The sequence below is a fragment of the Epinephelus lanceolatus genome, chromosome 6 (genome assembly GCF_041903045.1).
Source record: "Epinephelus lanceolatus isolate andai-2023 chromosome 6, ASM4190304v1, whole genome shotgun sequence".
Taxonomy (NCBI): Eukaryota; Metazoa; Chordata; class Actinopteri; order Perciformes; family Serranidae; genus Epinephelus; species Epinephelus lanceolatus.
The window spans coordinates 1,025,366-1,086,313 of record NC_135739.1 but is presented as its reverse complement, the minus strand read 5'-3'; the positions used below and the strand labels follow the sequence as shown (position 1 = coordinate 1,086,313).

The 60,948-nt window shown below is 40.8% G+C and overlaps 3 protein-coding genes across 3 annotated transcripts in view; all 3 read right to left on the bottom strand.

The window, feature by feature from the left end:
- Positions 1–2,439: 2,439 nt before the first annotated feature.
- On the bottom strand, positions 2,440–23,749 carry LOC117254490 (E3 SUMO-protein ligase ZBED1). Its single transcript, XM_033622837.2, has 3 exons — positions 23,606–23,749; positions 23,450–23,533; positions 2,440–8,806 (listed from the first exon to the last, which is right to left on the bottom strand). The coding sequence occupies exons 1-3, from the start codon at positions 23,625–23,627 to the stop codon at positions 7,407–7,409; spliced, it is 1,506 nt and encodes a 501-aa protein (XP_033478728.2). The 5' UTR covers positions 23,628–23,749; the 3' UTR covers positions 2,440–7,406.
- Positions 23,750–28,000: 4,251 nt separating this feature from the next.
- On the bottom strand, positions 28,001–30,767 carry LOC117254080 (tripartite motif-containing protein 16-like). Its single transcript, XM_078168421.1, has one exon. The coding sequence runs from the start codon at positions 30,593–30,595 to the stop codon at positions 28,925–28,927; it is 1,671 nt and encodes a 556-aa protein (XP_078024547.1). The 5' UTR covers positions 30,596–30,767; the 3' UTR covers positions 28,001–28,924.
- Positions 30,768–41,297: 10,530 nt separating this feature from the next.
- efna2b (ephrin-A2b) overlaps positions 41,298–60,948 on the bottom strand; it is a 134,193-nt gene continuing 114,542 nt past the window's right edge. The window contains exon 4 of the mRNA XM_033622794.2: positions 41,298–45,932. Coding sequence (XP_033478685.1) covers positions 45,793–45,932 — 140 coding nt within the window. The 3' untranslated portion in view covers positions 41,298–45,792. The remainder of the gene's footprint in view (positions 45,933–60,948) is intronic.

Sequence of the window (60,948 nt, the reverse complement as noted above, 5' to 3'; positions counted from 1 at the left end):
GAAACTCTAAGTCTTAACTCTAAGTCTTAAGTTTAAGCCTTAATGTTAAGTCTTAACTTTAAGGGGAAACTCTAAGTCTTAACTTTAAGTCTTAACTTTCGGGGGAAACTCTAAGTCTTAACTTTAAGTCTTAAGTTTAAGCCTCAACTTTAAGTCTTAACTTTAAGGAGAAACTCTAAGTCTTAACTTTAAGTCCTAAAGTTAAGTCTTAACTTTAAGGGGAAACTCCAAGTCTTAACTTTAAATCTTAACTTTAAGGGGAAACTTTAAGTCTTAACTTTAAGGGGAAACTCATAGTCTTAACTTTAAGGGGAAACTCATAGTCTTAACTTTAAGGGGAAACTTTAAGTCTTAACTTTAAGGGGAAACTCTAAGTCTTAACTTTAAGTCTTAACTTTAAGGGGAAACGTCATAATTCTGAGGATTTTCTTAGAACTTCATCATGAGGAGAAACCCATCCTCACTGTGACCTCGTCACATGTCCACGTTTGCTCATGGACTTTCCACGTCCACATATGACGTCCAAGGTACCCTGGGTGTGTTGGTTGTTGACGTTCTGGGACGCCGTGTCAACTTCAGCCTGTTACATGCATTGTCTGTTTTCAAAATACACTTCTGTTTTCACAGGAAATGTACAGTTTGATACAGTCTCTTTCAAAATAAAAGCACTACGTCAGTACAACACCACCAACTGATGTTTTGTTTCCTTCAACAACAGGTGCACAGTGAACACTGCTCTCCCAGGTGAAGGTTGGTGTTTGTTGGACCCATCCACCCTTTTCATCACCTTGACTCTCACCATTGTCCCCTGATGCCTCCAGGTGCCCTAAAACTATAACAGCGACCAGCTGAGCATCACGCCAACATTCAAGACGCCTTTTTTCATTTGTTTCTGACGCTGCAGGTCAAATTCAAAATACTGCCGCGAGTTGTGTCCGCCCCCCCTCCCCTACAGATTTGAGGTTGCTGGACAGCGGCACGCTGGAGACTGATTTGTTTGCCCACGGGCGGCTGCTGTGGCAGGGCCGCGTCGCCACGTCCTTGATCTTTGGTTTTCCAGCGGACCGTTCGAGCAAGTCCGGCTTCTCTGCTGCTAACGCTGCTGCTGGGATACAGCTGAGGAGGAGCCGGCTGCTAATGCTCTTATACAGTCTATGCTAACGCTATGTACTGGGACACTGCTAATGCTGCTTGCCGTGCTGCTGTAGCTCAGTCATAACTGTAACTGATGCTGAGACTCTACTGACTGTGTGACTGGTAGACGGCGGTGGGTGGTGCAACAGGCCAAAACACAAATTCAAAACATAAACATGATTTTTAAATGCAAATATTCTGGCTGTACTATTGTTGTCGGTGAGATCAGTATGTTATATGAACATTATTCCTTAGTCTCTGTGACAAATTAGGAGGATTTTACGACTATTTGCTTTATATTTCTTACATATAGCTCCTTTAATAAATATGATTTGTCTTAACTTTGGTTAAATTCGGAGAAGATTTAAGAAGTGCTTCCTGCAGACGGTCTGTGATCACATCACGTCCTCTGACGTCGTTGTCTAAACTTTATTTCTTTCATTTCGTGCTTTTATTTTGGTAGGGTTTCCCCAGGGTTTCCTCTGTAAAGTGGGAGTTCTTGTGCGCGTGCACGCGGCCACACAGGAACTGCTCGTGCTCATCGCAGGTAAGCTGCAGGTGTGAATGTGTTTGAGTGACGTAATTAAATGTGTTCTTTGATGAGATGTTTATTGTCTTTACAGGAAGTGATCAGTTTCATATTGATCCTGGTTCCGCTCTGAGAGACTTTGATCGATTGTTCGGATCAGATTTTATTGTCAGCGTCAGTCTGTGACGTGTTTCCGGTCTGTGTTTACCTGTGAAGGAGGGGACGTGTCACAGCCCCGTTTGTGTTGAGCTTTGCTCGTTTCAAGACACTCTGGGGCCCCAGGCAAGAGGCACCTTGGAGGAAAGTATCCAGCCTGACTGCAACATCAGGCCCATTGCTATAGCTATTAAGAATACACTCTACGTTGCTACAGCTGTCCATCATAGTGTTAAGCATTGAAGACAGCCACATCATAATTCCAGGGGAGTAAAAGTTCTTGTAGCTCATATATTTAGAGATAAAGCATAAAATACCCCATAGTCCCATTGAAACTCAATGACTAACTCTGGAAATTTAAGACCCGACTAAGTCCCGATGGAGGACGTGTGATGAAAAATAAATAAATAATATTTTTGAAAATTTTTTTTGATGCAAAATGTTTCTTTCAAGTCTAATACTTAAATTACATAAAACAAATCATGATATCAAAACTTTTTTCTTCTGGGTCCCAGGAGGATAGATTTTGACTGAGACCTGCAGCGCAGAGCGGAGCGTCAGCACAGAGAGGAGTGTTAATACTTTCACACCAGTAAAAGATCACAGTCTTCCTCCACCTCTGGAATTAAACACATTAAACACTTTATTTCTGCAGTTACAAGATGTTTCACATGAAATATGACATCACAGCCACAGAGAAATCAAACTGAGTACATGACATCATCAGAGCAAGAAACTGTCTGAGTTATAAAACAGATTTTCAACATGCTGTTTGTTCCACACATTTAAAATCATCTTAAACCTGAATCTCTTCAACATTTTAGAATCAGAAAAATTAGATAAAATATATTAAAATAAAATGTGTGAAATGTTTCGACACGTTGAATCAAAGAACAGATGACGATCAGTGAAACTTTGTGTTCAGATATCTGTGTGGTGGTGGCTCCCCCTGCTGGCTGCAGGACACACACACACACACACACACACACACACACACACAGGAGCTGCCCAGTATAACCAGTTTGATCTGTTTTAGCATCAAAATTAAAATAAATAGAATTTTGAAAACAATTTTCTAATAACCACTAAAATTTTACTTCTTATCTTTAATTATTAATTTTATATAATTTTATTATATATATATATTTCCACTGCCTTAACTTTTGTTGTTGTCCCGCTGTGTTTCCCCCCTGACGCTGTCAGGTGCTGTTACACACTGACCAGCTGCGTATCATCATCGTCGCTGTCTGACACCTGAAGTCACGGACCAAGCGCCAGTATTCAATGACTTCAGAGTGAGACCACATACATATATATATATATATATGTGTGTGTATGTATGTATGTATGTATGTATATATATATTCAGATACGACCACTGCCATCTTGAGATGGTGACATCACTTGGAGTCAAAGTCTGCCAGTATCAAGTTCCCGCCCACACACTGTCCGACTAAATCCTGAGCAGCGCCACAGACAGCGAGCACACCGGTTGGCACACACAGCTGTCAATCATGACCTCAGTTTCTCCCCTTTTTTTTTTTTTTAAATGACATCAAATAACAAATTAAAACCAAACATATCAGAAAAATAAAATAGCTTGAAAAGAACTACCTGAAATGACAGAAGCCATCTTTGGAATTATTTATTTTTCTTTTTTTAATTAATTTTTTTTTTTTTTTATTTTGTCTCATAATTTAAAAAAACAAAACAAAACAAAACAAAAACAAAACTGTCAGTGAAAAAAACAGTAAAGACTAATGATTGTCTTGAAAAACTTAAGAATGCAAAATAATCATAATAAAACAATTTTAAGGCCTTTTTTCAGCACCAGCGTTTCCTTTTTCAGTGCCATCTTTGATTTGTGATGCCAAAACTTAGTGTCACTGTTTCAGCTCCACATGCTGCTGAGGTGGACTGGAGAGGCTCAGCGGTCATAACGAGCGCCGCTTTATCACTTTTCATTCACCACTTTTATCCTCCCTGTCCAGCAGCTGAACCCACGACGACCTCACAAGCTCACGTCTTTAATCTTAGGTTTGTGTGCGTGTGAATCTGTCTGTCTGCAGCTGGTCTCACAAACTACTGGAGCTGTCAGCCTCATGTTTTGTTTTGTTTTGTCTTTTGCCGTGGTTTGGTCTCATTTTGAACTGGAGCATCTGCAGATTAATTCCAAACCTGATATGTTATGATCCACTAAAGCTAGACGCCGTATGAGATGAATTAGTCCCTGTTTCAGTTCTCTGCTGCCATCTTGATGTAAGAGAGTCGAGAAGGACGATTCAGCTCTCTGAGGTCCACCTGCAACCCGGTTTTGTTTCGTCCATCACAAGGTGCCATACCTGATCGGGAGCATTTCGCCTGCCAGATTTTGTAGCTGTGCAGATTTTGTCAATTTGGTCATTGTCCTTGATATTTGTGCTTCTGTCACCAGCGAGTGAGTAAACAGGACATGAAGGTCTGTGTTAACTGTTGTTATTTCCTCCTGTGTCGGTGCTGTAACCTGCAGAGGTTTTACCATCAATAATCCTTATGAAGATATTTAGTTGTTAAAAATACATCCATTCGCTGTATTTATATTTCATGTACAGTTTCTGTTAGCAAGAGAACTGATCTGTGCATCCAACAGAGACAAGGGGTGTATTTACATTAGTTCCTGGGAGTGTCTGAAACGCTCCACTGCACGTCTGCGTCGGTTACAAGGGTTGTGTAGAGAGGCGGCGTTTTTTTTAGATTGTTGTGAAAATGGCCGGGGGGATTAAAGTCATAGCACACTGTCCCTGATCATTCTGCATGTGTTGATGTACTTTTGTCTTTTTGTCCTTGTGTTGGCAACAGTACAAGACGAGTAGCGCAGTGAGAGTCCAAACAGAAGGTGAAGCAGAAGAGGACGGACGCATAATAAGCACTGTTGCCTTGTGCTTCCCCGGCACACTAAATAAGACAAACACAAAAAACCTTAAGTTGAAAATCAAGTTTCTGTCGTCACGTCAACATCTGTGACACTGAAGAGGTCTTTTTATCAGCTCCTCCATATTTGAAATGTCTGATTTCACGGCAGCGCTTCGTAAAAGCTGCAGCTCATGTTTTGAGTTCAGAGCCGTTTATTTGCAGTAAAGTTTTGGGGCCAAGTGATTATTGCAAATATAGTTTGATGCCTGTTTCTATGAGCCTCTGGTGTTTCCCACAGAATTACAATCTGTTTGTGATGGGGGGAGCTGAAATGCAGCTTTGATGGAGTGCTGCAGGACCGTCGCCTTGAATCACTGTCCTCCTGCTCTCTCTGCCTGGTTAGCACGAGCTAACACAGCAGCAGCAGCTCGACAGTAAAAGGAGGTTATTCCTGTTTTGACAAAGTGGTGAGGTCGTGCAGAATTCAGGGGGATTGGCTGAATTTGTGTCAGTTCTTGTGATCGCAGCATCCTGGAGTTTTGTAGGACGCAGTGGCCCGGGGTTAATCTGTCCCAGCAAACACGGACGGACCCGGACGTGTCCGAGAGAGCCCGACTGGGGTCGTGATTGAGTCACATCATGACCAGTCACATCAGAGACTATTACCCCATCTCTATTATATATATATATGTATTAATTAATTAATTTATTTATTCATGTGATTAAGTGAAGGCGTAGTACAAAAACTTTTTAGATTGCGACCGAAGTTTGAGTCTTCTTGGCGATTGGTGAAGAAAGTGGGCCAGATCACAGCTGATTAGAGGGAATCGCCTTGTTGTTTACAAATACTTAGGGGTAGAAAACCAGCAGAGTTTATATAGATATATATATGTGTATATATATATATATATACACATATACACATATATACAGGGGTGGGTAGAGTACTGAAAAGTACAATTACTGCCATAAAAAATTACTCAAGTAGAAGTAAAATTACTATTTGAGAAACCTACTCAAGTAAAAGTAAAAAGTACCTGGTTAATAATTTACTCAAGTACAAGTTACTTTCCATTTGAATATTTTTTAGGGTGCTGCGGACCAGTGCAAAATAATGAAAAAACAGCACTTGTTGATCAAACTTTTTTTTAATGAAGCAGGTACCGATCTTCCTCTCTCCATCTCCTTCACTCTGCCCCTCTTTTCCTCACCTCTGTAATTTGAGTGGATGACCTTGCTTTAAAACAGAAATGACATCCCAACTAATTTGTCTTTTCTACGTCTTTTTCGCTGTTAACAAAATAAATAAAATCCAATAAAATAATTAAGAAACAATATATGGTAAACAATAGCACTATAATGTTCCCAAGTTCCAGCTTTACATGTTGCCAAAATGTGTTTGTAAAGGTATAACAGGTCCCTGTAGGACTTTCCTGCCAGATCACCAGGTGTCAGGTGAACTATTTTACAAATGACCACGTCAGTAACAAAATGAAAATCCCATCTCTCCCTTGTTTTGTAAGAAATATGTCCTAAACTGGGATTATATGTGCATAAATCTCTAACATGCTAACTTAGTTGGCTCTTTTCAAACAAAAGAAGCTCTTCACTGGCTCCAGTCATTTTTGTCGTGTACACGGGGTTCACCGCAGGGTGGTGCTATTGCATTATACCAGTAAAGCCCCAGTTATCCGAACGGGCCATTTAACCAACAGTTACAGGCCGCTACACCAAAATATCGCCATCCCGACGGTCCGCCATCCCGAATTCTGGTCCCTGAGTCCTGACAGTAAGCTATGGCGAGCCTGTAGAAGCTGTATTCCCCATGCATGTCAGCGATTTTCACCGGGGACGCACACGAGTAATTCAGACATTACCTGCTTTTCAGCGAACTCTTCTGGTAATTTTATTAAAAGGCATGGCATATAGGTCCACACTAACTTATTATTATTGGGTCTTATAAGAGTGGGCTACAATGAGTACCGGACCATCAAATCACAGCATCCGCGGTGAGAGGACACGCACTGTGTGTGCTTTTACTCATGCGGATCAAGGCGATCACGGATATTTGATGTGGGAAAGATGTAGCCAGATGTATTACCTGTTTTAGATACGTGGCTGTCTGTCCGTCCGTCCATAGCACGAGTCATGTGCACCACTTCACCACTGACCCGTGCGTAAAAGCGCACCCCTCCTTGAGGCAATGAATGAGGAAATAATCGGACCGGTGTTTAATCGGACCAGCGTTTAATACGCAAAATGGGGTCAAACTCCCAGCGGCTACTAGGTGTGCCCAGCGGCTATTTGCCACCGGGGGACTATTTGGAAATATGCAGTAGTTGTAACGAAGGTAAATGACTACCCACCCCTGCACATATATATATATATATATATATATATATATATATATATATAAACTCTGCTGGTTTTCTACCCATTAGTATTTGTAAACAACAAGGCGATTCCTTCTATAGGGGGACATTTGAACGTCATTTCAAGCTGTCGAGGTGACGTCTTGGTGAGGACATCCTGGAAATGACGTCTAAAACGTCGCCTATTTGGCCGTGATTTAGACTAGTCCGGAACGTCTCCGAATGACATCAACACGACGTTAACCGGACGTCATTTGGCTTGCTGGGGTGAGTTCAGTTGGGTGTGTGTGTTTTCATCTGTGCAGAGATCAACAGATTTGTATCTAAGATATTGTGGACCAGTTGCTGTTGAGGAACAGGATCATGTTGAGGTTTTCGGGCTCAATGGAGCTCCTAAGTTTACAGAATCGATCACCTTCATCGGAGAAAGCTCTCTCCAGGGGAACAGCGGTAGAGACAACCCCAAGTTTCTTCAGAGCGAGCTGGCTTAGTTCGCCGTAATGCTGCTTTCCTGTGTGCCTCCACCAGGACAAAGGGTTTGACGTCTCTGAAGTCGACTCGTGGTCCATGTACCTGTCCAGTACAGCCCTCAGATAAGGAGCAGAGGAGGAGGCGGGGCCTGCAGCGAGATCCTTCATGATCTTCGTCATCGCTTGTTTTTTGTTTTGCTCTCCCAGCTGGTTTTTGAATCTTGGATCAAGGAACGTGATGGGAGCCAGTACGTGGTTGTTTACGTCACCAAATTTCTTTTCACATTTTGACAACAGTGTCTGCGCCACAAGATTCTTTTTCTTTTCTTCCTCTCTGAGATTGTTCATGAGTTTCTTCAGCAGTGGCAGCATGGCCGAAATGGTCTCAAACCCCTTTTCCATTGTGGACGCTGCTTCCTTCAAGGGTTTCAGAGCTGAGATGATGTTCCTGATTTTCTCTTTATCCGTTTCATTCAGAATTAAATCTGTCTTGCCTCTGTCATCAAGCACCATCACCATGGCCTTGTACTGCTCATTCAGTCGTTGAAGCATTTGCAGCCAGGGAAGCCATCGGTCCCCAGAGTACATGATCAGCTCATCCTGTGTCACTTTGAGCTTCTTCTGAATCTCTCTGAGCATCTTCTCAGCCTCAGCATCATACGTAAAGAACCTGACGATCCTCTGACACTTTGTGAGAACATTCGACAGCTCCTCGTCACTCATCAGATCCTTAAATAACACATTCAAGGTGTCAGCAAAACAAGGCATGTGTGTCCATTTGGTTTTAACTGTTTTCAGTTGTGGCATCCCAGCTCTGATCACAGTGTGGACCTTTTCTTCAATGCCCCACGCCTCCATGACGGCTGAGAGCTGATTCTGAATGTTGGCTGCAGAATCGTCTCCGAACAGGCTGGTAGTTTGGAGCATGTAAGACTTGAGGTTCCCATACTTGTTCACAAAATGGCAACCCACCGTCAGACAGTAGTCTTCAGCTCCGGAGGCCCACAGCTCACATGTTAGCACAACGTGGTCAGCGGAGGCCAAGATCAATCGCAAACTGTTTGTTTTTTCTTGGTAGAAGCTGAGCAGCTGCGAGCGGATCACAGATGTGGTGGGAATTTGAAGACAGGGGTCCAGTGCTTTAACGAAACTCTGAAAGTTAGCATCTTGTGTGATTACCAAGGGCTGCAGCGTCGACACAACCATCTTCAACAGACGTCTCTCAGTTGCTGTTTGTGTTTCCTGGTTCCCAGCTGGGGAAAGAAACAGATTTAAAGTTCAGGATACATTTTTTCAATGGCTCTCAACCTCGTGAACATCATGTGATTATTGTGTTGTGAGCAGGAGATCATGTCATTGAGCCCAAACCACCCTTAAGATAAAAACACACCAGTGCTGAACCCGGCGATTCAAAAAATACGCCCCATTATTTTCAATGTACAACCCCACACCGGCGGCAGCTAGACACATGTCACACTGCTGGACGCCCTGTGGCACTTCACGCCACTATCCTTTTTCCAGCCTCGACGCCCCTGAATTAAATGTATTTTTCCTCCACTCACTCTGTGCATGTACAGACCAGCTCCCACAGCAGCTCGACTCCTCTCCTCACCATGAAGAGAACTCTGTAGCTGTTGCTGTGTCTCATGTGTGATGAAGAATGGATGAGGAGAGACTTGTTGTTGAGGTTGAGAAATATCCCGAGCTAAACGACCTGAGCTTAGAGTTTATAATGACAATGGAGCTTTTTGTGATTGTTTTTAACGTGAACTAAACTTTTTGCTTGCTGTTTTTGCGTTTCTACACGCCTCATGTTTCTGTGCTCTAAGTGCTCTCTAAGGCATTTTTGCCAGTGATCGGAGCCTCGGCCTGTCTGCAGTCTGAGAGCCTGTGGCCACATTACGTTTATTTCTTACCACCAGCACCATTTTTCATTTGTTCCAGTGAGGAGAGAGAATTTGCTTCTGCTTAGAGAAAAAGAGACGTGCTCAGGGGCTTTTCTTTTCAGACCGTTCTGCATTTTTTGTGTGGTCGTTCCGAGCACTCCTCGTTGAAAATCGCTGTATTTTTTAGATAGACGGCCATGACGTCGCTGCTTTAGCTCAGCTGCAGTCACAACAAGACAACATCACTGGATGATGCTGCTGAGCGTGGTGTTCACCGTTAGCTTTGTTAGCTTGTTGTTAACTGTGCAATCGACCCTGTGTTGATGTAGCAGTATGTTAGCTACTAGGGATGTCCGATGCCGATGCCCGTTTTTTGCTAATATCGTCAGCCGATACCTATCCGAATATCAAAAAACGGGCATCGGCATCGGATCGGACTGCATGAAAAAATGCCGATCCAAGAACTCCGATCCAGTTTTTCACGAAGTCCGATCCAGGTTTTCCGGCCAGCCCAGCGCTCAAGCGGTCCATTCCAGAGATCCGCTCCAGCTCTTACTATCAATCCACCAGGCCAGCATGCAGACGGCAGACACACACGGAGGGTAGGGTAGGAGGAGTAGTGGTCAACTTGAGAGTGATATTTTTATTTGGTTTACACTCTTACTGTTTAAGTAAAGAGCACTGATGGCATTGTTTTGGGCACAATTAGTGAAACTGGAGCCTGGATGGACTATTGCTTGTTTAAACAGTTGTACAATATTGTGTGCCTGTGCACCAGGCTGGCACTGACACTACTAAAATAACTGAAAAGGAAAGGCTGCATTGTTTGTTAAATGTCAACAATGTCTTGTGGTGTTAATCTTTTTTTTATTCATTAGGGGAGCAAAGCACAAGTGTGTGGAGTCTTGCTGCTATTTTAATTTCAGTGTTAGACATTTTAAAGATTTCTTGTGTTGATTTATTTTCTATTTATTAAGGGGCCAAAGCAAACCAGCTATATTTTTTATTTAATGTTAATGTTCAAGTTTAAAGTTTGTTTATTTAACCCTGTTAACAACAAACAGGTCAGTTTCTCATACCAACTGTTGTGGATCATTCTAACTAACCCGATTAAGTAGTTGTTCTTGTTAGAGTAATATTGCTTGATCAAACCTTTTCTAACATGACTGACAACAAAATAAGTGAATATGTATAATACGCGCTTGGATCGGATTGGTATCAGCCAAAACTCAAGGCTGTAATATTGGTATCGGATTGGAAATGGAAAAAGCTGGATCGGGACATCCCTAATAGCTACCAGTCTAATGTTTGTGTCAAGATATTGTTGTCATAGAAACAAAACCCACGCGCAGTGCATCATCAAAAAAACGCTCCCTAGCGCCCTGTCCCCGCTGAAGAAGGACGCCACGTGGACACGTCCTGACTCACCGGACGTAGACCGTGGTTATAAACGAGCCACTCGACACCTGCTGATACTAGGGCTGCACCTAACCATTATTCTTCATCTTGTTTTTTTTTTTTTGGATTAATCGAGTCATCGAACGACTTATTTACTGATCATTTAAAAAAAAAAAAACTCGATTAATATAACACTTAAATTACAAAAACTTGTCTCATAAATATTTCAATATTTTATTCAGTCATCTCTAAAGCAATGATAATAGCAGCATATTTTGAATGTCACTGTTGTGTCATGATAATAATAATAATAATGATCTGTGTCAGATACCTGATCAGAAAGTACTGAACCTCTAAGCATCACTGTAACACATACATAATTAAATAATTGAATCCCTGTATATGGCAGCAGTCCGTTACCTCAACTGTAGAATCAGGATTTGTTCTTCAGTACTTGACTTAAAACTCAAAATGTTTCTGACGTGGATTTAATTCATAGCTGCAGTGATACGCACTAAATATAATTACTGCTAAATGTATTAATGCATCAGTGTGGGGCGAGGAAAATAATGAAACCGTTTATAGAGCGTAACAACCGTCTGTAATGTTGGTTAATGTTGCTCGTTAACAAACACAACATATCAGACAGTGGATAACACCATCAGATGGTGCACGCTGTGCACAAAGTTAAAGTGACTCAGACTGACAGAGACACGTTTGTTGTTGATAGTCCTGATATACATCATGTTTGGGTGGAGACCAGCAGTAAACAGCATGGTGCTCTCTGCCACCGTCTCTCTGAGTGTCAGTGCTGCAGTTTTCCTCCTGTCAGGACTCATTTTCACTTTGTTGGCGAGATTTTCAGCTGCAGCTCGTTTTCTGGAGGACTCCACGCTTTCAGCGGGTGCAGCTTCATTTATTACGACTCGGCGACGCATGTTTGCAAATCGACATATTTTCATAATCGATTATGTCGATGAATCAGCCCTACACACCACGCCCTCTGCTGCTACAAGACAAACCTATTACCAGTGAAAAAATAAAAAAAATAAACTTCTGTTCAACAAACACATGGTTACGTTTAGCCGACTCACACACACGTGGTTACGTTTAGCCAACACACATGTGGTTACGTTTAGCCGACTCACACACACGTGGTTACGTTTAGCCAACACACACGTGGTTACGTTTAGCCGACTCACACACACGTGGTTACGTTTAGCCAACACACACACGTGGTTACGTTTAGCCAACACACACGTGGTTACGTTTAGCCGACTCACACACACGTGGTTACGTTTAGCCAACACACACACGTGGTTACGTTTAGCCAACACACACGTGGTTACGTTTAGCCAACACACACACGTGGTTACGTTTAGCCGACTCACACACACGTGGTTACGTTTAGCTGACTCACACACACGTGGTTACGTTTAGCCAACACACACGTGGTTACGTTTAGCCGACTCACACACACGTGGTTACGTTTAGCCAACACACACATGGTTACGTTTAGCCAACACACACGTGGTTACGTTTAGCCGACTCACACACACGTGGTTACGTTTAGCCAACACACACGTGGTTACGTTTAGCCAACACACACACGTGGTTACGTTTAGCCGACTCACACACACGTGGTTACGTTTAGCTGACTCACACACACGTGGTTACGTTTAGCCAACACACACACGTGGTTACGTTTAGCCGACTCACACACACGTGGTTACGTTTAGCCAACACACACGTGGTTACGTTTAGCCGACTCACACACACGTGGTTACATTTAGCCAACACACACACACGTGGTTACGTTTAGCCAACACACACGTGGTTACGTTTAGCCAACACACACACACGTGGTTACGTTTAGCCAACACACACACACGTGGTTACGTTTAGCCAACACACACGTGGTTACGTTTAGCCGACTCACACACACGTGGTTACATTTAGCCAACACACACACACGTGGTTACGTTTAGCCAACACACACACACGTGGTTACGTTTAGCCAACACACACACGTGTGGTTACGTTTAGCCAACACACACACACGTGGTTACGTTTAGCCCACACACACACACACACGTGGTTATGTTTAGCCGACACACACACACGTGGTGACGTTTAGCCCACACACACACACACACACGTGGTTATGTTTAGCCGACACACACACGTGGTTACGTTTAGCCAACACACACACACACACACACACACACACACACACACACACACACACACGTTGTTATGTTTAGCCAACACACACACGTTGTTACATTTAGCCGACACACACACGTGGTTACGTTTAGCCGACACACACACACACACACACGTGGTTACGTTTAGCCGACACACACACACGTGGTTACGTTTAGCCGACACACACGTGGTTACATTTAGCTGACACACACGTGGTTACGTTTAGCCGACTCACACAGACGTGGTTACTTTTAGCCAACACACACGTGGTTACGTTTAGCTGACTCACACAGACGTGGTTAAGTTTAGCCGACACACACACGTGGTTACGTTTAGCTGACTCACACAGACGTGGTTACGTTTAGCCGACACACACGTGGTTATGTTTAGCTGACTCACACACACGTGGTTACGTTTAGCCGACACACACACACACACGTGGTTACGTTTAGCCGACACACACACACACACGTGGTTACGTTTAGCCGACACACACGTGGTTACATTTAGCTGACACACACGTGGTTATGTTTAGCCGACTCACACAGACGTGGTTACGTTTAGCCGACACACACACGTGGTTACGTTTAGCCGACATACACACACACACACACACACACGTGGTTACGTTTAGCTGACACACACACACACACACGTGGTTACATTTAGCCGACACACACATACGTGGTTACGTTTAGCCGACACACACACGTGGTTACTTTTAGCCAACACACACGTGGTTACGTTTAGCTGACTCACACAGACGTGGTTACGTTTAGCCGACACACACACGTGGTTACGTTTAGCCGACACACACACACACACACACACGTGGTTACGTTTAGCTGACACACACACACACACACGTGGTTACGTTTAGCCGACACACACATACGTGGTTACGTTTAGCCGACACACACACGTGGTTACGTTTAGCCGACACACACGTGGTTACATTTAGCTGACACACACGTGGTTACGTTTAGCCGACTCACACAGACGTGGTTACGTTTAGCCGACACACACGTAGTTATGTTTAGCCGACTCACACACACGTGGTTACGTTTAGCCAACACACACGTGGTTACGTTTAGCCGACTCACACACACGTGGTTACATTTAGCCAACACACACACACGTGGTTACGTTTAGCCAACACACACGTGGTTACGTTTAGCCAACACACACACACGTGGTTACGTTTAGCCAACACACACACACGTGGTTACGTTTAGCCAACACACACGTGGTTACGTTTAGCCGACTCACACACACGTGGTTACATTTAGCCAACACACACACACGTGGTTACGTTTAGCCAACACACACACACGTGGTTACGTTTAGCCAACACACACACGTGTGGTTACGTTTAGCCAACACACACACACGTGGTTACGTTTAGCCCACACACACACACACACGTGGTTATGTTTAGCCGACACACACACACGTGGTTACGTTTAGCCCACACACACACACACACACGTGGTTATGTTTAGCCGACACACACACGTGGTTACGTTTAGCCAACACACACACACACACACACACACACACACACACACACACACACACACGTTGTTATGTTTAGCCAACACACACACGTTGTTACATTTAGCCGACACACACACGTGGTTACGTTTAGCCGACACACACACACACACACACGTGGTTACGTTTAGCCGACACACACACACGTGGTTACGTTTAGCCGACACACACGTGGTTACATTTAGCTGACACACACGTGGTTACGTTTAGCCGACTCACACAGACGTGGTTACTTTTAGCCAACACACACGTGGTTACGTTTAGCTGACTCACACAGACGTGGTTAAGTTTAGCCGACACACACACGTGGTTACGTTTAGCTGACTCACACAGACGTGGTTACGTTTAGCCGACACACACGTGGTTATGTTTAGCTGACTCACACACACGTGGTTACGTTTAGCCGACACACACACACACACGTGGTTACGTTTAGCCGACACACACACACACACGTGGTTACGTTTAGCCGACACACACGTGGTTACATTTAGCTGACACACACGTGGTTATGTTTAGCCGACTCACACAGACGTGGTTACGTTTAGCCGACACACACACGTGGTTACGTTTAGCCGACATACACACACACACACACACACACGTGGTTACGTTTAGCTGACACACACACACACACACGTGGTTACATTTAGCCGACACACACATACGTGGTTACGTTTAGCCGACACACACACGTGGTTACTTTTAGCCAACACACACGTGGTTACGTTTAGCTGACTCACACAGACGTGGTTACGTTTAGCCGACACACACACGTGGTTACGTTTAGCCGACACACACACACACACACATACGTGGTTACGTTTAGCTGACACACACACACACACACGTGGTTACGTTTAGCCGACACACACATACGTGGTTACGTTTAGCCGACACACACACGTGGTTACGTTTAGCCGACACACACGTGGTTACATTTAGCTGACACACACGTGGTTACGTTTAGCCGACTCACACAGACGTGGTTACGTTTAGCCGACACACACGTAGTTATGTTTAGCCGACTCACACACACGTGGTTACGTTTAGCCAACACACACGTGGTTACGTTTAGCCGACTCACACACACGTGGTTACATTTAGCCAACACACACACACGTGGTTACGTTTAGCCAACACACACGTGGTTACGTTTAGCCAACACACACACACGTGGTTACGTTTAGCCAACACACACACACGTGGTTACGTTTAGCCAACACACACGTGGTTACGTTTAGCCGACTCACACACACGTGGTTACATTTAGCCAACACACACACACGTGGTTACGTTTAGCCAACACACACACACGTGGTTACGTTTAGCCAACACACACACGTGTGGTTACGTTTAGCCAACACACACACACGTGGTTACGTTTAGCCCACACACACACACACACGTGGTTATGTTTAGCCGACACACACACACGTGGTTACGTTTAGCCCACACACACACACACACACGTGGTTATGTTTAGCCGACACACACACGTGGTTACGTTTAGCCAACACACACACACACACACACACACACACACACACACACACACACACACACACACGTTGTTATGTTTAGCCAACACACACACGTTGTTACATTTAGCCGACACACACACGTGGTTACGTTTAGCCGACACACACACACACACACACGTGGTTACGTTTAGCCGACACACACACACGTGGTTACGTTTAGCCGACACACACGTGGTTACATTTAGCTGACACACACGTGGTTACGTTTAGCCGACTCACACAGACGTGGTTACTTTTAGCCAACACACACGTGGTCACGTTTAGCTGACTCACACAGACGTGGTTAAGTTTAGCCGACACACACACGTGGTTACGTTTAGCTGACTCACACAGACGTGGTTACGTTTAGCCGACACACACGTGGTTATGTTTAGCTGACTCACACACACGTGGTTACGTTTAGCCGACACACACACACACACGTGGTTACGTTTAGCCGACACACACACACACACGTGGTTACGTTTAGCCGACACACACGTGGTTACATTTAGCTGACACACACGTGGTTATGTTTAGCCGACTCACACAGACGTGGTTACGTTTAGCCGACACACACACGTGGTTACGTTTAGCCGACATACACACACACACACACACACACACGTGGTTACGTTTAGCTGACACACACACACACACACGTGGTTACATTTAGCCGACACACACATACGTGGTTACGTTTAGCCGACACACACACGTGGTTACTTTTAGCCAACACACACGTGGTTACGTTTAGCTGACTCACACAGACGTGGTTACGTTTAGCCGACACACACACGTGGTTACGTTTAGCCGACACACACACACACACGTGGTTACGTTTAGCTGACACACACACACACACACGTGGTTACGTTTAGCCGACACACACATACGTGGTTACGTTTAGCCGACACACACACGTGGTTACGTTTAGCCGACACACACGTGGTTACATTTAGCTGACACACACGTGGTTACGTTTAGCCGACTCACACAGACGTGGTTACGTTTAGCCGACACACACGTAGTTATGTTTAGCTGACTCACACAGACGTGGTTACATTTAGCTGACACACACGTGGTTACGTTTGGCCGACACGCACACACGTGGTTACATTTAGCCGACACACACACACACACACGTGGTTACGTTTAGCCGACACACACACACGTGGTTACGTTTAGCCGACACACACACACGTGGTTACGTTTAGCCGACACACACATACGTGGTTACGTTTAGCCGACACACACACGTGGTTACGTTTAGCCGACACACACGTGGTTACATTTAGCTGACACACACGTGGGTACGTTTAGCCGACTCACACAGACGTGGTTACGTTTAGCCGACACACACACACACACACGTGGTTACGTTTAGCTGACACACACACACACACGTGGTTACGTTTAGCCGACACACACATACGTGGTTACGTTTAGCCGACACACACACGTGGTTACGTTTAGCCGACACACACGTGGTTACATTTAGCTGACACACACGTGGGTACGTTTAGCCGACTCACACAGACGTGGTTACGTTTAGCCGACACACACACACACACACGTGGTTACGTTTAGCTGACACACACACACACACGTGGTTACGTTTAGCCGACACACACATACGTGGTTACGTTTAGCCGACACACACACGTGGTTACGTTTAGCCGACACACACGTGGTTACATTTAGCTGACACACACGTGGTTACGTTTAGCCGACTCACACACGTGGTTACGTTTAGCCAACACACACACGTGGTTACGTTTAGCCGACTCACACACATGTGGTTACGTTTAGCCAACACACACGTGGTTACGTTTAGCCGACTCACACACACGTGGTTACATTTAGCCAACACACACACACGTGGTTACGTTTAGCCAACACACACACACGTGGTTACGTTTAGCCAACACACACACACGTGGTTACGTTTAGCCAACACACACGTGGTTACGTTTAGCCAACACACACGTGGTTACGTTTAGCCGACTCACACACACGTGGTTACGTTTAGCCAACACACACGTGATTACGTTTAGCCAACACACACGTGGTTACGTTTAGCCGACTCACACACACGTGGTTACGTTTAGCCAACACACACACGTGGTTACGTTTAGCCAACACACACGTGGTTACGTTTAGCCAACACACACACGTGGTTACGTTTAGCCGACTCACACACACGTGGTTACGTTTAGCTGACTCACACACACGTGGTTACGTTTAGCCAACACACACACGTGGTTACGTTCAGCCGACTCACACACACATGGTTACGTTTAGCCAACACACACGTGGTTACGTTTAGCCGACTCACACACACGTGGTTACATTTAGCCAACACACACACACGTGGTTACGTTAAGCCGACACACACGTGGTTACGTTTAGCCAACACACACACGTGGTTACGTTTAGCCAACACACACACACGTGGTTACGTTTAGCCAACACACACGTGGTTACGTTTAGCCGACTCACACACACGTGGTTACATTTAGCCAACACACACACACGTGGTTACGTTTAGCCAACACACACACACGTGGTTACGTTTAGCCAACACACACACGTGTGGTTACGTTTAGCCAACACACACACACGTGGTTACGTTTAGCCCACACACACACACACATGTGGTTATGTTTAGCCGACACACACACACGTGGTTACGTTTAGCCCACACACACACACACACACGTGGTTATGTTTAGCCGACACACACACGTGGTTACGTTTAGCCAACACACACACACACACACACACACACACACACACACACACACACACACACGTTGTTATGTTTAGCCAACACACACACGTTGTTACATTTAGCCGACACACACACGTGGTTACGTTTAGCCGACACACACACACACACACATGTGGTTACGTTTAGCCGACACACACACACGTGGTTACGTTTAGCCGACACACACGTGGTTACATTTAGCTGGCACACACGTGGTTACGTTTAGCCGACTCACACAGACGTGGTTACTTTTAGCCAACACACACGTGGTTACGTTTAGCTGACTCACACAGACGTGGTTAAGTTTAGCCGACACACACACGTGGTTACGTTTAGCTGACTCACACAGACGTGGTTACGTTTAGCCGACACACACGTGGTTATGTTTAGCTGATTCACACACGTGGTTACGTTTAGCCGACACACACACACACACGTGGTTACGTTTAGCCGACACACACACACACACGTGGTTACGTTTAGCCGACACACACGTGGTTACATTTAGCTGACACACACGTGGTTATGTTTAGCCGACTCACACAGACGTGGTTACGTTTAGCCGACACACACACGTGGTTACGTTTAGCCGACATACACACACACACACACACACACGTGGTTACGTTTAGCTGACACACACACACACACACGTGGTTACGTTTAGCCGACACACACATACGTGGTTACGTTTAGCCGACACACACACGTGGTTACTTTTAGCCAACACACACGTGGTTACGTTTAGCTGACTCACACAGACGTGGTTACGTTTAGCCGACACACACACGTGGTTACATTTAGCCGACACACACACACACACACACACGTGGTTACGTTTAGCTGACACACACACACACACGTGGTTACGTTTAGCCGACACACACATACGTGGTTACGTTTAGCCGACACACACACGTGGTTACGTTTAGCCGACACACACGTGGTTACATTTAGCTGACACACACGTGGTTACGTTTAGCCGACTCACACAGACGTGGTTACGTTTAGCCGACACACACGTAGTTATGTTTAGCTGACTCACACAGACGTGGTTACATTTAGCTGACACACACGTGGTTACGTTTGGCCGACACGCACACACGTGGTTACATTTAGCCGACACACACACACACACACGTGGTTACGTTTAGCCGACACACACACACGTGGTTACGTTTAGCCGACACACACACACGTGGTTACGTTTAGCCGACACACACATACGTGGTTACGTTTAGCCGACACACACACGTGGTTACGTTTAGCCGACACACACGTGGTTACATTTAGCTGACACACACGTGGGTACGTTTAGCCGACTCACACAGACGTGGTTACGTTTAGCCGACACACACACACACACACGTGGTTACGTTTAGCTGACACACACACACACACGTGGTTACGTTTAGCCGACACACACATACGTGGTTACGTTTAGCCGACACACACACGTGGTTACGTTTAGCCGACACACACGTGGTTACATTTAGCTGACACACACGTGGTTACGTTTAGCCGACTCACACAGACGTGGTTATGTTTAGCTGACACACACGTAGTTATGTTTAGCTGACTCACACAGACGTGGTTACATTTAGCTGACACACACGTGGTTACGTTTAGCCGACACACACACACACACACACGTGGTTACGTTAAGCCGACACATACGTGGTTACGTTTAGCCGACACACACACACACACACGTGGTTACGTTAAGCCGACACACATGTGGTTACGTTTAGCCGACTCATACACACATGGTTACGTTTAGCCGACTCACACACACACACGTGGTTACGTTTAGCCGACACACACACACGTTGTTACGTTTAGCCAACACACACACACACGTGGTTACGTTTAGCCGACACACACACACGTGGTTACGTTTAGCCGACACACACATACGTGGTTACGTTTAGCCGACACACACACGTGGTTACGTTTAGCCGACACACACGTGGTTACATTTAGCTGACACACACGTGGGTACGTTTAGCCGACTCACACAGACGTGGTTACGTTTAGCCGACACACACACACACACACGTGGTTACGTTTAGCTGACACACACACACACACGTGGTTACGTTTAGCCGACACACACATACGTGGTTACGTTTAGCCGACACACACACGTGGTTACGTTTAGCCGACACACACGTGGTTACATTTAGCTGACACACACGTGGTTACGTTTAGCCGACTCACACAGACGTGGTTATGTTTAGCTGACACACACGTAGTTATGTTTAGCTGACTCACACAGACGTGGTTACATTTAGCTGACACACACGTGGTTACGTTTAGCCGACACACACACACACACACACGTGGTTACGTTAAGCCGACACATACGTGGTTACGTTTAGCCGACACACACACACACACACGTGGTTACGTTAAGCCGACACACATGTGGTTACGTTTAGCCGACTCATACACACATGGTTACGTTTAGCCGACTCACACACACACACGTGGTTACGTTTAGCCGACACACACACACGTTGTTACGTTTAGCCAACACACACACACACGTGGTTACGTTTAGCCGACACACACACACGTGGTTACGTTTAGCCGACACACACATACGTGGTTACGTTTAGCCGACACACACACGTGGTTACGTTTAGCCGACACACACGTGGTTACATTTAGCTGACACACACGTGGGTACGTTTAGCCGACTCACACAGACGTGGTTACGTTTAGCCGACACACACACACACACACGTGGTTACGTTTAGCTGACACACACACACACACGTGGTTACGTTTAGCCGACACACACATACGTGGTTACGTTTAGCCGACACACACACGTGGTTACGTTTAGCCGACACACACGTGGTTACATTTAGCTGACACACACGTGGTTACGTTTAGCCGACTCACACAGACGTGGTTATGTTTAGCTGACACACACGTAGTTATGTTTAGCTGACTCACACAGACGTGGTTACATTTAGCTGACACACACGTGGTTACGTTTAGCCGACACACACACACACACACACGTGGTTACGTTAAGCCGACACATACGTGGTTACGTTTAGCCGACACACACACACACACACGTGGTTACGTTAAGCCGACACACATGTGGTTACGTTTAGCCGACTCATACACACATGGTTACGTTTAGCCGACTCACACACACACACGTGGTTACGTTTAGCCGACACACACACACGTTGTTACGTTTAGCCAACACACACACACACGTTGTTATGTTTAGCCAACACACACACACACATTGTTACGTTTAGCCAACACACACACACACACACACGTTGTTACGTTTAGCCAACACACACACACGTTGTTACGTTTAGCCAACACACACACACACACACACACACACACACGTTGTTACGTTTAGCCAACACACACACACACACACACATTGTTACGTTTAGCCAACACACACTCACGTTGTTACATTTAGCCGACACACACACGTGGTTACGTATAGCTGACTCACACACACACACACATGTGGTTACGTTTAGCCGACACACACACACGTGGTTGCGTTTAGCCAACACACACACGTGGTTACGTTTAGCCGAGACACACACACGTGGTTACGTTTAGCCGACACACACACATGTGGTTACGATTAGCCAACACACACACGTGGTTACGTTGGTTTCTGACGCTGCAGGTCACTGCACAAGCGCTGGATTTTGACGACTTCGGAGTGAGACCGGGCTCGACATTCGGCTCGTTGGAGATGAGCCAGGCCTGCGCAGATTCGATCACCGGCGATCAGCGCACAATGCATGCCAGTTAGTTTTGTGTCCGACTTCGTCCCGACTTGCTCTGAGGTCATGCAAACGTGTACAGCAATAATCTCGTGACAGCGAGGCGGGTGCAGTTTTTAGAGCCAGGCGCTGCAGCTGCTCTCCACCGACTGTAAGACCCAGAGCATGATGGGAAAGGCCTGGCTCTCACTTGATCTAACAGCTGATTGGTTCAGATGTTGACTCAACAAGATGAGGTTTTAGTTTAACTTTTCATGTTGAATTTCAGATATTTAGATGTGATTTGATTTGAAGGGTTATTCTGTGAACAGGAAACATTGAGGCGACAGGTCAAACTGAACCATGAACATAAACTACAGATCACCTGTGAGACATTTTAATAAATCAATCTATAAAACAACTGGAGACTGAAAACAAACTGATATATGGGTCTGTTAATATTATTAATAAATCAACATCATATCAGACAGGATGTGAGTGTTTCAGACTGAAGGCTGCTGGAAACTGTCAAACCCGACAGCAGCTTTTTGTCTCCGCCCCCTGCTGCAGCCGCCTGCTCCCGTCCACTCTCCATGAGAGGTTCAGTTCATCTCCAGTGAGCCTATTCCCGCCTTGAACATGCGCAGTGACGAGGCTGCTGACTTGTGTTTCCTAGGTGTGGTCGCAGGTGTCTGTGCTGAATACCCAGATCATTACGCAGCGGACAGGAAACAAAGCCTCTGACAGATATATTTGTGACCCTGTGATGTGTGAGTGTAACGCAGCGACACACCTCTCTGCCTGATCTGATCCCGTCTCAGTGGCTGGAGGCCGTTTCCTCTGTGTCCTCTCCCCTGCCTGTCACGTCCTCGTCCGACTGTTCAGGACAAACACTGTCAGCACAATATTCACTTTGCTGCATTTCAAGTTTTCATGAAGAGAAACTCACATGAGCCTCTTGTTGGAGCCATCTCACTGCCGGTTCAGCTTCTTCTTCCTCTTCCTCAGGTTGACTCAGTGCTGCTGACAACTGGACGTCCTCTCTGTTCAGGTCTCACCTGTGACTGCTCTGCTCTGACTGCTCTACGCCCCTCTATCACCTGGGTGTGGCTGAACATTAAACAGAAGGTGAGAGTACACCTGTCCTGACGTGTCTGAGGCCTGCAGGTGTGACTCACACTCAGTTTCTGTTCTTATGAAATGAAAGTGAACGTCAGGAGTTTCTATGAAACAGAAAAACAAAGAGAGGTAAAAGTTTGTTGGCTGAATCTCACATATGAGTCTGACACTGTTCTTTTTTATTAGAGAATGTTATTTAGACTTCTCAATATGTAATAAACACAATATATAATAAACACAATATGTAATAAACAGGAATAATGGCAGTTGAACTAAAAACACAGTTCCTGCAGACAATGCGTGTGGATGCTGAAAATGCAGACTAGACAGATGGATAGATGTCAGTCAGCATCAGTTTGTTCACACATGTAAGTAGCAAATAAACAAAATAATCATACAGTAGTAAAGAGACATAAAAAGACAGGTTACTAAAGGAAGCATGAAAACTGAGAACAACATATAATGATTTGACTGACATGTTGAAAAAGGAGCTGGAGGAAGAACAAACTTATTTATTCCCCCTCCCCAAGTCCCCGTCTGGACCAAAATATGGAGCATGGACTGGTAGCTGGAGAAGTGCCCTTGAGCAAGGCACTGAACCCCCCCACCGCTTGGAGCACTTGTCAGCCCCACTCTGACATCTCTCCACTTTGTACATGTATAGGTCCTGTTTGTGCATGTGTGTGTTCGGACCTGTGTGTTAATGACAACAGTGTAAAAAAAATTGAATTTCCCCTCAGGGATTAATAACGTATATTAAATTAAAAATTAAATTAAAAAACTTCATCCACACAAGACTCTCAGCTGTGTATCATATGGATCATCAATAACAACAACTTCTGCTCTGCCAAACAAATAGTGTGCTGATGGATTTGTTTCCACAGAGAACAAAATGTCAGGTCAAGTTTATTTCTATACCACATTAAAAACAACCTCAGTTGACCAAAGTGCTGTACAGGCTATGCATGTAAATACATATAAACAAATATAAATAAAATAAATATAATTCAATTCAATTCAATTTTATTTATAAAGCCCAATATCACAAATCACAATTTGCCTCACAGGGCTTTACAGCATACGACATCCCTCTGTCCTTAAGACCCTCACAGCTGATCAGGAAAAACTCCCCAAAAAACCCTTTAACGGGGAAAAAAAAAACGGTAGAAACCTCAGGAAGAGCAACTGAGGAGGGATCCCTCTTCCAGGACGGACAGACGTGCAATAGATGTCGTACAGAACAGATCAACATAATAAATTAACAGTAATCCATATGACACAATGAGAGAGAGAGAGAGAGAGAGAGAGAGAGAGAGAGAGAGAGAGATGCAGGTAATGACAGTAGCTTACAACAACATTAATGAAAGTAATAATATTATAGTTATAGTTCTGGCTACTGTGGTACAATATGTTGAAAGTATGTATTAATATCTGACAGTATACATGTGTGACAATAGTCATATGTGTATAATAACAGTAGAAGTATGACTAATGACTAATGATGGCAGCAGCAGCAGGAGGCATCTGGCAGGACCACGGCAGCAGCACAACCACACACGTCACGCTGTCCAGGCACCGCTGTGATATGAGTTAATCTGAGAGACAGTGGAGCACAAAGGCTCCGGAGAAGAAGCCGAGTTAGTGACATCCAGAATGGCCGAGTTAGCAAGATGCAGTAATAGAATACAAGAGAGAGAGAGAGAGAGAGAGAGAAGGAGAGAAGGTGCCCGGTGTATTATAGGGGGGTCCTCCGGCAGACTAGGCCTAAGTCAGCCTAACTAGGGGCTGGTACAGGGCAAGCCTGAGCCAGCCCTAACTATAAGCTTTATCAAAGAGGAAAGTCTTAAGTCTAGTCTTAAATGTGGAGACGGTGTCTGCCTCCCGGACCGTAACAGGAAGATGATTCCACAGGAGAGGAGCCTGATAGCTGAAGGCTCTGGCTCCTGATCTACTTTTGGAGACTTTAGGGACCACGAGTAACCCTGCGTTCTCAGAGCGCAGTGTTCTGGTGGGATAATATGGCACTATGAGCTCTCTAAGATATGACGGAGCTTGACCATTTAGAGCTTTATAAGTTAACAGTAGGATTTTAAATTCAATTCTGGATTTTACAGGGAGCCAGTGCAGAGAAGCTAAAACAGGAGAAATATGATCTCGTTTCTTAGTTCCTGTTAGTACACGTGCTGCTGCATTCTGAATTAGCTGGAGAGTTTTTAAGGACTTACTAGAGCTACCTGATAATAGAGAGTTACAGTAATCCAGCCTTGAGGTAACAAAAGCGTGGACCAATTTTTCTGCATCTTTTCGGGTCAGGATAGGCCTAATTTTCGCAATATTACGCAGATGAAAAAATGCAGTCCGTGAGGTTTGCTTTAAATGAGAATTAAAAGACAAATCTTGATCAAATATTACTCCGAGGTTTCTTACGGTAGTGCTAGAGGCCAGAGCAATGCCATCTAGAGAAACTATGTCATCAGATAAAGAGTCTCTGAGTCGTTTGGGGCCAAGAACAATAACTTCAGTTTTGTCTGAATTTAACATCAGGAAATTGGTGCTCATCCAATTTTTTATGTCTTTAAGGCAGTTATGGAGTTTAGTTATAAATATACCTCTCTAAAACACATGGTAAAATAAACAATAAAACGTAATAAAAACAAATCAAGATAAAATAAATAATACTAAACCAAGTTGTCATGCTGAACTGGTGCTGAAAGCTGGTGAGAAGAAATGGGTTTTCAGTGTGGAGGATAAAGGAGCTCTGCGGCGTTCTGTCTTCACAAACAACAACATACAAACACATGGATCCAAAGAGTGATGAGACGTTTAGAGCCCAGAGAAGCTGACGTTATTTTCATGCAGAGAAATGTCACTTCATCTCAACAACCGTCATCATGAGCAGTGAGAGCCTCCATGGCTGAACACACACAGGAATATTGGGATGAACTGAAACGTCCTCAGTCTTGATGACAATGAGACAGATTGTTTTGTTTGGACGAGCCCATCTGTTGGACGACTCTGCTGCTTTTCTTTCTCCTTTAACGTCTCACTGTCAACTTTTTGTTCAACATCTCGCTGTGATTTTTGACGGCTCCTTTAAATGTGATCAACTCATCAGTTCAGCTGTCAAACCAGCTTTTTCCACTTCAGATTTGTAGCTGAGGTAAAGGCCTGTCTCTGTCCCAAAGATCTCCACAGAGTTCTTGATGCTTTTATGACCTCTCTGCTGTGATTCTTTGTGTGTGGGCGGAGCTCAGTCGTCACCTCGTCGTCTGCGCTTATTACAAAACGCAGCCGCTCGTCTTCTAACTGGAGAAAGAAAAGGGGATCCCATGAGCCCAGTGTGGGCCTCCCTCCACTGGCTTCCTGTCCGTTTTAGGATTGATTTTAAGATGTTACTGCTGGTTTTGAAGCTTTGAAACGGTCCACCTTATCTAGCAGAACTACTGTATCTTCATACTCCAGTTAGAGCTCTGAGGTCGACCCATCACATGATCCTGGATGTTCCCTGAAGTACACACATAAACAGTGGCGATAGAGCCTCAGCTCAGCTGTTCAGATAAAAACTGCTGCGACTACAGAAACCTTAAAATGGCTACTGAAGACCTGCCTCTTCTCGTTGGCGTACGATTGATTCCAGCCTGACAACTTCAGTTGATTTCATCCTCTGTTGTGCTGCAGTTTGCTCTGTTTCTTTTCTCTTCTCTTCTTATTGTTGTTTCCTTCTGTTTTTATCTGTTGTTTGTATTTTAGGACTGTTCAGCACTTTGGTCGACTGCTGCTGTTTTTTAAATGTGCTCTACAAATAAAGTTTGACTTGACTGGACAGAAAGAAGCGCCACACTCTGAAAAAGAATCCACTGCTTCAACTTAAAACAATTCAAGGCAACAGTTTGCATCCATCTTTTTAAACAGTTGCAGCTCTGCTCTTACAGAGTAAATACTCTGAGTCTTTTATCATCTGACAGACTCACTTTAGTTGAACCAACATCATTTGCTTTGACCTCAAAATACTCAAGTTGAACCAACTTAATATTTATCCAAAGGTTATGTTGATATTTAACGCTCAAACTATTTTATTCAAGATGTTCTAACTTATTTATTTTAATTCCATCTTACTCAAAAATGTCAAAACTGTTTTTGAACTTCTCAAAATAAGTTGTCAGCTGACTAAAACACGTTAATGAAACAAACTTACTTTTTAAATAATTTTCAGACATTTTGTCACCTTTTTTCTAACATGTTATCAACATATTTTCAGACTCTTTCTTCTTTTTTACATTTTATTCATAATTTTCAAACATTTTTTCAGACATATTATTAAAAACATTCTGTAGACATTTTATCAACATGTTCACAACACTGTGGTATTAATTTCATCAATGATATTAGTAATTGTATTAATGTGTCCCTCTGTGTGTAGCTTCCCAGTTGGAGCAGTAATAACCCTGCAGCATCACTCAGTATGTGAAGCTGTTACATCGTAGCCTGTGATTCAGTCGGCGCTGTCATCGTACAGTCTGCTGACATCACACATGATGTCATACCCAAGTTATTAGATCCATGTGGCACAGTGTAGCTGCACTAAACTGAGAAGATTAAACAAAACACAACGATTCTTATTTTCAGGTGATTGAACACTAAAGAAAACACACTTCTTATATAATATTCAATTTCTGACAATATATCCCCCAAAATCCTACACACTGGAGCTTTAACACAAAAAGCACACACTGGAGAAAAGTAAAAAATAAATCAACGTCATTTCTTATGGGAATTTAGTTTGTTCTTGTTTTCTAACAAAGCAAAGACTCATTTCATGAACTGAATAAACCATGTGGTGATTAATAGGATCAGAAAACAGGAAAACAATTTTCTTTGCTCTGATCTTTACAGAGCCCCAACTTCATTTGTTTCTGCTGACAAACTTGTGTATTTGAAGCGTTACCCACTGACCCCATGAATCATATTTTAGAGTGCACCTAAAGAAACTCAAACATTTACACAACAACTCAGGAGAAGATGTCAAAGTCCCGCCCACAATGTTTGACTGACAGCTGATCTCAGTGCAGTGAAGAAACGCCACAACAATCAGCTGTCAGCAACAAACATGGAGACTAAAGACAGAGTTTAACCCTTAAATGACTTCTGACTATTTCAGTTCACACAACTCTGCAGTGGATCCAGGATAATAAAGCCAAAGTCCAGCATAGAGAGGCTGAGTGAATGTGGTCTGGACTCTGTGGAGGAGAGTCATGGTTTCAGAGACGCTGTAGAAGGACAGAATACCTGCACTGTGATCCAGGTACACTCCTACTCTGGAGGACCGAGGACCTGAGACACGAGTTTGGACTTTGTTGTGATAAAAGTTATAACTGTTATTGTAACAATATAACATCCAAGATTTGTAATTGTGTCCAAATTCACATTCACCCCCTGCTCTGCTGATATTCTTGTATGTGACTGCTACAGAAACTCCTCCTCCCCCACTCCACTCCACCTCCCAGTAACAACGTCCAGTCAGACTCTCTCTACTCAGGACCTGACACCAGTCAGTGAATCTGTCTGGGTGTTTAGAATAAGACTGGTGTTGTCTCATTACTGTCACTTTCCTGTTCCCCTCAGATAATAACAGATATTTGTTTGCTGTGTTTGGATCCAGTGTGATGTGACGTGAATATCTGAAGAACTCAGCTCTGGTCTTGGGCTCTGGTTGTGGCAGTAAAACATCCACTTCAGTCACTGTCAGTGAGACGTTTGTCCATGTGTCCCTCAGAGCGTCCTGTAGTTTATCTCTGACTCCTGACACAGCCGCTGTCACGTCCTCAAAGTAGCGGCGAGGACGGATGTTGATGCTGGATGAGTGTGTGGCTTCACTGAGTGCTGACAGTGAGGGGTAGTTGTGTAGAAACTGGTTGTGATCCTCTGTGTGTGAGAGCTGCTCCAGCTCAGCGTCTTTCCTCTTCAGCTCAGTGATCTCCTGCTCCAGCTTCTCCTGAAGCTCTTTGACTCGACTCACTTCAGTTTCCTGCTGCCATCTGAGCTGCTGCTTCACATCAGAGCGTCTTTTCTCCATGAGACGGATCAGCTCAGTGAAGATCTTCTCACTGTGCTCCACTGCTTTATCAGCAGAGCGACTGATAGCCTCCACCTCCTGTTGGAGCAGCTTCACATCTTTCTCTGTGTCCTGGATTCTCTGCTGGATGTTTTGTCGACTCCCCTCCAGCTCTCTCTGCCTCTCAGTCCTTTCTGCTGCAGCTGACACTGTGTCGTGGCCTTTATGTTCATCCACAGAGCAGAGATAACAGATACACTGCTGATCAGTGCGGCAGAACATCTTCATCACCTCATCATGACGAGAGCAGATGTTCTCCTGCAGCTTCTTGGAGGGCTCCACCAGCTTGTGTTTCTGTAATGGAGCCGAGTCACGATGAGGCTGGAGGTGTTTCTCACAGTAAGAGGCCACACACTGCAGACAGGACTTGAAGGCTTTCAGTTTCCTCCCAGTGCAGACATCACAGGCCACATCTTCAGCTCCAGCATAGCAGTGATCAGCAGGAGCAGCTTGGAGTCCAGTCTTCTTCAGTTTCTCCACTAAATCTGCTAACATGGTGTTTTTCCTCAGGACAGGCCTCGGTGTGAAGCTCTGCCTACACTGAGGGCAGCTGTAGATTCTCTTCTCATCCTCTCCATCCCAGAAGCTTTGAATACAGTTGATGCAGTAGCTGTGTCCACAGGGAAGAGTCCCCGGATCCTTCAGTAGATCCAGACAGATGGAACAAGACAAGGTTTCTCGGTCCAGCTCAACTCCTCGCTGCGCCATTTCACCTCGTGGCAGTGACTGTGTGAGTCTCACTTCCTGAGAAGTGAAAGTAGTTTGAGCTCTGATCTAAACATCATGTGATCAGGCAGTGAATGGAGCCTGTCAGCTCTGTGACGTCACCGCTATGTTGCCTGTTCACTTTTCTTTTCCTGGTTAAAAGCAGCTGAGTGACGACAGGAAGTGATCAAACTAAAGTGTCATCAAAGAGCTGAGTTACTGTTGAATCATTTTCTCTCATATTTAATGATCCACTGTGAAACATCTGTGACAAAACATTTCAGTTTCAATGGGCCTGAAACAAACCTGCATTTATTCACAGCTTCAGACGGCAACACGTTCTTACACAGGACAAATACCACAGTGTGATACTGCAGCACAGGTACTGATCAGGTTCTTGTTTGTCACTGCTGGTTTTTGATTTTCCTGTAACAGCAGTACTGACACTGGAACATCACATGTTCACTTTGTTTCCTTTGATTTAACCGTACGTTGATTTCACTGCTGCTCAACTTCTTCTTCTTCTTACAGCCTTTGTTTGGTGGCATCGCTCCAGTTTCCTGCTTCATGTGTCACAGTCTTTGCACACGGCACCACAGCTGTCCTTATATAGTGTTGAGGGGTCGTTACCTGTGCTAACAGGTGACTGATGGTCACTCAGCACACCTGGGTCAGAGCACATCTGGATGGTTAAGAACGTTTGGTGCATCTGGAGTTGACTTGTCTGACTGTTTTCTTTTAACCCTTTGAAACCTGGAGCCACGTCACTTTTCTTGTGCTGCTTTCAGACAAATATTTAACAGTCAAACTCTTGTGTGTCAGAGTCCAAATCTTTAAAGTTACCACTGAACCTGACGCTGTCTTTTTCCTTTAATCTGACTTGTTGGCAAAATGTAGACCAACCTAACTCACTGATTGCTTCATCAAAGCTCCCTCTGCTCCTGACCTTCATACTTCCCTGCAATATTAGTGACTAAACAAAGTGTTGGCGACAGCAAACTGGTGTCATGTGTGAGTGACCACGCTGTTTGAGTGAGGAAAGTTAAAGGACAGAGAGCGACTGACAAACGCTCTTCTGCTCCAAACATCAACACTGGACTTTGTGGTGTCTGAGGAGGAAAAGTGCGTCAGTTCTGCTCTCAGATCAGTGTCACATTTTCTCCATCAGCTTTGTTTGAGACCCTGGAATGAAGACAGGAAGAAAAGACTTTGTCCATGTTTGTTTGTTCATCATGTAAAGCTTCAGTTTGTTCACACATGTAAGTAGCAGATAAACAAAATAATCATACAGTAGTAAAGAGACATAAAAAGACAGGTTACTAAAGGAAGCATGAAAACTGAGAACAACATCTAATGATTTGATGGACATGTTGAAAAAGGAGCTGGAGGAAGAACAAAACCTCAGTTTTCACAAAACCTCATAAAAAGTCATATATATCTTAATCAAAAAATAATTTCATCTTTATATCCTTATCCAATCATGACAGGTGTGATTTATTTACTCTGTCAGACTATGTCTATATATACACACACACACACACACACAAAATAAATGAATAAATAGTCAAACACTTTCTTCAGTCTTGTGAGAATCATCTCTTTTTAAATCTGCTTTATGTTGGAACATTCCTCAGTTTCACTCCACAGACAGAAATACAAAACCTTTTTCTTTTCTTGAAATTTAATTTCCCCTTCAGTTAAAACCCTTCTGCCTTTCAATGAATAATAATAATTAATAATTTCCTGGTAGTAAATAGTTTTTTGCTTTAAATATTATTTGTACCGTCTGTAATTCTACGAGATCTTTAGGTTGAGAGAGTTTTGACTGTAAGAATAAAGAGTGTGTGTGATCCCTATGTCCCGCCCCATGAACGATCTGAAGTGCTTTATTTTGCAAAATAATTAATGGATGAATTGAACTTCTGTAGTTGTTGCTGCAAACCTCTGCACAGATGGAAGAACTAGTGAAGAGTACAGACTGTGGAGCGACTTGTGATCCAGGACCTGCTGTGCTTTATTAAACACTGCAGATTGTAGATATATAAATATATTTACTACATCTCTCTTTACATTACAGTTTATTACTTTACACCTGTCGACCACAAATCTCCTACAAACAGATATTATTTTACTATTTTATATTTCATTCATTATATTTCAGCCCATATTTTAACTTCTGGATTATTTGATGTCTCAGATTCATATTTTTTAATTTGTGTATTTGTTTTTTTTAGTTTAGTTTTTTAAGAGGAGACAGAGCACATTGATGAAACTGCTAGAAGTAGCTGAAAGTGTAGTTTTTCATCTCGGCCAAGATTTTACACAAGGTTTCATAAAAACAGACACAAAAAAGAAAAAGCGTTGATGGATCTAATGTCTCTGTCAGATGGCATTAAAGCAGTGAGGCTGTAGTGACAGAGCACACCAGCAGGTGTCAGCAGGTGTCTGTGGTTTCTCTGCAGATGACTCACACTGCTGCTGCTGCTGCTGGTGCTGCTGCTGGTGCTGCTGGTGGTGGTGGTGCTGGTGCTGGTGCTGCTGGTGGTGGTGGTGCTGGTGGTGCTAGTGCTGGTGCTGCTGGTGCTGCTGGTGCTGGTGGTGCTGCTGCTGGTGGTGGTGGTGCTGGTGCTGGTGCTGGTGGTGGTGCTGGTGGTGCTGGTGGTGCTGGTGGTGGTGCTGGTGGTGCACAGTCCACACCTGCAGTGAGTTATGTCAGCCTGTGATGACACAGCTTCCTGTTTCTCAGCAGGACCGCACTGAATCTGCGCCCACAGAGTTTAGAAGATTTTATGAATCTAGCTGCTGCTTGTAAAACTCAGTGTCTCCTCCACCTCCTCGTGCACGTGTGTGACAGTCGTGTGCTGTATTCAGTTGCATTAAAATCAGAGTTCGTGGTGTCGTGAGAAGAAATGTCAGAAATCAGATTTAGTGTCAACAGATAGTTCATGTTTGTTTCTCTGCTCCTTATTGAAGCTTCAGTTTTAACGGCCGTGTGTCCCACAGTCTGGTGTTTCCCTGAAGTGTTCAGGATTAAATCAAATTTCTGATTTAAAGTTTCTACTAAAATCTACTCAGTCGTTCTTTTAGCCTGCTCGAGGTCATTTTAGGTTTGAATGTGTGTGAGGTTATTTTGGTTCAAAAACAATTTCTTTTTTTGACAATATTCATTTATAACAAACATTCGGTGGTTTTTCATTTTGGATCAGAGCTGAAAACTAGAAGAATCCACAGATTCAGTTTGTGCTGCTGATGACATGTCCTGGTTTGAGTTTGACGTCTTTATAAAGAACTCAGCTGTCAGTGTGTGAAGTCTGTTTCATTGTGTTACTGTGTGAACAGAGTCTGAGCTGGAGGAGGAGGTGGACGCCCTTCAGACGGCGCCCTCTCTCCTAATGATGTAAGACACAGATAAATGAGCCCTGATTGGTCGGATCTGTGTGGCGCTCAGCTGTGTTCACCTCCAAACACTGAGGATTTAACTGTTGTCAGGTGAGAATCAGGTGTTTTTGGAGCAGAGGATGAAGATGAACAATTTATTCAGATGTTTCGTTTATTTAAAAGAAGATGCTGAAAATGTTCAAAAGAAAAGAAAGAACTAAAAGTAAAGAGGATTTATTAGAGTCTGAAACCAGTCTGTTACTGGGACTGTAATCCGACAGCAGCCAATAGGAGTCCAGCTCTCCTGTGGCGAGCGGCTTTGATCAGTCATGTGACGCTTGGAGGAGGAGGAACTTCCTGTCACAAAGTTTTCACTGAAATCTTTCGAATGAATTCCTGAAGTTCAGACACGTTTCTGTCGCTTCATATTAAACGAGCATCAAAGAGTCAACGAGCAGAAACACATGTAAACCTGCGTGTGTTTAACATCCTGCGTGATGAATCAGCCTCAGTGACCTCCTTCCTGTGTGTCTGTGAGCTTCCTGTCAGTTACGTCTGCCTTCAGTGACGCAGCGGGTCAAAGGGCACCGCGGCCTGCCGTTAATCAGCGTTAATGTTTTTAACGTGTTATTTTGACAGACCTGACTTCAGTCGTCTGTGTCACAGTTTAATGAACTTTTTTCTTTACCTAGACTTTAATAAGATGACAGAACCAACGAATCAGGAGAGAGAGCTCCTCAGATGTTCTGATGTCAGTACGTCCTGCCGTGTTGCCATGGTTACAGTGTTAACATATCTTACTCCTCACCTCGTCCTGTGGCGTTCGCCCTGTCTCAGTGAAGCTTCAGTGCAGCTCAGAGTCTCTGTTGTCTCCTCGTCGTCCTTCAGGCTGACCTCAGACCACTTTCATTTCTGCACTCTGATTGGACAGTTAAACGTCTCTGCAATCAGAGCAGCTCAGACACAAATAACAGCCTCTGATCCGTCTGCTGATCGCTGTATCGATCGCACTGTGTGTGTGTGTGTGTGTGTGTGTGTGTGTGTTGAACAGGTGTCTTCAGTGGGGGAGGCCATGTGGAGGCAGTCTTCATCTCCCCCAACTCGGTGCTGACAAGACTGTAACATCAATGTTCCACCTCAAAAACAAGGAAGCGACCTCGACAAAGACACTGCGCATTTCCTCTGAGGCCTTGGTGTTTCAGTCTGGTACCGTAGCCCCATGTCAGGAGGCTGGACACCGCACTCAACGCCACCCTACGGACTGTCTGCAACTGCCTATGAGCCACAAACCAAGTGTCTGCCCTCGCTGGTGTTGCTTAAAAGGCACAGACAAGTGATTTTTGACCTCCTCCACAATATCGCCACGGAGACACCACTCGTCTCAAGTCCTGGCGCCCCTTTGCCACACACACACCCAGGAACTGCACCATGCAACACCGTCTGATACCTCCAAGGCTGCCTGGGTCAAGGCAAGATGGAGGGACCAGTGGAAGTCAGCAGAACCATCAAGGCTCCACCACTACACTGAAGACCCCACAGATGTTCCCGGCCAGCAGCTGCCCTGAAGCAATGGACAACCCTCAACCGCCTGAGGACGGGCGTAGGACGCTTTGGGACAGCGATGCAAAAATGGGGTCTTGTGGACAATGCCCACTGTGAATGTGGGGACCCACTACAAACTGTGGAACACATAATAGCCAGCTGCACCGAATGGCAGTCGTGGTCTAACTGACCTGGACGGTGAAACACTGGACTGGCTTGTGTCAACGGAGCCGAAGGTCTAAGGACGCACGGCAGAAGAAGACGAAGACTGTTGTTGTCAGTGGAGTCTGGTTTTACATCTGATATCACTGGATCCTGATCACTGACTCAGAAGCAGCACATTAATGTGTCAGCAACAGCTCATGGTTGTTAGTTTCAGTGAAGCTTATCTTAACTGTTTTATTTATCGTGGGGTTGAATTGTCTCTAATTGTTATGTCACATTTTAAAATCTCGTCATGTTTTGAGCTTAAAAATATCGATATGAAAAAAACCTGCAGCTATAAAAACTACATTTCCCTCTGAAGATTCAGATTTCTTTCTTGTCACTGCACAATGAAATTCAGGTGCACTCAAAGCCTGGGCTCACATATGAAAATAAGTCATAAATAGTAATAAATATAAATAAATGCCTTCATTCCACTCACATTTACACATTTGCAGATACACTTCACACACTCATCACCAACGCATGTGCTTAAAATGGGATAAAAAAGAAAGTGCTCATACACATTTTCGCACATACAAGAAGTTACTGCACTGAAGTAAAAGAACGGTTCTGTGTTTCAGTGGGTTCTCTTCAGGTGGGATGGAGACTGTTCATCAGTCTCCTGATTCATGTTTTGACCTGCAGCAGGAGGTCAAACAGCTGATGAGCAGGATGGACTTTTAGGATGTTCTGTGTTTTCTGCAGACGCTGGGAGGCGGAGATGTCGACCAGAGGCCTTCGCTACGAAGCCAGTTCATCTTCCTCAGGAAATCTTGTGGTTATCAGTCGGACTAACCCGTCACTACTGCAGCTGGTTATCAACTATGAACGTAACTTTGACTTTCAAGTAACGTTTCTGAAGTAAAGAGCAGTTCATGACTGACGTGTGTCATTTATAATAACAGGAGCTGGTTTACAGTGTGAGCATGTTTTATCATCACACAGGTGTCTCATGTTATTCTGCTGAATCACAGTGTCAAATATCAACACTGTCACTGCCACTCAAATAAACCTGACATCAGTTAAATCATGTGTTCAGTGTGTGAACGATCTGTGTTTGATTTAAAACCAACTGACCTGTAACATCATCCAGGCTCCTGATTTTACCTGTCACTCCACACTTTCGTTCATTGATACTTTTGTCTTCAGTGATCTGATTGGTCAGAGGTCGGGGTGTTGACAGGCTGTGATCAGGTCAGCTGTTCAGCATCAGTTACCATGGCGATGTATCCTGGGAAAAAGAGAACCAGCTTCATAGCACTGAAAACCCAGAGTTAACCCTGAAGGTACCTCACTAACTCCAAACCCTGCTTCATAGTCCAGACCTCAGGGCAGCTAGCTGCTGGTGCATGATGGTCTGTGGTGTCGCAGAGACTTGTCAGGTGGCGTACCACATGTATGTGAGGACACTCTCAGTGGAGCAGCTGTAGGACGACACCAGAAGTTGTTGGGACAGGTTTACCCTCCTGAGCGTCCTCAGGATGTAGAGTCCATGAGAGGTCCTCTGAAATGTGTGTGCCAAGCAGCGTCTGCCTTCCTGTCTTCAATCAGGAAGTGACAGGAAGCAGAAATACAAATACCTCAAAACTGTACTTTAAAATGAATTTACTTAGTTACTGTCCACCACTGTCTGTTCTCTTCTTTCATTGGCTGACAGGAGGTGTGCTGGTTGGGCTCTCTGATTGGCTGACAGGAGGCGTGCTGTCCGGGCGTTCTGCCAGAAACAGTTGACCTCCAGCAGCAGCAGCGTGGCAGCTCTCCAGAAAACAGAGAAGAAGAAACACCCGCTGACCTCATCGTGAGATAATAATGACAATATGTTGAAAGTGTGCTGATGGCTGGAGGGCTGCCATCTTCTTCTTCCTCTTTCTCTTCTTCTTCTTCTGTGTTTGTCTGCAGCTCTCTGAGCTGTCTGATGAAGACAGCTGAGGAAGATGATGGTACACATGTGACACAGAAACAGTTCCTGGTTCAGTTTCCTCTGAATGTTTAGTCCATGATGTGTTGTGTTGTGACGGTGCAGCAGGACCATGTGTCAAACTCTAAATGATTAAAAACATAACGAGAGGATTTATTTTGGAGACACAGACAGAAAGTTTTAACTGTCTGTTCCTAATAAACTGGTAACTGAGAGCGTCTGCGGTTTTTTTCAGATGATGGTCGACAGTCTGAACCTGCAGCTGATCGATGGTCGTCATCATGACTCGGTGAGTTCAGCTGAAATACTCCCTGTTTTACTCGTGTAATCTGATTACTTTGACCCTTTATGCAAAGTGTGTTGGGTGTGATGGAAACTTTTTTTTACTTTTCTTTAATGTTTAGTTTCTTGTGTTTATTGAAGAAGACACACTCTTTATTCATGCACACATCAGTTTTGAGATTTTGGGCTATTTTACCTTCATAACATGTCGTCTTTCAGACCAGCAGAAAGAAAACCTCAAAAAAATTGAATTTCTTGAATTTAAATTTAGGTTTATTTTAGTTCAGATTTCTGTTCTACAAATTTATACATAAGGTGCATATTCAATTTGAAAATGACTTATTTGCATATTTAAACATAAAATGTTTAAAAACTTAAAAAACAAAAGTCATTGTCTTACAGTGAGTTATGAACTGGAGAAAGTTTCATGGTGATATTTGTTAAAAATAATATCAGCTCAGCTGTGGTGTCTCCACAAGTGTGAGAGGACAGCTGTTGCACAGGAACTGAAACCAAATATTAAATACATTAAAGAAGAAAATGATCCGCACATGAATAGATATTCAGTGGTTACTCTAAAGTAGCTGTTATTATTTTACAGAATGTAGAAAAGCAGTTAAATATGGAAGCAAATAACAGCCATGAAGCAAACTGACATTTAATATTTAATATTGAAATATATGTTGTCTAAATTTCTAGAAAATGAAACGAAATAAAATGAATATATATAATTTAATAGACTGTGTTTCACTAGTTGTCAAAAAAAAAACTCATATTGAACGATAATCTTCACCTTGACAATAGAAATATATATTTTCAAGTCAATTTACAGAACGTTATTATCCCAAAGGAAATTCTTGTGCCAGAGAACGCTTCACATTATAGTAACAACAATTACTGTTCCCAAATCAGAACAACCAGTGGGTTCCCTGGTCCGGTCAGTGTCACACACTGGGCCCAGTTTTTAAAACAACTCAAACAGGCTGCCGCCGACACAGAGCCAGAAACTTAACATAACAAAGTTATATTATAAATGTAATTTACAGATCTGAATAAGTTGTAGTTGTTTTAGTTGAAACCTGTTTGTCTTTTTACCTGACAAACACTGAAACCAGCTGACTGTCACTTTTTGTCCTGAATTAAAATATAACTTTAACATATTTCTGTATCTTAATATAGAAAACACACATTTCACCTCTGACTCTTTTACTCTACGTGTCGGATTTATAGATTTATAAATTCTAATTCAATGATGTATTTTGTTAAACTATGTTTTGGGAAGTTGTTAAATCCTGTGTCGTACGTACAACTGTGAGTATTTTGGCTGAGAATTCCATTTCCAGTCACTTTATACGACAGTAAGAGCAAACCTGCTCTAAACTGTCACGTTCTGATTCAGATTTTTACATACAAACATCCTGACGATGAAATATAACAGATCAATCACCCAGCAGTTCATACAGTAAACATCTTAAACATAATCAAAGGATTATATTAAGTGTATTGTTTCATTAATACAAATGAGATCTTTGCTCTCAGTGGAAACAAACTGGACAAAGACTGAAAAACATTTTTAGTGGAAGTTTTTTTTTTTATTGGTGAATTTATCAAACACAGATTCATACACTTCTTAACATTTTCTCTCTGAAATCATCTTCAAAGTTAATTCAGTAAATGTATTTTTAAGTTTAATTTTTCCTGCTCATGCAGCGCAGAAAAAAATGTCCTGAAGAGGCCCGCTGACCTCTGACCCCTCGTTAGCTCTTTAGCCAATCAGATAAATGCATTCTTTAACAGGACTTTATAAGCATCCAATAAGAAAATATACAAAAACAGATTTTTTTGTCTTTCAGAGAATAGATTATGCAGACATTTGGATGTAGAAAAACATTTTCTTCTCAGAGACACTGTAAACCAGAGACAGCAGGGAGGTCTCACTCCCGCTCAGAACTTTTTTCTGTAGTTTTTCTTTCCTCCGGCTTCTTTAACATTTCTTACGCCACGAAAAACGGATTCCATCCACACGAAAATCAACCCAGAAAAGGACGATGGACCGTAAAACCCACCGAACCCTTACACCTCAACAGAACTGGAAAGCACAGGACTACAAGGACCAGAATGCATTGTGATGCAAGCAGGAACATAAAGGAGAAAAACAACAACAACAACAACAACAGCAACAACATCAACAACAACAAACATCCGACTGATTCCTTCATGATTTCATATCTCATATGAATTTTCTCCTACATTTTTTAAAACAGAAAAACAAATGGCACAAACGAAAAATAAAAACTTCGCTCTTTTTGTCCCAAACGAGGAAACAAAGTCAGTCTGTTTCTCCACAGGAGTCCAAGTGCTACATCTGCCGTCCATCCTCCATCACAGTGCCTTCGTTACATATATACTGCATTTCCCAGCATGCCCCTGCTCGTCCACACACACAAGGACACACTCCTCCTCCATCAGTGGAGATGGAGGGATAGTATGAAGAGATGAAGAGAAAAGAAAGCGTCTTCTCGACCACACAGTGTCGCTGTTTCCCAGAAAACAAATCAGTCAGTCACTAAAAATTCAGCACCAGTGGGAAAAAGGCCATTTTTGATTGTTTCATTTTTGTTTTGCACTTAACATTCGTTTTTATTTGACAACACGATTTAGAAAAAAAGAATCGACTTGACTCCTCCCCTAGACATAACCCCGCCCACTATGGCAGAAGTGGGCGGGGCCAGGATGACCCCTGTAGCTGCTGTATGACTTTTCCCGCTAATAGAAAAGTTTAATAATAGTCTTTGGCAGATTTACAGAAAAAAAGGCCGTCTGCTGAGAGAAAGAGAGACAACAGTCTCATCTGATTTATTTCTTTATTCAACACTGAGGATGATTACGGTCACAGAAATGAGCCACAACGACAGAAACTATTAGAAAATGAATCTATTTCAGGGTGAACATTTACGCGTGTAATTCTTTTTGTGATAATCTGTCAGTCTGTGGAGCTACGTTAGCTCATCCTTAGCTTGTCCTTATGTTTTGTTGGTTTGTTGTTAGCTCGTCTCATTGGTCTGGGAAGCCACATTAGCTCGACCTGTATGTCTGGAAAGTAATGTTAGCTCATCGTTACGTTGTCTTGTTGCTCTGTGAAGCTCCGTTTCCGTATTCTATAGGTCTGTGAAGCTACGTTAGCTTGTCCCACCGCTCTGTAAAACTACATTAGTGCATCCTGTAGGTCTGGAAAGTTATGTTAGCTTGTCTTTGGTTGTCCTGTTGCTCAGTGAAGCAACATTACCTTGTTCTATTTATGTGAAGCTTTGTTAGCTTGTTGTTAGCTCTTCCTGTCAGTCTGTGAGGCTACATTAGCTCATCCTGTAGGTCTGGAAAGTTATGCTAGCTTATTGTTAGGGTGTCTTGTCGCTCTGTGAAGCTACATTTCCTTCTGTTTCCTTTCCTTCATTCTATAGGTCTGTGAAGCTACATTTCCTTATTCTATAGGTCTGTGAAGCTACGCTAACTTGCCCCATAGGTCTGTAAAGTTACATTAGCTTGTCCCACTGGTCTGTGAAACTACATTAGTGCATCCTATAGGTGTGGGAAGTTATGGTAGCTTGTCTTAAGCTGTCCTGTTGCTCAGTGAAGCTACGTTAGCTTGCCCCATAAGTCTGTGAAGCTACACTGGCTCGTCTTATAGGTCTGGGAAGTTATGTGAGCTTGTCATTACCTTATCCTGTCGCTCAGTGAAACTATGTTAGCCTGTTTTATAGGCACGTGAAGCTGTGTTAGCTCATGCTCTAAGTCCGTAAAGCCCTGTGTGCCCTGTAGGTTTGTGAAATTGTATTAGCTTGTTGTTGGCTTGTCTAGTTGGTCTGTAAAGCCCAATTCAGTTTGTACTGTCGCACTGTGACACTATGTTAGCCCATTGTATTGGCATATGGAGCTACGTTAGCTTGTACCGTAGATCTTTGACGCTATGCTATCTTGCCTTGTAGGTCTAGGAAGTTATTTAAGGTCATCATTCAATTGTCCTTTTGTATTGTGAAGCTACACTACCTTGTTTTACTGTAAAGTTACGTTAGCTTACCCTGCAGGTCTGTGAAGTTACATTTGTCCTGCAGGTCTGAGAAGCTATGTTAGCTCTATCATTAGGTCTGTGAAGGTACATGAGCTTGTCTGGTCAGTCTTTAAAGCTATATTAGCTTTTCCCTAGCTCGTCCCATCTGTCTTTCAAGCTACATTAGTTCATCCCCTAGGTCTGTGGGGCTACGTCAACTTGTACTGTAGGTCTATGAAGTTACAATACCTTCCCTTGTAGGTCTAGGAAGTTATTTTAGGTCATTGTTAGGTTGTCCTGTGGCATTGTAAAACATTACCTTGCTTTACTGTAAAGCTACGTTAGCTTACCCTGCAGGTTTGTTAAGCTACATTGCTCCTGTAGGTCTGAGAAGTTGCTAACTTGTCATTGGCTTGTTTTGTCACTCTGTGAATGTTAGCTCATTACGTAGGTCTGTGAAGCTACGTAGCTTGTCCGTAGCTATTCTTTACTGTCTGTAAAGCTACATAAGCTTGTCTGGTCTATCTTTAAAGCCATGTTAGCTTGTCCCTAGCTCGTCCCATCGGTCTGTAAAGCTACGTTAGCTCATCCAGTCGGTCTGTGAAGTTGCATTAGCTTTACCATTAAGTCTGTCAAGCTAGGTTAGCTTGTCCAGTAGGTCTGTGAAGCTACATTAGCTTGCTGCATTGAGCTGTGAAGCTACATTAGCTTGTTGTTAGCCTGTCCCCAGTGACTGTGAAGCTATGTCAGAGTTAGCAGTATTTTTAGCGGTCGTCACTCAGATGTCAGACTCTGTTGGATGTGTCGTAGCAGCAGGTTTGTAGAGCTGCTGCGTTGTGTTTGACGGCTGTGTCCAGTTTCTGTGACTGTATCATCAGTGAAAATGTCTCAGAGATAAAACTGATGTTGTGGGACAAACCAGGTTACAACTAACAGCTGCAGCAGAACAGAGAGCTGGTGAACGCTGCTCTGACTGAAGTCTGTTAGAGTCTGTTTCTGCTGCTGCTGCTGCTGCTGATGATGATGATGTTCTGTCTGTTGATGAAGAAGTCCAGAGCTGTGATGAAGAATCAAAGATGATAATCAGCCTGATATGTTTCATTTCTCTGCAGAGAAACCGACTGAAGCTGGACTCCACTGACCGCCGTGTTTCAGGTAAATAGTTGGTACGAATCTGTGTTTCTAAAATTTGTTTTTCACGTCACTTGGTACCAAAAAGATTCATTAAGTCAGTGGTGTTTGTACATGCTCATCTCCCTGACTGCTTAATCTGATATTTACTCTGGTTTCTCAGATATTTCCTGATTTAAATAACATTTTTGTTAATTGTATACCATATTTAGTCAGACGTTGTACTGAAAGACCACATCAGTGTGTTTGCAAGTTTTAGCTGAACTTATGGACCCTTGAAAATCCTAAAAATGTATTTTTTAAAGCTTGTAAACAAGATCAAATTATTAGCATAATATGTTGTGTAGGATATTTAAAAGAATATACTGTAAATATTATTCTGTTCATTATTTAGCTCAGCTGCAGAGGATATCAGATTCATTTCTAATTCACAGTGTTTGATAAAAAATATTTGGTCATATTTTATTTTGAAGCCTCCTTTTCTGATCTGCTATTTTTTCAGCATTTTGCTGTAAACAAATTCAACACTTCCTGTATGTATTCCAAATTAAAAGCCTTTCAGTGGACAGAATACCTTAATTTCCTATCAAGGCTTTTATTGTGAAATATTTGCTCAGTTCCTATACGATAAATCAAAAGTAGCTACGGCTGTCTTGTGGCTCATGTACGTTACTACAAAATCCAGTTTGGCTGGAAAATTAACATGTTTTAGAGGAGGTCTCCAAAGTGCGTAAATAACATGACGTTATTCATTGATTTATTAAGTACTGAGATGTACATGTGATTATATAACAGGTACCACAAGTTTATCCTTCTTTGTTTTATTTCTCCAGCCATTATTAGAGATCCGACTTTTATTTGAGGAAATAAGGTATTTAATTTTATTTTAAAAGCATGCTTTTGGGACTTCAGGGTTTCCATATTTATTTTAAAGTTTTTTTCCCCAGTTTTTGATGTATTTTTCTCTCCAGGCAGCCATTGATTTCTGTTAATTTACATACTGTACAATATAAAAAATTACCAGCAAACTATTGCTCATATTGTAAAAGACATCACAGAGAACATCAGCTCTGGCTTTTTATCATTATTGCTGCATAACGCAGGTTAAATACCTCTGATCAATAGTGTCAGATTAAATGAATGCAGAGTGAATGTTTATTCCATCATGTTTACATTGATGGAATAAACTCCAACAACGCTCCTCTGTTAAAAGATTGTAATTCTGCTCTGACATGAAACCAGCCGCTGCCTGGAACAGCTGAAGAAGTACATTTAAATCTCCAAAATACACCTGAAGGTTGAGTTGGGACATAAAGCGTCTTGTTTGGAGACCCTGAAGTTCTTAAAGTTTTGTAGGTTTAGGGTGCGTTTACACCTGCCGTGTTTGGTTCAGTTCAATCGAACTCCAGTTGGTTTGCTCCCTCAGTGCACCTCCTCCTGTACTGCCTTAATATGCACATTCAGCACATCCAATGCATCAAAACATTGTTTTCTAGTTGGAGCCGCGCCTCGTTTTCAAACTGTATGGTTTGACTAAAATGAACAATGACAGCAATATAGTCCACGATGAGCAGCGCTAAAATCAACCTGCGTAGTTGTCCCTCCATTGTGACATTAGAAAGTGTCACATTTATCTTGCAAGTGTACTCTTCTTCAACGTTTGCTTTACTTCCTGGATTTTTCCCACATGGAAATTCTGACCAATCAAGAGCAGCTTTCTCACACAAGGCATTTGATCTGGTCCTCTTGTAAATGCTGCCGTGAGAACACGAACCAACTCTAGGCAATTATACAACTTTGGAACAACATGAGTCCCTGATTCAGACCAGAGGAGACCACTCTAGGGCTGACAGCAGCCTCAGAGTCAAGTTCTGGCACAAGATTAAAGAAACATCATGTTTAGGGGCTTCGACAGTGACAGCGCCATCTCTTAACTTATCCAAAAGCTTTTGTAAGATTCAGAAAATATCATGGATCATGATCATTATGCAATGTTACAGACATGATATAAGATGACAGCCTCGCCTGCACTGGTTATTATAGCTTTTGGGTGTCCCAAAGGATGACACTTTGTGATTGAATCTGCACGACAGAACTGCTTATGAATTTTGAGGGTTTGTAGATTCATAGTTAACACCTAAAACATGTTAAACTGCTGGTGTGGTCCTTTAAGTTTGGCTTTTTTTAGAAAAACAAAAAAGGGTTATGTAGAAAAATGTATTTAGACTCAAAGTACTTTTACTCAAAGTAAAGTTTTGGCATCTGAACTGAAACTCAGGTTTCATTTTGGTGGCAGAATAAAAAAAAACATCTAACAAGTGTCAGGAACTTAAGAGGCAGAAGTTGGATAAATATACTGTAAAACTGTAAAACAACCAAACATACATAAACACGTATGTCTGTATGTCAGGTTGGGAAGTGTTAAATTTAACGTGGGAGTCTGGACTCTGTCGAAGCAGAAACATCCATCAGAGAGCAAAGATGATTCCAGCAGTGACTCCGTATGCAGCTCCAGGCTCCTCCCACCAGTGACCTCAGCTGCCTCTGATTGGCTGCACTGCTGAGTGGCGTTCAGGTGAAGGTCAGAGGTCAGGGAGAGGAGGGCTGGATTTGTTTCCTGTCTCAGGTTTTCTCCTCAGAGTGACGGGAAGACGGCGATCAGTCCAACTGGAGGAAGAAGAAGAGGAACAGGAGGTGCTATGAGGAGGCGAGGATGAGCATGAGGAGGAGGGCGAGCAACATGGCTGACAGCAGGGAGAGGCGGGGCAGAGCGATGTTGCAGCCACCGGTGGTGTCGTCTGTCAGGAAGGGCTCCGGAGACTCGTACACCGAGTCATCTGAGAGAGACACAGAGACAAACTGTAAGAAGCTGGATATGGACTATTCTGCACGGGACTGAAGAAGAAGGACAGGATTTATTCTCTGTGTTTCATTTACAGTCTGAGTTTAACTGGAACAAAATGAATCATAGTTAAATTATTGTCGTTTTGTGTTTTGAAGTTTAACCTCACTTTATCCTACAAACTGAACTTCAGTATTAATAGCGCAGCAAACTGTTTGCTATCAGTGTTTTACTAATGTATGAGTTAGTTTTTGATCAATATTACTGCTGCATTAATGTGCATGTTGCATTTTCCAGCTTATCCATGGGGGTGTTTAAGGAGTTCATTTACGTTCGTCCTTCAGTTTTATCACAAACATTCAAAATCAACACATCTGGAGATACATAGTTTTCACTGGACAGTTAGGGGATGAAAAACTGTAATCTGTAAAGTAAACTACATGTAAAATCATCACAAAAAATCATACTTTAATGTATAATAAATATGTGATTAAAAAATAAAGATTAAAGTATGTTGTAAAAAACTAATAAAAAATTCAACGCACAGTATATTATTTTCTTAAAGTCATAAAAAAGTCAGTATGAAAAAACTATAATAGCATAGTGTCGTCATAAACCATGAAAAAACGTCATAGTATAGCATGTATAGTATTATAAAAATGAAAACAAAAATGTCAGTGCTGGATTTGCTCAGAACACCATCCTCTGTGGTCACCTTTCATTTGGCTATCTTCATTTTAGTTTTGTCTATTGTCAGTCATTTTGTGTTTATGTATTGAAACTTACATCCAGATACACCTTCTCTTTGTCTCCTACACACACACACACACATACACACACTCACTGTGTCTTAGTCATTAGTTCAGTTGATCAAGCCTGTAAATTTGTGTGTTTTTGTTGTAATTTTGCTTTGATGTGAATAAATACTTATGGAATAATACTTGCTATCTGTTTAATATTACACAGAAGTGAATAAATTTCCAAGGTCTTCCATATCAAAACCTCTGAAATTAATTTTACAATTGAGAATTTACTTTTGGAAGTGTTAAAATTTTTATGTCATAAAAAAAGTCTGAGTATTTTATGTCGTCCAAAATCATGAAAAAACGTCATAGTATAGCATGTCGTCAGCAACCATGAAAAAACGTTATTATATAGCATGTCATCCAAAATCATGAAAAAACATCATAGTATAGCATGTCATCAAAAATCAAGAAAAGACGTCATAGTATAGCATGTCATCCAAAATCAAGAAAAAACGTCATAGTATAGAATGCCGTCAAAAATCATGAAAAAAACGTCATAGTATAGCATGTCGTCCAAAATCATAAAAAAACGTCATAGTATAGAATGCCGTCAAAAATCATGAAAAAAACATCATAGTATAGCATGTCGTCCAAAATCATAAAAAAACGTCATAGTATAGAATGCCGTCAAAAATCATGAAAAAAACGTCATAGTATAGCATGTCATCCAAAATCATGAAAAGACGTCACAGTATAGCATGTCGTCATGAATCATGAAAAAACGTCATAGTATAGCATGTCATCCAAAATCATGAAAAAACATCAAAGTATAGCATGTCGTCCAAAATCATGAAAAAACATCATAGTATAGCATGTCATCCAAAATCATGAAAAGACGTCATAGTATAGCATGTCGTCCAAAATCATGAAAAAACATCATTGTATAGCATGTCGTCATTAATCATGAAAAAACGTCATAGTATAGCATGTCGTCCAAAATCATGAAAAAACGTCATTGTATAGCATGTCGTCCAAAATCATGAAAAAACATCATAGTATAGCATGTCATCCAAAATCATGAAAAGACGTCATAGTATAGCATGTCGTCCAAAATCATGAAAAAACATCATAGTATAGCATGTCGTCCTAAATCATGAAAAAAGGTGATAGAATAGCATGTCGTCATTAAGCATGAAAAAACGTCATAGTATAGCATGTTGTACAAAATCATGAAAAAACGTCATAGTATAGCATGTCGTCCAAAATCATGAAAAAAGGTCATAGTATAGCATGTCGTCATTAAGCATGAAAAAACGTCATAGTATAGCATGTCGTCCAAAATCATGAAAAAACATCATAGTATAGCATGTCGTCATTAAGCATGAAAAAACGTCATAGTATAGCATGTCGTCACAAATCATGAAAAAACGTCATAGTATAGCATGTCGTCATTAAGCATGAAAAAACGTCATAGTATAGCATGTCGTCATTAGTCATGAAAAAACGTCATAGTATAGCATGTCATCCAAAATCATGAAAAGACGTCATAGTATAGCATGTCGTCCAAAATCATGAAAAAACATCATAGTATAGCATGTCGTCCTAAATCATGAAAAAAGGTGATAGAATAGCATGTCGTCATTAAGCATGAAAAAACGTCATAGTATAGCATGTTGTACAAAATCATGAAAAAACATCATAGTATAGCATGTCGTCCAAAATCATGAAAAAACATCATAGTATAGCATGTCATCCAAAATCATGAAAAGACGTCATAGTATAGCATGTCGTCCAAAATCATGAAAAAACATCATAGTATAGCATGTTGTCCTAAATCATGAAAAAAGGTGATAGAATAGCATGTCGTCATTAAGCATGAAAAAACGTCATAGTATAGCATGTCGTCCAAAATCATGAAAAAACATCATAGTATAGCATGTCGTCCAAAATCATGAAAAGACGTCATAGTATAGCATGTCGTCCAAAATCATGAAAAAACATCATAGTATAGCATGTCGTCCAAAATCATGAAAAAACGTCATAGTATAGCATGTCGTCCAAAATCATGAAAAGACGTCATAGTATAGCATGTCGTCCAAAATCATGAAAAAACATCATAGTATAGCATGTCATCCAAAATCATGAAAAGACGTCATAGTATAGCATGTCGTCCAAAATCATGAAAAAACATCATAGTATAGCATGTCGTCCTAAATCATGAAAAAAGGTGATAGAATAGCATGTCGTCATTAAGCATGAAAAAACGTCATAGTATAGCATGTCGTCCAAAATCATGAAAAAACATCATAGTATAGCATGTCGTCCAAAATCATGAAAAAACATCATAGTATAGCATGTCGTCCTAAATCATGAAAAAAGGTGATAGTATAGCATGTCGTCATTAATCATGAAAAAACGTCATAGTATAGCATGTCATCAAAAACCATGAAAAAACGTCATAGTATAGCATGTCATCATTAATCATGAAAAAACATCATAGTATAGCATGTCGTCCAAAATCATGAAAAAAGGTCATAGTATAGCATGTCGTCATTAATCATGAAAAAACGTCATAGTATAGCATGTCGTCCAAAATCATGAAAAAAGGTGATAGTATAGCATGTCATCAAAAACCATGAAAAAACGTCATAGTATAGCATGTCATCAAAAATCATGAAAAAACGTCATAGTATAGCATGTCGTCCAAAATCATGAAAAAAGGTCATAGTATAGCATGTCGTCATTAATCATGAAAAAACGTCATAGTATAGCATGTCGTCCAAAATCATGAAAAAAGGTCATAGTATAGCATGTCATCATTAAGCATGAAAAAACGTCATAGTATAGCATGTCGTCATTAATCATGAAAAAACGTCATAGTATAGCATGTCGTCCAAAATCATGAAAAAAGGTGATAGTATAGCATGTCGTCCAAAATCATGAAAAAAGGTGATAGTATAGCATGTTGTCCAAAATCATGAAAAAACGTCATAGTATAGCATGTTGTCCAAAATCATGAAAAAAGGTCATAGTATAGCATGTCGTCATTAAGCATGAAAAAACGTCATAGTATAGCATGTCGTCATTAATCATGAAAAAACATCATAGTATAGCATGTCGTCCAAAATCATGAAAAAAGGTCATAGTATAGCATGTCATCATTAAGCATGAAAAAACGTCATAGTATAGCATGTCGTCATTAATCATGAAAAAACGTCATAGTATAGCATGTCGTCCAAAATCATGAAAAAAGGTCATAGTATAGCATGTCATCATTAAGCATGAAAAAACGTCATAGTATAGCATGTCGTCATTAATCATGAAAAAACGTCATAGTATAGCATGTCGTCCAAAATCATGAAAAAAGGTCATAGTATAGCATGTCATCATTAAGCATGAAAAAACGTCATAGTATAGCATGTCGTCATTAAGCATGAAAAAACGTCATAGTATAGCATGTCGTCATTAATCATGAAAAAACGTCATAGTATAGCATGTCGTCCAAAATCATGAAAAAAGGTCATAGTATAGCATGTCATCATTAAGCATGAAAAAACGTCATAGTATAGCATGTCGTCATTAATCATGAAAAAAGTCATAGTATAGCATGTCGTCCAAAATCATGAAAAAAGGTGATAGTATAGCATGTCGTCCAAAATCATGAAAAAAGGTGATAGTATAGCATGTTGTCCAAAATCATGAAAAAACGTCATAGTATAGCATGTCGTCCAAAATCATGAAAAAACATCATAGTATAGCATGTCGTCCTAAATCATGAAAAAAGGTGATAGTATAGCATGTCGTCATTAATCATGAAAAAATGTCATAGTATAGTATGTCGTCATTAATCATGAAAAAACGTCATAGTATAGCATGTCGTCCAAAATCATGAAAAAAGGTCATAGTATAGCATGTCGTCAAAAATCATGAAAAAAGATCATAGTATAGCATGTCGTCCAAAATCATGAAAAAATGTCATAGTATAGCATGTCGTCCTAAATCATGAAAAAAGGTGATAGAAAAGCATGTCGTCATTAAGCATGAAAAAACGTCATAGTATAGCATGTCGTCATTAATCATGAAAAAACATCATAGTATAGCATGTCGTCCAAAATCATGAAAAAAGGTCATAGTATAGCATGTCATCATTAAGCATGAAAAAACGTCATAGTATAGCATGTCGTCATTAATCATGAAAAAACGTCATAGTATAGCATGTCGTCCAAAATCATGAAAAAAGGTCATAGTATAGCATGTCATCATTAAGCATGAAAAAACGTCATAGTATAGCATGTCGTCATTAATCATGAAAAAACGTCATAGTATAGCATGTCGTCCAAAATCATGAAAAAAGGTCATAGTATAGCATGTCATCATTAAGCATGAAAAAACGTCATAGTATAGCATGTCGTCATTAAGCATGAAAAAACGTCATAGTATAGCATGTCGTCATTAATCATGAAAAAACATCATAGTATAGCATGTCGTCCAAAATCATGAAAAAAGGTCATAGTATAGCATGTCATCATTAAGCATGAAAAAACGTCATAGTATAGCATGTCGTCATTAATCATGAAAAAAGTCATAGTATAGCATGTCGTCCAAAATCATGAAAAAAGGTGATAGTATAGCATGTCGTCCAAAATCATGAAAAAAGGTGATAGTATAGCATGTTGTCCAAAATCATGAAAAAACGTCATAGTATAGCATGTCGTCCAAAATCATGAAAAAACATCATAGTATAGCATGTCGTCCTAAATCATGAAAAAAGGTGATAGTATAGCATGTCGTCATTAATCATGAAAAAATGTCATAGTATAGTATGTCGTCATTAATCATGAAAAAACGTCATAGTATAGCATGTCGTCCAAAATCATGAAAAAAGGTCATAGTATAGCATGTCGTCAAAAATCATGAAAAAAGATCATAGTATAGCATGTCGTCCAAAATCATGAAAAAATGTCATAGTATAGCATGTCGTCCTAAATCATGAAAAAAGGTGATAGAATAGCATGTCGTCATTAAGCATGAAAAAACGTCATAGTATAGCATGTCGTCAAAAATCATGAAAAAAGATCATAGTATAGCATGTCGTCATTAAGCATGAAAAAACGTCATAGTATAGCATGTCGTCATTAGTCATGAAAAAACGTCATTGTATAGCATGTCGTCCAAAATCATGAAAAAACGTCATAGTATAGCATGTCGTCATTAATCATGAAAAAACGTCATAGTATAGCATGTCGTCCAAAATCATGAAAAAACATCATAGTATAGCATGTCGTCATTAAGCATGAAAAAACGTCATAGTATAGCATGTCGTCATTAATCATGAAAAAACGTCATAGTATAGCATGTCATCATTAATCATGAAAAAACGTCATAGTATAGCATGTCGTCATTAATCATGAAAAAACGTCATAGTATAGCATGTCATCATTAATCATGAAAAAACGTCATAGTATAGCATGTCGTCCAAAATCATGAAAAAAGGTCATAGTATAGCATGTCGTCATTAATCATCAAAAAACATCATAGTATAGCATGTCGTCCAAAATCATGAAAAAACGTCATAGTATAGCATGTCGTCATTAGTCATGAAAAAACGTCATTGTATAGCATGTCGTCCAAAATCATGAAAAAACGTCATAGTATAGCATGTCGTCATTAATCATGAAAAAACATCATAGTATAGCATGTCGTCCAAAATCATGAAAAAACATCATAGTATAGCATGTCGTCATTAAGCATGAAAAAACGTCATAGTATAGCATGTCGTCATTAATCATGAAAAAACGTCATAGTATAGCATGTCGTCCAAAATCATGAAAAAACGTCATAGTATAGCATGTCGTCATTAATCATGAAAAAACGTCATAGTATAGCATGTCATCATTAATCATGAAAAAACGTCATAGTATAGCATGTCGTCCAAAATCATGAAAAAAGGTGATAGTATAGCATGTCATCATTAATCATGAAAAAACGTCATAGTATAGCATGTCGTCCTAAATCATGAAAAAATGTCATAGTATAGCATGTCGTCCAAAATCATGAAAAAAGGTAATAGAATAGCATGTCGTCATTCAGCATGAAAAAACGTCATAGTATAGCATGTCGTCCAAAATCATGAAAAAACATCATAGTATAGCATGTCGTCATTAATCATGAAAAAACATCATAGTATAGCATGTCGTCATTAGTCATGAAAAAACATCATAGTATAGCATGTCGTCATTAATCATGAAAAAACATCATAGTATAGCATGTCGTCATTAGTCATGAAAAAACGTCATTGTATAGCATGTTGTCCAAAATCATGAAAAAACGTCATAGTATAGCATGTCGTCATTAATCATGAAAAAACGTCATAGTATAGCATGTCGTCCAAAATCATGAAAAAACATCATAGTATAGCATGTCGTCATTAAGCATGAAAAAACGTCATAGTATAGCATGTCGTCATTAATCATGAAAAAACGTCATAGTATAGCATGTCGTCCAAAATCATGAAAAAACATCATAGTATAGCATGTCGTCATTAAGCATGAAAAAACGTCATAGTATAGCATGTCGTCATTAATCATGAAAAAACGTCATAGTATAGCATGTCGTCCAAAATCATGAAAAAACGTCATAGTATAGCATGTCGTCATTAATCATGAAAAAACGTCATAGTATAGCATGTCATCATTAATCATGAAAAAACGTCATAGTATAGCATGTCGTCCAAAATCATGAAAAAAGGTCATAGTATAGCATGTCGTCATTAATCATGAAAAAACATCATAGTATAGCATGTCGTCCAAAATCATGAAAAAACGTCATAGTATAGCATGTCGTCATTAGTCATGAAAAAACGTCATTGTATAGCATGTCGTCCAAAATCATGAAAAAACGTCATAGTATAGCATGTCGTCCAAAATCATGAAAAAACATCATAGTATAGCATGTCGTCATTAAGCATGAAAAAACATCATAGTATAGCATGTCGTCATTAAGCATGAAAAAACGTCATAGTATAGCATGTCGTCATTAATCATGAAAAAACGTCATAGTATAGCATGTCGTCCAAAATCATGAAAAAAGGTGATAGTATAGCATGTCATCATTAATCATGAAAAAACGTCATAGTATAGCATGTCGTCCAAAATCATGAAAAAAGGTCATAGTATAGCATGTCGTCATTAAGCATGAAAAAACGTCATAGTATAGCATGTCGTCCAAAATCATGAAAAAACATCATAGTATAGCATGTCGTCATTAAGCATGAAAAAACGTCATAGTATAGCATGTCGTCACAAATCATGAAAAAACGTCATAGTATAGCATGTCGTCATTAAGCATGAAAAAACGTCATAGTATAGCATGTCGTCATTAGTCATGAAAAAACGTCATTGTATAGCATGTCATCCAAAATCATGAAAAGACGTCATAGTATAGCATGTCGTCCAAAATCATGAAAAAACATCATTGTATAGCATGTCGTCATTAATCATGAAAAAACGTCATAGTATAGCATGTCGTCCAAAATCATGAAAAAACGTCATTGTATAGCATGTCGTCATTAATCATGAAAAAACGTCATAGTATAGCATGTCGTCCAAAATCATGAAAAAACGTCATAGTATAGCATGTCGTCATTAATCATGAAAAAACGTCATAGTATAGCATGTCGTCCAAAATCATGAAAAAAGGTCATAGTATAGCATGTCGTCATTAATCATGAAAAAACGTCATAGTATAGCATGTCGTCATTAAGCATGAAAAAACGTCATAGTATAGCATGTCGTCATAAATCATGAAAAAACGTCATAGTATAGCATGTCATCCAAAATCATGAAAAGACGTCACAGTATAGCATGTCGTCATAAATCATGAAAAAACGTCATAGTATAGCATGTCGTTATTAATCACGAAAAAACGTCATAGTATAGCATGTCGTCCAAAATCATGAAAAAACGTCATAGTATAGCATGTCATACAAAATCATGAAAAGACGTCATAGTATAGCATGTCGTCCTAAATCATGAAAAAAGGTGATAGAATAGCATGTCGTCATTAAGCATGAAAAAACGTCATAGTATAGCATGTCGTCCAAAATCATGAAAAAACATCATAGTATAGCATGTCGTCATTAAGCATGAAAAAACGTCATAGTATAGCATGTCGTCATTAATCATGAAAAAACGTCATAGTATAGCATGTCATCATTAATCATGAAAAAACGTCATAGTATAGCATGTCGTCCAAAATCATGAAAAAAGGTCATAGTATAGCATGTCGTCATTAATCATGAAAAAACGTCATAGTATAGCATGTCGTCCAAAATCATGAAAAAAGGTCATAGTATAGCATGTCGTCCAAAATCATGAAAAAACGTCATAGTATAACATGTCGTCCAAAATCATGAAAAAAGGTGATAGTATAGCATGTCGTTCTAAATCATGAAAAAAGGTGATAGAATAGCATGTCATCATTAAGCATGAAAAAACGTCATAGTATAGCATGTCGTCATTAATCATGAAAAAACGTCATAGTATAGCATGTCGTCCAAAATCATGAAAAAAGGTGATAGTATAGCATGTTGTCCAAAATCATGAAAAAACATCATAGTATAGCATGTCGTCCTAAATCATGAAAAAAGGTGATAGAATAGCATGTCGTCATTAAGCATGAAAAAACGTCATAGTATAGCATGTCGTCCAAAATCATGAAAAAACATCATAGTATAGCATGTCGTCCTAAATCATGAAAAAACGTCATAGTATAGCATGTCGTCATTAATCATGAAAAAACGTCATAGTATAGCATGTCATCATTAATCATGAAAAAACGTCATAGTATAGCATGTCGTCCAAAATCATGAAAAAAGGTGATAGTATAGCATGTCATCATTAATCATGAAAAAACGTCATAGTATAGCATGTCGTCATTAATCATGAAAAAACGTCATAGTATAGCATGTCGTCCAAAATCATGAAAAAAGGTCATAGTATAGCATGTCGTCATTAATCATGAAAAAAGGTGATAGTATAGCATGTCGTCATAAATCATGAAAAAACGTCATAGTATAGCATGTCATCCAAAATCATGAAAAGACGTCACAGTATAGCATGTCGTCATTAATCATGAAAAAACGTCATAGTATAGCATGTCGTTATTAATCATGAAAAAACGTCATAGTATAGCATGTCGTCCAAAATCATGAAAAAAGGTGATAGTATAGCATGTCGTCATAAATCATGAAAAAACGTCATAGTATAGCATGTCATCCAAAATCATGAAAAGACGTCATAGTATAGCATGTCGTCCAAAATCATGAAAAAACGTCATAGTATAGCATGTCGTCCTAAATCATGAAAAAAGGTGATAGCATAGCATGTCGTCATTAAGCATGAAAAAACGTCATAGTATAGCATGTCGTCCAAAATCATGAAAAAACATCATAGTATAGCATGTCGTCATTAAGCATGAAAAAACGTCATAGTATAGCATGTCGTCATTAATCATGAAAAAACGTCATAGTATAGCATGTCATCATTAATCATGAAAAAACGTCATAGTATAGCATGTCGTCCAAAATCATGAAAAAACGTCATAGTATAGCATGTCGTCCAAAATCATGAAAAAAGGTCATAGTATAGCATGTCGTCATTAATCATGAAAAAACGTCATAGTATAGCATGTCATCATTAATCATGAAAAAACGTCATAGTATAGCATGTCGTCCAAAATCATGAAAAAACGTCATAGTATAGCATGTCGTCCAAAATCATGAAAAAAGGTCATAGTATAGCATGTCGTCATTAATCATGAAAAAACGTCATAGTATAACATGTCGTCCAAAATCATGAAAAAAGGTGATAGTATAGCATGTCGTCCTAAATCATGAAAAAAGGTGATAGAATAGCATGTCATCATTAAGCATGAAAAAACGTCATAGTATAGCATGTCGTCATTAATCATGAAAAAACGTCATAGTATAGCATGTCGTCCAAAATCATGAAAAAAGGTGATAGTATAGCATGTTGTCCAAAATCATGAAAAAACATCATAGTATAGCATGTCGTCCTAAATCATGAAAAAAGGTGATAGAATAGCATGTCGTCATTAAGCATGAAAAAACGTCATAGTATGGCATGTCGTCCAAAATCATGAAAAAACATCATAGTATAGCATGTCGTCCTAAATCATGAAAAAAGGTGATAGTATAGCATGTCGTCATTAATCATGAAAAAATGTCATAGTATAGCATGTCGTCATTAATCATGAAAAAACGTCATAGTATAGCATGTCGTCCAAAATCATGAAAAAAGGTGATAGTATAGCATGTCGTCATTAAGCATGAAAAAACGTCATAGTATAGCATGTCGTCATTAATCATGAAAAAACGTCATAGTATAGCATGTCATCATTAATCATGAAAAAACGTCATAGTATAGCATGTCGTCCAAAATCATGAAAAAAGGTCATAGTATAGCATGTCGTCATTAATCATCAAAAAACGTCATAGTATAGCATGTCGTCATTAATCATCAAAAAACGTCATAGTATAGCATGTCGTCCAAAATCATGAAAAAACGTCATAGTATAGCATGTCGTCATTAAGCATGAAAAAACGTCATAGTATAGCATGTCGTCCAAAATCATGAAAAAAGGTCATAGTATAGCATGTCGTCATTAAGCATGAAAAAACGTCATAGTATAGCATGTCGTCATTAATCATCAAAAAACGTCATAGTATAGCATGTCGTCATTAATCATGAAAAAACGTCATAGTATAGCATTTTGTCCAAAATCATGAAAAAACGTCATAGTATAGCATGTCGTCATTAAGCATGAAAAAACGTCATAGTATAGCATGTCGTCCTAAATCATGAAAAAAGGTGATAGAATAGCATGTCATCATTAAGCATGAAAAAACGTCATAGTATAGCATGTCGTCCAAAATCATGAAAAAACATCATAGTATAGCATGTCGTCATTAAGCATGAAAAAACGTCATAGTATAGCATGTCGTCATTAAGCATGAAAAAACGTCATAGTATAGCATGTCGTCCAAAATCATGAAAAAACGTCATAGTATAGCATGTCGTCCTAAATCATGAAAAAAGGTGATAGAATAGCATGTCGTCATTAAGCATGAAAAAACGTCATAGTATAGCATGTCGTCCAAAATCATGAAAAAAGGTGATAGAACAGCATGTCGTCATTAAGCATGAAAAAACATCATAGTATAGCATGTCGTCCTAAATCATGAAAAAAGGTGATAGAATAGCATGTCGTCATTAAGCATGAAAAAACGTCATAGTATAGCATGTCGTCCAAAATCATGAAAAAACATCATAGTATAGCATGTCGTCCTAAATCATGAAAAAAGGTGATAGTATAGCATGTCGTCATTAATCATGAAAAAATGTCATAGTATAGCATGTCGTCATTAATCATGAAAAAACGTCATAGTATAGCATGTCGTCCAAAATCATGAAAAAAGGTGATAGTATAGCATGTCGTCATTAAGCATGAAAAAACGTCATAGTATAGCATGTCGTCATTAATCATGAAAAAACGTCATAGTATAGCATGTCATCATTAATCATGAAAAAACGTCATAGTATAGCATGTCGTCCAAAATCATGAAAAAAGGTCATAGTATAGCATGTCGTCATTAATCATCAAAAAACGTCATAGTATAGCATGTCGTCATTAATCATCAAAAAACGTCATAGTATAGCATGTCGTCCAAAATCATGAAAAAACGTCATAGTATAGCATGTCGTCATTAAGCATGAAAAAACGTCATAGTATAGCATGTCGTCCAAAATCATGAAAAAAGGTCATAGTATAGCATGTCGTCATTAAGCATGAAAAAACGTCATAGTATAGCATGTCGTCATTAATCATCAAAAAACGTCATAGTATAGCATGTCGTCATTAATCATGAAAAAACGTCATAGTATAGCATTTTGTCCAAAATCATGAAAAAACGTCATAGTATAGCATGTCGTCATTAAGCATGAAAAAACGTCATAGTATAGCATGTCGTCCTAAATCATGAAAAAAGGTGATAGAATAGCATGTCATCATTAAGCATGAAAAAACGTCATAGTATAGCATGTCGTCCAAAATCATGAAAAAACATCATAGTATAGCATGTCGTCATTAAGCATGAAAAAACATCATAGTATAGCATGTCGTCATTAAGCATGAAAAAACGTCATAGTATAGCATGTCGTCCAAAATCATGAAAAAACGTCATAGTATAGCATGTCGTCCTAAATCATGAAAAAAGGTGATAGAATAGCATGTCGTCATTAAGCATGAAAAAACGTCATAGTATAGCATGTCGTCCAAAATCATGAAAAAAGGTGATAGAACAGCATGTCGTCATTAAGCATGAAAAAACGTCATAGTATAGCATGTCGTCATTAATCATGAAAAAACGTCATAGTATAGCATGTCGTCATTAATCATGAAAAAACGTCATAGTATAGCATGTCGTCCTAAATCATGAAAAAAGGTGATAGAATAGCATGTCGTCATTAAGCATGAAAAAACGTCATAGTATAGCATGTCGTCATTAATCATGAAAAAACGTCATAGTATAACATGTCGTCCAAAATCATGAAAAAACATCATAGTATAGCATGTCGTCATTAAGCATGAAAAAACGTCATAGTATAGCATGTCGTCCAAAATCATGAAAAAAGGTGATAGTATAGCATGTCGTCATTAAGCATGAAAAAACGTCATAGTATAGCATGTCGTCATTAATCATGAAAAAACGTCATAGTATAGCATGTCGTCCAAAATCATGAAAAAAGGTGATAGTATAGCATGTCGTCATTAAGCATGAAAAAACGTCATAGTATAGCATGTCGTCATTAATCATGAAAAAACGTCATAGTATAGCATGTCATCATTAATCATGAAAAAACGTCATAGTATAGCATGTCGTCCAAAATCATGAAAAAAGGTCATAGTATAGCATGTCGTCATTAATCATCAAAAAACGTCATAGTATAGCATGTCGTCATTAATCATGAAAAAACGTCATAGTATAGCATGTCGTCCAAAATCATGAAAAAACGTCATAGTATAGCATGTCGTCATTAAGCATGAAAAAACGTCATAGTATAGCATGTCGTCCAAAATCATGAAAAAACGTCATAGTATAGCATGTCGTCATTAAGCATGAAAAAACGTCATAATATAGCATGTTGTCCAAAATCATGAAAAAACATCATAGTATAGCATGTCGTCATTAAGCATGAAAAAACGTCATAGTATAGCATGTCGTCATTAATCATGAAAAAACGTCATAGTATAGCATGTCATCCAAAATCATGAAAAAACATCATAGTATAGCATGTCGTCATTAAGCATGAAAAAACGTCATAGTATAGCATGTCGTCATTAATCATGAAAAAACGTCATAGTATAGCATGTCCAAAATCATGAAAAAAGGTGATAGTATAGCATGTCGTCATTAAGCATGAAAAAACGTCATAGTATAGCATGTCGTCATTAATCATGAAAAAACATCATAGTATAGCATGTCGTCCAAAATCATGAAAAAAGGTGATAGTATAGCATGTCGTCATTAAGCATGAAAAAACGTCATAGTATAGCATGTCATCATTAATCATGAAAAAACGTCATAGTATAGCATGTCGTCCAAAATCATGAAAAAAGGTGATAGTATAGCATGTCATCATTAATCATGAAAAAAAGTCATAGTATAGCATGTCGTCCAAAATCATGAAAAAAGGTCATAGTATAGCATGTCGTCATTAATCATCAAAAAACGTCATAGTATAGCATGTCGTCATTAATCATGAAAAAACGTCATAGTATAGCATGTCGTCCAAAATCATGAAAAAAGGTCATAGTATAGCATGTCGTCAAAAATCATGAAAAAACGTCATAGTATAGCATGTTGTCCTAAATCATGAAAAAAGGTGATAGAATAGCATGTCGTCATTAAGCATGAAAAAACGTCATAGTATAGCATGTCGTCCAAAATCATGAAAAAACATCATAGTATAGCATGTCGTCATTAAGCATGAAAAAACATCATAGTATAGCATGTCGTCCAAAATCATGAAAAAACGTCATAGTATAGCATGTTGTCCTAAATCATGAAAAAAGGTGATAGAATAGCATGTCATCATTAAGCATGAAAAAACGTCATAGTATAGCATGTCGTCCAAAATCATGAAAAAACATCATAGTATAGCATGTCGTCATTAATCATGAAAA

Excerpts from the sequence above, each read along its gene's own strand:
- LOC117254490 (XM_033622837.2), bottom strand. The coding sequence starts at position 23,627 with ATGGCTCCAACAAGAGGCTCAT. Across the intron at positions 23,534-23,605 it reads GGCTCCAACAAGAGGCTCAT|TCGGACGAGGACGTGACAGG; the intron begins GTGAGTTTCTCT and ends TGTCCTGAACAG. Across the intron at positions 8,807-23,449 it reads GGATCAGATCAGGCAGAGAG|CTGGGAACCAGGAAACACAA; the intron begins GTGTGTCGCTGC and ends TTCTTTCCCCAG.
- LOC117254080 (XM_078168421.1), bottom strand. The coding sequence starts at position 30,595 with ATGGCGCAGCGAGGAGTTGAGCTGGACCGAGAAACCTTGTCTTGTTCC.